This window comes from Pongo abelii, chromosome Y (assembly GCF_028885655.2).
Source record: "Pongo abelii isolate AG06213 chromosome Y, NHGRI_mPonAbe1-v2.0_pri, whole genome shotgun sequence".
NCBI classification, from domain to species: Eukaryota; Metazoa; Chordata; class Mammalia; order Primates; family Hominidae; genus Pongo; species Pongo abelii.
The window spans coordinates 9,749,020-9,821,108 of NC_072009.2; the positions used below are offsets into that span (position 1 = coordinate 9,749,020).

The 72,089-nt window shown below is 37.6% G+C and overlaps 1 pseudogene; it reads left to right on the forward strand.

Moving 5' to 3' along the window:
• Positions 1–4,023: 4,023 nt before the first annotated feature.
• On the forward strand, positions 4,024–51,051 carry LOC129053435 (gamma-taxilin-like; annotated as a pseudogene).
• The last annotated feature ends 21,038 nt before the right edge of the window (positions 51,052–72,089 follow it).

A 72,089-nucleotide genomic window follows, 5' to 3' on the forward strand; every position in this document is an offset into this window, starting at 1 on the left:
TTGAAGGGGTATTCTCAGAAGAAGAAATTTACTGTCATAACCATCCCCATCCATCTGCAGGCTCCAATACCAGCTCTTTCATCTGTCCTCTGTAGTAAGATGAAACGCCAAGCACAGAGCACAAATCCTGAACAATCGCCATCACCTATTTGATGGACACATAGGCCTGGTCTCTGATCTGGTCTCATGTCCAGAGGGTCTCCTGACCCACTGCACCTAGGGAGACAGGCATTGTACCACCTTTTCTCTACTCTTCCCAGACTCAACACATTTGATTGTATATGTGCATGAGGTAGAAATATAAGGTGAAGTAGGGACAGAGTCAACAAGCCAGAACTAGATGCTTCTACCTGGACAGAAGACCTAGAATTCTTTTTTGGATCTTAAATTCACCAGGAAATTTTAACCACATGCATTCAGAGATGCTGTGTAGGTGTGGCCAGTGTCAGCTGGCAGTGTACCCAATGTACCACTGTGTCACCCACCCAGTGGTCACTAGCAATTGGAATTCCTCAGTAATCTGACTGGGAAACTGACCTTTGGAAGCCTTTCCCTTACTTCTCCCTCACCCAGCAAAGGACTATGCAAATATCCTTTTACAAATTAAGGGCTGAATATCCAGCCCTTAGGTTTCTTCAGTTAGTAGATTAGTTTTATATTGGAAAGTTGGGCCCAAGTTATTTGACTCAAAACATACTCCCAACACTGAGGACACAACACTTGAGAAACAGTACAACTGTTAGTATGCAGATTGCAAAGGAAGATGTAATTGTATATATTCATGTGTCACTTAACAACAGAGATACATTCTGAGAATGGCATGTGTGGGTGATTTAACAACACAGATACATCCTAAGAATAGCATGCATAGGTGATTTTGTCTTTGTGCAAATATCATAGACTGTACCTACAGAAACCTGGATAGTTGAGCTTACTACACACCTAGGCTATATGATATAGCCTACTGCTCTCAGGCTACAAACATGTGCAGCATGTTGCTAAACTAAACACTGTAGGCAATTAGGACACAAGGGTAAATATTTGTTTACTTAAACACACTTACACACAAAAAGGTGCAGTAATATTATTATAATATGATGAGGCCACAATTGTCTATGTAGTCCTGTTGGTGACTGAAGTGTTATGTGGAAAATGCCTGTATTTGCAAGACATGATCTTGCATATAGCAAATACTAGGAAACACATACACCACATATCTATCAAATCTAATAAGTCAATTCTGAAATGTTGAGGCAAATAATATCAACATATAAAACCCAGTTGTATTTCCATACACTAGTAATAAATAATTCAAAAGTGAAAGGAAGACAATTTATATCATTAAAATAATGAAATACATATAACAAATCTAACAAAAGAAATAAAACATTTGTACAAGAAAACTATAAAATAATGTTAAAATAAATTAACCTAAGGAAAAATGGAAAGGTATCTGTATTTATGGATTGGAAAAATTAATAACATTAGAATGCCAATTGTCCCCAAACTAATCTACAACTTCAATGAGATCTCTGTCAACATTGCAACCAGCTTTTTGTTTGTGTTATTTTCCTAGAAATGAACAGATAACCTGAAAACTCATATAATTTTTTTTTTTTTTTGAGATGGTGTCTTGCTCTGTCACCCAGACTGGAGTGCAGTGGTGCGATCTCAGCTCACTGCAACATCTGCTTCCCGGGTTCAAGTGATTCTCCTGCCTCAACCTCCTGAGTAGCTGGATTATAGGCATGCACCACCACGCACAGCTAATTTTTGTATTTTTAGTAGTCACAGGGTTTCACCATGTTGGTCAGGCTGGTCTTGAGCTCCTGACCTCATGATCTACCCCCCTCAGCCTCCCAATATATGAAGTTTTAAGAAACTCAGAAAGCAAGATCAATCTTGAAAATACAGCTGGACGACTTACGCTTTGCAATTGCCAAACCAGCTACAAAATGACAATAATAAAAACAGTGTGGTACTGGTGTAAGGACAGGATTATAGGTGAATAGAGTAAAATTCAGAGTCTAGAATTGAGCTCTGACATCTGTGATGAGCTGATTTTCACAAAGGTGAGAAAACTATTCAATGCAGGAAGGAGTAGCCTTAAACAAACAGTGTTAGGTTAACAAATATCAACAACTAAAGAATAAAGTTGGATCCTACCAAATTAATTTAAGGTGGTTCAAAATTATAAATGTAAGAACTAAAATTATGGAACTTTCAGAGAAATAATTAGTCCTAAATCATCATGTACTAGGATTAGCCAATGGCTTCTAACATGTGACATCAAAAGTACAAGGGCAAAATAAAAACCAGATATGTTGAATTAAAAACTTTTATGAGGCAATGGATACCATGAAGAAAGTAAAAAGGAAAGTCAGAGAATAAGAGAAAGTATTTGCAAACCATATCTACCAAGGGATTTATATCAGAATCCTTCTGCTACACGGTGAGGCAGAAGGATTGGTTGAGCCTCAGAAACAGAGGTGGCAATGAGCCAAGATTGTATGTCACACTCAGGATAGGTGACAGGGTCAGACTCTGTCCTTCCCATCCCCTGACAAAAAAGTGTAGTATTTGCACATAACCTATGCACCTCCTCCTGTATATTTTAAATCATTTATATATTACTTATAATATCTAATACAAAGTAACTACTATGTAAATAGTTGCTATATTGCTTAGGGAATAAGGACAAGAAAAAAGTCTGTACGTGTTTGGCGCAGATGCAATCATTCATTTATTTTTCCTGAATATTTTTGATGTGTGGTTAGTTGAATCTACAGATGTCTAGGGATTCAGAATCCACTAGTACAAAGGGCTAACTATACTGATATTATACTAAGACCTTGGAAGCAAAACCGTTACTATAAGCAAAAGAAGCTAGACGCAGAGGCCACTTACTTTTCAGGATTACGTACATATATACGCATACACACACACACACATATATACACACATACAAATATGAACACACATATGTACACATATACACACGTATATACACATATATACACACATATATATACATATATATGAAAAATTAGTAAATTGTACATTTAAAGACAAGGCAACGCATGGTGTATGAATTATCCTGATCTCCCAAGTTTTGATGACTGGAACCGTAATTGCATCTAAAAGAAATAGGTGATGTTTTTCAGGGAATTCCCCTCGGCCTCCACTGCCAACCGTTCATATCAAGGAAAATAAATGGATTAACAAACGTATAAATGTAAGTAAGAAACGGATAGCGGAGAAAGTGGAGTCCATTTAACCTGTACTAGGTGCAAAACAGCTGCGGATAGTTGTTTCAAGCCCGCGTGGGTCAGCGGGGAACAGGACGTGGACCCCATTGCACTGGACAGGCTGGAGTCTGGGTCGGTGTCAGAGCTTAAAAACTGATATTCTGAAAGCCAATGTACCTACCCTTTAAAGTCATGTACTTTTTATCCCTACATCATTAACGGCTAGGAAGAGCAGGTGACATCCTCATAAGATTAAGCAATAAGAAAACAGACTTTATGTGTACTCTCACTTGTCCTTAATTTCGTACATTCTCTAACAAAAGAATATAGTTGGAATAAAAATCTAAACCTTCCCAGAACGGTAATAAGTACCTTACCATACGGGAACACCGGCCTGGGAACTACAAATCCCAGTTGGCCACACACACAAGAAATACTCTCTTTCCTAGAACGCTGCATTACACTCCAATCCCGGGCAGGTCCAGAGAGCCGTAGCCGCTCAGCCTGCTGGTACTTGTAGTTCTTTTTTAACGGGCATAGGTTCTCGGGGTCACTTTCGGCTCTTTCGGCCTGAAGCCGAGCCCAGGATTTAATGTTCCCCACCCTCCGGCACTCCCCAAGATAGGTTGGTAGTGTTAGGAAGAGTGGATGGCGGAGTCAACCTCCTCCGGTCACGTGGGGTACTTGGCATGCAGCGACTGGTCGCCAGAGTTATAGGGTCAGGCGTTAAGCCCACGAGCTTCCGTGATGCTACTCTGCCGGTTTTGCTGCTGAAGTCACCTCGTGGCGAAGCAGGGGAGAGGTAACACCGAGAAGAGGCAGCGGTGGTGGCGCCAAGACGATTGGTGCCAAACAGGGCAGAAAGCAACTCAGCTCTGGGGTGGGTTCCTGTCAAGAGGGGTGGAGAAGAATGGCTGAGGGCGCGCCCTGGTCTCAGCGGGAAGGGTGCGACCCCGAGGGCGCGCTAGGTATGAAAGCCACGTGTGGCTGGCACCGCGGGGACCCACGCACCAGGTGTTCCCTTTCCAGTCCCTGCCGTCACTGTACTCCCGGTACTGGTCACCACCGTAGGGGTTACTTGGGACACAGGCTAGTTCTCTCCTGAAGCTCTTGAGCAGAATGTGTTGAGGTGCGCTAGGCCAGTTGAGGTGAAGCTGTTACGCAGCATGAAAGCCGGGCTTTGTAGCTGGAGCTGCGCTTTGCACCCCTAGCTACGCGGTCTCCTTTCCCTCTCAGTCACAGAACCGGATGGCAAGTGGTCGCAGCCAGTCGGTGAGACCGACTGAGCTCTGGGGCTTCAGTTCTTGGCGCTACCTGCACGGCTACATCTCCAGCCAAGGATGAGAGGTGACGCCAAGAGGACCTCGATCTAAATCGGGCACCACTATCGTATGACAACTTCTCTTGCAAAACATCTTCTCTCTTTTCTCTTCTCTCCTCTCTCTCTCTCTCTCCGTTTCTCCCTTCTTTCTTTCGTTGCTCTTTCCTGTGCACGCCAAAGCAGAAGCTTAAGTGCGGCGTCTTTGATCTCAATCCTGGAGACACAGGAACATTTTCCTTACTTTACTCAACTCGTTTCCTTTGAATACCGCAAAATTAAGACGGCATTTAAAACAATTGAAATCCCTTTTCTTCTGGGGGTTGGTGCCTAAAGATTAGGAAACTTTGCACAAGGAATGCGCTGCAGCATATACAACTTTCAGGACCCTGAAATACAGAACTGCAAAGAAACGGCCTAAGATGGTTGAATCCCCTTTATTTTTCTTTAATTTTGGACATGTTCGAACGTTCAACGTCCTACCATACTTACTTATGTAAGTAAGGTAGCGCTTACTTCATTATGCATTTCAATACTCAAAAAAAATTCCTTTGTGAAATGTTGAAATATTTTTCTAATCTGTTTCACGAGCTTCCAAAAGAAGGAAAAAAGATTCAGTTTACATTTCAGCAAAATGTCTCTTTTTAAGCAGATTTATGTTTACTTAACATTTACAGTACATTTACGTTTGAGCAAAGTTAGGTTTTGGAGATTTGCTTAGGGTCAGATTTTTTTTTTTTTTTTTTTTTTTTTTTGGTCTGTGCATGAAGATGTTACTGCTCAGTTATCTCTCTCTTTCTGTCTCTCCCTCCCTCTCTCCTTGTATTCTAACAGAAAGGTTCAGAACTTGCATAATTGGGAAAGAAGCTGTTGCCTGAACTTACTGGAGGATTCAACATTGTCACTTTGGACCTGTCACTTATCCTCAGTATTTGCTTCCCCCAGGAGAGAACTGTAACAAAAAAGCATTGCAATTTAATACATAAGCTCAGTAAGTTCCTGTTTATGCTCCTTGGGATGAAACAAAAAGTCCTTCAATTAGAAACAAAGGTTTAATCAAGTAGCATTTTTAATGACCATGTTAAAACTAAAGTTAAGTTAATGACCGTTTGAAGAGCAGAGCTCTAGTTAATAGCTAGTTGTGAATAATCAGAATTTACTTCTGTTTCTGTCTTACTTTTCTATACTTACCTCATATTCCTTTCTTCTTTGCTCATGTTTCTGGCCATCTTTTTACTTTGGGTTTCTTTCTTTCCTTATTCAAGTAACTGAGATGGGATTGAAATACATAGCTAAATATTTTTAAAATTTTTGTTTTTAAAAATTGCTGAATATTTTGTATTCCAAATTCACTTTTAGGTTACTTCCTTATCTCCTTTATTTTTTTATTTCCTGTATGTCACTGACTGGGAAATAAAAATTACTTAATTTTAACTGAACCTCTGCCCCTCTTTTCCAGGATGCAGAAATAATATTTGTGTTGTTTTAAAAATCTTAGATGAATTAAAAAGAAAAATGACTCTGTCATTCTTTGGTAAGTTACAATACTTAAGTCAGAAGCTACAGAAGATGAGCTTTTTTAGGTTTTCTTATTCTCGTGCTGCTTTTCTGTCCCTTCAGTTTTGTCTGTTTTTGCTTAATATATTTTGGGCTTCAGTGCATATAAATTAATATTTGTTAAATCTACTTGGTGGATTACCCTTTTATTAATGGATAGCATCCTTTGTCTCTTTAAAATATTATGTCTTAAAGTTTATTTTGTGTAATATTAGCATAATTGTCTTAGTTTTCTTTTGCTTATTATTTTGATGGAATATCTTTTTCTGTTCTTAACACTTACAATCAAGTGTATAATAAAGTAGTTTGAATTGGTTTATTGTTTATGATAAGCTAGTTTGAATCTTAGATTCAGTAGTGTACAGAAACTTTGCTCCTTTATAGTTTTGCACTCTGCCTTCTGATTGTCACGTTACATCTTTATACAGTGTGTGTCAATATCATATTGTTTTATAAATTTATTTTATAAAATTAGTTTTATAAATTTTTCTTTTAAATCATATAGGAGAAAAACTTAGAATCCCCGAGTTTAATAATGCTGGCTTTTATATTTACCTACATAGTTATCTCTGCCGTTGTTCTTTATTTCTCTATGTAGGTTTGAATTATTGTCTGGTGGCTTTTTATTTCTGACTACAGGGCCCTCTTTTGCATTGTTTTTGTAGGGCAGATTTATTGGTAGTATATTCTTTCAGCTTTTGTGTAGCTGGGAATATTTCAGTTTCTCCTTTATTTTGAAGGATAGTCTGAGTTTTTCCTGCTTAACAGATCCTGGAGCTTCTTGGATGTGTAAATTAATGATTTTCATCAAATGTGAAGTTGTTTTTGGCTATTGTGCAGATATCCTTTACCACCCCTTTGCCTCCTCTTACTATGGTGGGTAGTAGGCATGTCTGTGTATGTTGGAGAGAATCAAAGATCTTTTAAGCTCTGTTGATTTTTATTTATCTTTTGTTTTCTGTTCCTCAGACTCTATAGTTTCAGTTGATTTAGCTTCCAGTTTGTTGATTCTTCTGCCTGCTCAAATCTGCTGTTGAGCCTGTCTAGTAAAATGTTCATTTTCTTGTACTTTTCAGCTTCAGAATTTCATTTGATTGGTTATGTTATTATTTTGTTCACTTACTGTTTTCCTAATTTTCTTTAGCTCTTTGTTTGTGGTTTCCCACTTAGCTCTTTGAGTATGTTTATGACAGTTGATTTATAAAACCATTAGTAAGTCTAAAACCTGGGCTTCCTCCAGAATGTTTTCTTTTAATTTTTTTTAATTTCTGTTAATTGCCCATACTTTCCTGTTTTTTTTTTCCTTTTTTTTTTTTTGCATGACTTATAATTTCTTTTTGAAACAGAAGGCTTTGAATATTGCCAAATGATAACTCTCACATACATTCAGATTTAGACATTAAAGAGATTATTCTAGTAGAGATAACACTGATTTCAGGAAGCTTAAGCACCTTAACATCAAACAAATATTTTTCTTTCATAGTGCAGGATAAGCAGGATTAGTAGAAACTTAAGGACAAATTGAACAAGCAAATGGGGAGAACAGAGAGCAGGAAATGTATCTCATATGGTAAACCAGTTCTTCAGATGAGCTATTAAAGCGAGTCTGTGCTCTTATTTTAGTGCATGACCAGTGGTAAGACAAAATTTGCTTTCTGTAGATGAAAGAAAAGCCTGACTAATCTTAGGTCCAAAGAAGGCATAGATACCCTTTGGCCTTGTCTTGAAGTGGCATTGGGGAATAGTTGGTCATAACACTGGAAATCAGATTCTGTCTGCTCACCAGAGTTTGTGGTTGCTGGTTGTTACAGGTTTTTTTTAAGTGAATTTTGGGGTTTGTTTAGTGAGCAAACTATTTTTGTGAAGACTGTTTGTTGTGTGTGGGTTTCAGAAGTCTCTACATTAGTTTGTGGTCAGCTAGTGAGTTAAATTTTATGAAAAGCTGGGAGAAACAAGAATAGCAGTAAAAACTTCCAGTCTTTGTAGATTGGCTGTCTCAGTGCTTAGCTGGGCAATTTAAAACTTACCTTAAGTAGTACAGTTGGCCCTTTGTGTCCGTGAGTTTCACATTTGTAGATTCAACCAACTGTGGATTGAAAATATTTGAAAAATTAAATATAGATGGTTGCATTTGCACTGAACATGTAGACTTTTTTCTTGTAATTTCTCTTAAACCATACAGCATAACAACACTTTATATAGCATGTACATTGTATTAGGTATTCTGAGTACTCTAAAGTATATGGGAGGATGTGTGTTAGGTTATGTGCAAGTACTGTAACATTTTATGTAAGGGACTTGAGGATTCTTGGATTTTGGTATTTGCAGGTGGTGTGGGATGGCGGTCTGCCTGGAACCAAGGAATGCCACAAAAGAGGATGGTGCCTTGTTGTGTGCATCCTGACGGTCAGCCAGAGGAGAAAACCTAGGGTTTTCTACGTGTGCATCCTGCTTTGGACATGCATGTAGCCTTGTAGGTCCCACAGTATTTGTCAATCCTTCATAAAACCTTAACTTTTTTGTGTATCTCTTTCCCAGCCTCTTATTTCCCCTTAAGGCTTTTTAGCCTACATACTACATTTTTTCTCTGTTTACTCCTTACTTCTAGTGGCTGGGGCTTCAACAAGTATCAGCAGCAGGCCACAACAGCCCTGAGAAGGTTCTGTGGCCTTCCCCTGGGGAAACACTAGACAAGTCAACCCCACCACCATAGCTCTTTAAGAGCAAGGTTTATATTCCCCACTCTGGCACCAGCTGTTCACACCAGGAATACTAGCTGCTTTCCTAATGGTTACCCTCAAGGTACAGATTAGGGATGGTAGGCAGGTAAATTAAAATGCCACAGGTCTCTTTCTGAAATGTAGTATCTTCTTTTTTTTAATCAAGTACAACCCTGGTTATTGTAAGTTCTGATTAGATTTCACAGTTTCAAAGTACTTTATTTGGACAATTTTTGCTTATATAAAGTAAGTTTTAACCTAATGTCCAAATTAAATCCCTTTGTCTCTTTTCTCTGTCTCTTCCCAGTTCTTTTTTCCTTGATCTTAATGTGCCGTACAAAGTAACTTTTAGATACTATAGTATCAGTGATGGCATTTAGACATATAAAGTATTATATAAATTTAATATGTTGTTCAAAGCAGTGCACGTGAACTATGTTAAAATTTTACCAGGTAGTATAATCAGAAGAAAAAAAGATGTTGACCTTAATATCCAGTCAGACCCTGAGATTATGTTTTTATGATTCAGCCCATTTTCTAGTTGAATTTATGTTGGTACTTAAAACTGTGAGTTTTATGAGTTAATGATTAGTTGATGGGACAGACTTATAAAATATCCAGTGTTATCTCTCTGTGCCACCAAGATAATTTTATTAATCTTCATTTTCTTGGATTTTTGTTTCAATGTAACAATTCCAAAGTGTCCTTCAGTGATCCTCACTCTGGTACACTTCTCCCCCTTTAATATGTCATGACAGTATTTGCTTGCTAAGATGATACATTTTGTGTTCTCACACAAGGCAGTATTATTTGGTGGAGAGCTGATTCTAGAAGTTGTGCTGTTAGTTTTGAAGAGAGTTTCTCTTTTAAGAATTGAAGTGTGAACCACATTAAAGGCAATAATGTATATGTGGTAGGTAGAATAATATGCCTTAACTCGTCAAATGATATTTATGTCCTAATCGCCGATACCTGTGAATATGTTGTCCAGCTTGGCAATACTTGATTTGCAGATATCATAAAGTAGGATTTCAAGATAGGAAGATTATCTTGGATTATGTAGTGGACGAGTGTAATCAATCACAGGAGTTTGTTTACTAGGAGGGCAGCAAGATCAGTCAGAAAAAGAGATATCCTAGGAATATATAAGTTTTATTTGTTTTTAAAATATTTTGAAATAAAAATAAGATTAAAAGGAAAATTTATAGCCCCCACTTCCCCCGCCAAAAAAAGTAAGGAGATGTTAGAGAGAGACAGAGGAAAAGAGAGAAAAGAGAAACAGTGAGAGAGAGGTCTGAAGATGTTTTGCTGTTGATCTTAAAGATGGAGGCAGGAAAATAAACCAAATAATGGAGGCAACCTCTGTAAACTGAAAAAGACAAAACAGATTCTCCTCTGTGAAATAGTAAATATATTTGGTCTTTGCCCCGTTTTCCTAACATACAGCTCCCAAAACCCTTGTTGATGGGATGCTAGGAGAATTTTTTTTCCAATATTTAGTCTTTGACCTCCAGTTCCTGACATAGAGCTCCCAAGACCTTTGTAATTTCCAGAGTAATAGGAGCATTTGACAAACAACTCCTAAATCCCTTGGAATTTCCTGGTGATAGGACAATCCTTTTCGAATGAGGTGACTATTGGTGTGTTCTTAGCCCCAGAATGGGAGCTGATTGCCAGAGAAACCAACCTTCTGATTAGAAGATTGGGACTTTCAGTCTTATCCCAAGCTTTCCAGGGAGGGCACCAGGGGCTGAAGGTTTAGTTGATCACCAGCCACCAGTAATGTAGTGAGTTATGCCTATGCAGTGAAGCCTTATAAAAACCTAGTGAATGAGGTTTAAGTAACTTCCAGATAGCTTGAAGTGTGAAGGGCCCAAGAGGTTCCTGGAACAGGGAAGCCTCATGCTCCTTCCCACATACCTCACCATTTGCATCTCCTGGCTATCTCTTCATTTGTATCCATTGTAATATTCAGTATAATAAACCTGTAAGTGTAAGTGTTTCTCTAACTTCTGTGAGCCACTCTAGTAAATTAATTGAACCAAAGGAGGAGGTTAAGGGCAGCATAGTTTACAAAATGTGCCCTGTTTCTGACATCTGAAGTGAGGGTAGTCTAGTGGGACTGACCTCTTAACTTGTAGAAACTTTCATTCTTTCTAGGTGACTAGTGACTAGAATTAAATTGAATCCTAGGCTACCCATTTATTGTCTTCTGCAGAATTGATGAGAATGGAGAGAAATCCTCACATATTGGTGACCAGAGATGAAATATTCTGAATTGAGAGTTTAAAAGAGCACACTTAGAAGAGATTTAGTTTAGTTTTTCCTATCAGTCTTGCAATAGTGTCAACATATGTTAAAATGATCTGGGTAAAAATACAAGGCTGGATGTTTCTTAGCTAATTATGATCAGTTTAATTGGAGCTGGGGAAGTATAACTTCATAAAATTGTGACCAAGTAGTTCCATTTAGGTAATCCATAAAAGTGGAGAACCACTGGACATCTAGAAATGTATGACTTGATGATACTAATTGAGTGACCCAGTTGTTGGCCTTTTCCAAAACAAGTAAGGCAAAAGCATATTTCAGTGTCTTTGGGCATTACAATCTTATTTTGGATTTCCTGATGCTTTTGCTGCCAAGGTTGGCGTTTAGATTCATAGAGATATCTCCATTTGTGAATAATCACTGTATTAGAGTTTTAGGACTAGTTGTAACCCCTTTCAGTTTTATAAATAAAATAGTCATAGGTATTAAATGTAAATACAGTGCAGTTGTGCATGCTTTAAATGGCAAACAATATATGTGATCTAAGATAGAGTATTACCTTATGAGAACCTGCTAATAGTGTAGAAATTATGATGCTAAACATGACTAAACATGCTAAACATGCTAAACATGCTAAACATGATGCTAAACATGACTGTAATGATTTACCCTTACTGAAACTCTTTTACTAACTCTAGGCTTCTTTTGGTTTCCTCATCTCTGAATTTAGCAATGACTATTTCTCTTTTAATTTACCTGTGAGTAGCTCTGAGTAGCTACTCACAGCAATCACTGCAGGTACTTTTGCTGTTACAGGTAGTACTTATACTAACTCCTAGGATGTTATTTTGCTGCAGTTTTATATTCTGCATCAGAACTCCATATTTACTCTGCTCTTGAAAGACCATACTCTTTGGAATGTTGTAGTTATTGATGATCATTTATTCTCATGTTTCCATGTCTTTGATTCATATCCCTGGACAAACTGTAATTGGCTCATCACTGAGATTGTCTGTTTATCATACCTGCCTATAAGCTATTTCTCTAGATTAAATGAAAAAGTAGATTAAATGCTGTTGCAACTGACTTCATGACAGTGAGCCAAACAATGAAGGCCAAGGGAAAATGCTCTATATGAATTCTCTGTCACTACTGATTTGCATTAATTGATACACCAACCGCTTAACAATTTGAGACCTATATTTTGGGTATAGTTCGCTAAGAAGAAAGTGAAACTTTTCACATTTCCCTAGATTTGCTTGACAATAGGTGCCAACATTGGGACTTTCCTAGATGATGTCTTTCCTTTGATTCTTCATATATCCCTGCTGTACTTAGGCAGTACTTCTCAAACTTTTTGGCTTAGGATACTTTTAGTTAAAAATTATTGGCCGGATGCGGTGGCTCACGCTTCTAATCCAGCACTTTGGGAGGCCAAGGCCGGCAGATCACCATCCTGGCTAACATGATGAAACCCCATCTCTACTAAAAAATAGAAAAAATTAGCCAGGCGTGGTGGTGGGCACCTGTAGTCCCAGCTACTCGGGAGGCTGAGGCAGGAGAATGGCGTGAACCTGGGAGGCAGAGCTTGCAGTGAGCCAAGATCACCCCACTGCACTCCAGCCTGGGCAACAGAGTAAGACTCCATCTCAGAGAAAAAAAAAAAAAAAATTTATTGAAGACCTTAATGTGGAATCAGTGAACTCTTTTCTGTGTTATATTAAACTTCAGTCACCTTTTTTTATGTTTTAAGTGAATTTTATGCCTTTCAGTAATTTTGTAACACTTGTCATTTGGAAATATTGGTTCACTGAGTTGTATAGATATTTCAGATGGTTTACAATATTAGAAAATGAGATTTGTTAATATTAGTTACTACCCTTATCAGAAAGTCTTTAAAGAGTGGGAAGCTGAAGGGAGGAGCCAAGATGGCTGAATAGGAACAGCTCCCGTCTACAGCTCCCAGCGCAAGCGACGCAGAAGACGGGTGATTTCTGCATTTCCATCTGAGGTACTGTGTTCATCTCACTAGGGAGTGCCAGACAGTGGGCTCAGGTCAGTGGGTGAGTGCACCGTGCGCCAGCCGAAGCAGGGGCGAGGCATTGCCTCACTTGGGAAGCGCAAGGGGTCAGGGAGTTCCGTTTCCAGGGGTGACAGACGGCACCTGGAAAATCGGGCCACTCCCACCTGAATACTGTGCTTTTCCGACTGGCTTAGGAAACGGTGCCCCAGGAGAGTATGGCCCGCACCTGGCTCAGAGGGTCCTACGCCCACGGAGTCTCGCTGATTGCTAGCACAGCAGTCTGAGATCAAACAGCGAGTCGGCAGCGAGGCTGGGGGAGGGGCGCCCACCATTGCCCAGGCTCCTTAGGTAAACAAAGCAGCTGGGAAGCTTCAACTGGGTGGAGCCCGCCACAGCTCAAGGAGGCCTGCCTGCCTCTGTAGGCTCCACCTCTGGGGGCAGGGTACAGACAAAAAAAAGCAGTAACCTCTGCAGACTTAAATGTCCCTGTCTGACAGCTTTGAGGAGAGCAGTGGTTCTCCCAGCACGCAACTGGAGATTTGAGAACGGGCTGATTGCCTCCTCAAATGGGTCCCTGACCCCTGACCCCCAAGCAGCCTAACTCGGAGGCACCCCCCTGCAGGGGCAGACTGACACCTCACACGGCCAGCCAGGTACTCCAACAGACCTGCAGCTCAGGGTCCTGTCTGTTAGAAGGAAAACTAACAGAAAGGACATCCACACCAAAAACCCATCTGTACATCACCATCATCAAAGACCAAAAGTAGATAAAACCACAAAGATGGGGAAAAAACAGAGCAGAAAAACTGGAAACTCTAAAAAGCAGAGTACCTCTCCTCCTCCAAAGGAACGCAGTTCCTCACCAGCAATGGAACAAAGCTGGACGGAGAATGACTTTGACAAGCTGAGAGAAGAAGGCTTCAGACGATCAAATTACTCCGAGCTACAGGAGGACATTCAAACCAAAGGCAAAGAAGTTGAAAACTTTGAAAAAAATTTAGAAGACTGTATAACTAGAATAACCAATACAGAGAAATGCTTAAAGGAGCTGATGGAGCTGAAAACCAAGGCTCGAGAACTACGTGAAGAATGCAGAAGCCTCAGGAGCTGATGCGATCAAATGGAAGAAAGGGTATCAACCCTGGAATATGAAATGAATGAAATGAAGTGAGAAGGGAAGTTTAGAGAAAAAAGAATAAAAAGAAACGAGCAAAGCCTCCAAGAAATGTAGGACTAGGTGAAAAGACCAAATCTACGTCTGATTGGTGTACGTGAAAGTGACAGGGAGAATGGAAACAAGTTGGAAAACACTCTGCAGGATATTATCCAGGAGAACTTCCCCAATCTAGCAAGGCAGGCCAACATTCAGATTCAGGAAATACAGAGAACGCCACAAAGATACTCCTCGAGAAGAGCAACTCCAAGACACATAATTGTCAGATTCACCAAAGTTGAAGGAAAAAATGTTAAGGGCAGCCAGAGAGAAAGGTCGGGTTGCCATCAAAGGGAAGCCCATCAGACTAACAGCGGATCTTTCGGCAGAAACCCTACAAGCCAGAAGAGAGTGGGGGCCAATATTCAACATTCTTAAAGAAAAGAATTTTCAACCAGAATTTCATATCCAGCCAAACTAAGCTTCATAAGTGAAGGAGAAATAAAATACTTTACAGACAAGCAAATGCTGAGAGATTTTGTCACCACCAGGCCTGCCCTAAAAGAGCTCCTGAAGGAAGTGCTAAACATGGAAAGGCACAACCGGTACCAGCCACTGCAAAATCATACCGAAATGTAAAGACCAACAAGAATAGGAAGAGACTGCATCAACTAACAAGCAAAATAACCAGCTAACATCATAATGACAGGATCAGATTCACACATAACAATATTAACTTTAAATGTAAATGGACTAAATGCTCCAATTAAAAGACACAGTCTGGCAAATTGGATAAAGACTCAAGACCCATCAGTGTGCTGTATTCAGGAAACCCATCTCACGTGCAGAGAAACACATAGGCTCAAAATAAAAGGATGGAGGAAGATCTACCAAGCAAATGGAAAACAAAAAAAGGCAGGGGTTGCAATCCCAGTCTCTGATAAAACAGACTTTAAACCAACAAAGATCAAAAGAGACAAAGAAGGCCATTAAATAATGGTAAAGGGATTAATTCAACAAGAAGAGCTAACTATCCTAAATATATATGCACCCAATACAGGAGCACTCAGATTCATAAAGCAAGTCCTGAGTGACCTACAAAGAGACTTAGACTCCCACACATTAATAATGGGAGACTTTAACACCCCACTGTCAACATTAGACAGATCAACGAAACAGAAAATCAACAAAGATACCCAGGAATTGAACTCAGCTCTGCACCAAGCAGACCTAATAGACATCTACAGAACTCTCCACCCCAAATCAACAGAATATACATTTTTTTCAGCACCACACCACACCTATTCCAAAATTGACCATATACTTGGAAGTAAAGCTCTCCTCAATAAATGTAAAAGCACAGAAATTATAACAAACTCTCTCTCAGATCACAGTGCAATCAAGCTAGAACTCAGGATGAAGAATCTCACTCAAAACCGCTCAACTACGTGGAAACTGAACAACCTGCTCCTGAATGACTACTGGGTACATAACGAAATGAAGGCAGAAATAAAGATGTTCTTTGAAACCAACGAGAACCAAGACACAACATACCAGAATCTCTGGGATGCATTCAAAGCAGTGTGTAGAGGGAAATTTATAGCACTAAATGCCCACAAGAGAAAGCAGGAAAGATCCAAAATTGACAACTTAACATCACAATTAAAAGAACTAGAAAAGCAAGAGCAAACACATTCAAAAGCTAGCAGAAGGCAAGAAATAACTAAAATCAGAGCAGAAATGTAGGAAATAGAGACACAAAAAACTCTTCAAAAAATTAATGAATCCAGGAGCTGGTTTTTTGAAAGGATCAACAAAATTGATAGACCACTAGCAAGATTAATAAAGAAAAAGAGAAGAATCAAATAGATGCAATAAAAAATGATAAAGGGGATATCACCACCGATCCCACAGAAGTACAAACTACCATCAGAGAATATTACAAACACCTCTACACAAATAAACTAGAAAATCTAGAAGAAATTGATAAATTCCTCAACACGTACACCCTCCCAAGACTAAACCAGGAAGAAGTTGAATCTCTGAATAGACCAATAACAGGAGCTGAAATTGTGGCAATAATCAATAGCTTACCAACCAAAAAAAGTCCAGGACCAGATGGGTTCACAGCCGAATTCTACCAGAGGTACAAGGAGGAGCTGGTACCATTCCTTCTGAAACTATTCCAATCAAGAGAAAAAGAGGGAATCCTCCCTAACTCATTTTATGAGGCCAGCATCATCCTGATACCAAAGCCTGGCAGAGACACAACAAAACAAGAGAATTTTAGACCAATATCCTTGATGAGCATCGATGCAAAAATCCTCAATAAAATGCTGGCAAACAGAATCCAGCAGCATATCAAAAAGCTTATCCACCATGATCAAGTGGGCTTCATCCCTGGGATGCAAGGCTGGTTCAATATACGCAAATCAATAAATGTAATCCAGCATATAAACAGAACCAAAGTCAAAAACCACATGATTATCTCAATAGATGCAGAAAAGGCCTTTGACAAAATTCAACAACCCTTCATGCTAAAAACTCTCAATAAATTAGGAATTGATGGGTCATATCTGAAAATAATAAGAGCTATTTATGATAAACCCACAGCCAATATCATACTGAATGGGCAGAAACCGAAAGCATTCCCTTTGAAAACTGGCACAAGACAGGCATGCCCTCTCTCACCACTTCTATTCAACATAGTGTTGGAAGTTCTGGCCAGGGCAATTAGGCAAGAGAAGGAAATCAAGGGTATTCAATTAGGAAAAGAGGAAGTCAAATTGTCCCTGTTTGCAGATGACATGACAGTATATCTAGAAAACCCCATTGTCTCAGCCCAAAATCTCCTTAAGCTGATAAGCAACTTCAGCAAAGTCTCAGGATACAAAATCAATGTACAAAAATCACAAGCAGTCTTATACATCAATAACAGACAGAGAACCAAATCATGAGTGAACTCCCATTCACAATTGCTTCAAAGAGAATAAAATACGTAGGAATCCAACTTACAAGGGATGTGAAGGACCTCTTCAAGGAGAACTACAAACCACTGCTCAAGGAAATAAAAGAGGATACAAACAAAAGGAAGAACATTCCATGCTCATGGGTAGGAAGAATCAATATCATGAAAATGGCCATCCTTCCCAAGGTAATTTACAGATTCAATGCCATCCCCATCAAGTTACCAATGACTTTCTTCACAGAATTGAAAAAAACTACTTTAAAGTTCATATGGAACCAAAAAAGAGCCCACATCGCCAAGTCAATCCTAAGCCAAAAGAACAAAGCTGGAGGCATCACACTACCTGACTTCAAACTATACTACAAGGCTACAGTAACCAAAACAGCATGGTACTGGTACCAAAACAGAGATATAGGTCAATGGAACAGAACAGAGCCGTCAGAAATAATGCCACATATCTACAACTATCTGATCTTTGACAAACCTGACAAAAACAAGAAATGGGGAACGGATTCCCTATTTAATAAATGGTGCTGGGAAAACTGGCTAGCCATATGTAGAAAGCTGAAACTTGATCCCTTCCTTACACCTTATACAAAAATGAATTCAAGATGGATTAAAGACTTAAATATTAGACCTAAAACCATAAAAACCCTAGAAGAAAACCTAGGCAATACCATTCAGGACATAGGCATGGGCAAGGACTTCATGTCTAAAACACCAAAAGCAATGGCAACAAAAGCCAAAATTGACAAATGGGATCTAATTAAACTAAAGAGCTTCTGCACAGCAAAGGAAACTACCATCAGAGTGAACAGGCAACCTACAAAATGGGAGAAAATTTTCGCAACCTACTCATCTGACAAAGGGCTAATATCCAGAATCTACAATGAACTCCAACAAATTTACAAGAAAAAAACAAACAACCCCATCAAAAAGTGGGTGAAGGACATGAGCAGACACTTCTCAAAAGAAGAGATTTATGCAGCCAAAAAACACATGAAAAATGCTCACCATCACTGGCCATCAGACAAATGCAAATCAAAACCACAATGAGATACCATCTCACACCAGTCAGAATGGCATTCATTAAAAAGTCAGGAAACAACAGGTGCTGGAGAGGATGTGGAGAAATAGGAACACTTTTACACAGTTGGTGGGACTGTAAACTAGTTCAACCCTTGTGGAAGTCAGTGTGGCAATTCCTCAGGGATCTATAAGTAGAAATTCCATTTGACCCAGCCATCCCACTACTGGGTATATACCCAAATGACTATAAATCATGCTGCTATAAAGACACATGCACACATATGTTTATTGCGGCATTATTCACAATAGCAAAGACTTGGAACCAACCCAAATGTCCAACAATGATAGACTGGATCAAGAAAATGTGGCACGTATACACCATGGAATACTATGCAGCCATAAAAAATGATGAGTTCATTTCCTTTGTAGGGACATGGATGAAATTGGAAATCATCATTCTCAGTAAACTATCATAAGAACAAAAAACCAAACACCGCATATTCTCACTCATAGGTGGGAATTGAACAATGAGAACACATGGTCACAGGAAGGGGAACATCACACTTCGGGGACTGTTGTGGGGTGGGGAGAGGGGGGAGGGATAGCATTGGGAGATACACCTAATGCTAGATGACGAGTTGGTGGGTGCAGCGCACCAGCATGGCACATGTATACATATGTAACTTACCTGCACATTGCGCACATGTACCATAGTGCCTAAAGTATAATAATAATAATAATAATAATAAGAAGAAGAAGAAGAAGAAGAAGAAGAAGAAAAAAAAGAGTGGGAAGCTGACAGGCTAATGCAGATTGAAACTTTCTAAAATTCTAATTTTCACTAGAAAGCTTGATTTTTATCATTACAATGAATAACTGTATTATTTATCCTCCCATACTTACTTGGTTCATTTTCTGTAAAATGTCTGGCCCTAATCAAGATAACCATAGTAATAAGAACTACTATACTATCATATATTATATACTATTATTATTATAAAAACATGTATGTTTATTGAGACACTATTCACAATAGCAAAGACTTAGCACCAACCCAAATGATGATCAGTGACAGACTCGATAAAGAAAATGTGACACATAAGCACCATGGAATACTGTGCAGCCATAAAAAAGGATGAATTCATGTCTTTTGCAGGTACATGGATGAAGCTAGAAAGCTTCATTCTCAGCAAACTAATGCAAGAACAGAAAATCAAACACCACATGTTCTTACTCGTAGGTGAAAGTTGAAGAATGAGAACACATGGACACAAGTAGGGGAACATGACACACCAGGGCTTGTCAGGGGTGGGGGCTTAGAGAAGGGATAGTTTTAGGAGAAATACCTAATGTAGATGATGGGTTGATGGGTGCAGCAAACTACCATGGCGTGTGTATACCTATGTATACACATGTATAAACCTGCACATTCTGCACATGTACCCCAGAACTTAAACTATCATAATAAAAAAAGAACTATGAAGGATCAAAAACTGTATTTGCAAATTAATAAGGTTGCCATAGTTTATGGATGTTGACAGAGTTATTGAAACAATAGTTTCTCTCTTTTTTTTTTTCTTGTCGCCGACAAATCCAGGTGCAGAATGGGGATGGGGGATCCAGCTACCTGGTTTCCCCTGTGACTTACCTAGTTCTAGATCACACGGATTCTGACCACAAAGTCTCCCTATGATGGCCCACACAAGCAAGAGAGGAGAACATAATCGAGCTCTGAAAGATTTACAGATACTCTCATTCCTTTACAGATACTCTCATTCATCGTTTGTCCACATTTCTGGACAAACGATGTCCTGGGAGTAGGGGATGACTGAATGGAAGTCAAAGTTAATAGTTACTGGAAATACACACTGTGGCAGTAGAAAACCCTAGGCACAAGGGAAGTAAAATATTAACCACTCCAGGCTGGAGGGCAGTGGTGCAATCTTGGCTCACAGCAAGCTCTGCCTCCTGGGTTCACACCATTCTCCTGCCTCAGGCTCCCGAGTAGCAGGGAGTAGAGACACCTGCCACCAGGCCTGGCTAATTTTTTTTTTTAATTTTTAGTAGAGACGGGGTTTTACTGTGTTAGCCAGGATGGTCTTGATCTCCTGACCTCGTGATCCACCCACCTGGGCCTCCTAAAGTGCAGGGATTACAGGAGTGAGCCACCACACCCAGCTGAAACAATAGTTTTTACAATGGCATCTACCACTTTGTGCACATTTGCACCTCTGTCCTGAACCTGATTCCTATAGGATGATGTGTTGAGAACCAGACAATACAAAATAGAAGAGAAATCGTGAGCTTACAGAACCTGAAACTTCTTACACTGGGCAGTGTGGTAGACAGAACAGTGGCTGCCCAAAGATGAGCATGTTTTCAGTCCTGAAATCCGTGAATTATCATATTGGGAAAAGGTGCTATTGTAGATGTCGTTTAAAGTTAGGATTTTGAGAGAGGAAAATTATGTAGGGTTATCTGGCTGTGCCCAGTGAAATCACAAGAATCTTTATAAATGAAAAAAGAAAGCAGAAGAATCAGAACCAGAGACATGGCATTATGCATAGAACTGGACTTGTTATTACTAGTTTTAAAGATAGAGGAAGCAGAGATCTAAGAAATACAGGCAGCCTCTAACTAATGTTAACAAATCTCATTTTCCAATATTGTAAGCCTGTGGAAGTGGCTAGGGCACAGATGCTCCCATAGAGTCTCCAGAAGGAATGTAACGTAATGAGATAAGCCTCTAAACTTATTGTAATCTTACATAGGTAGTAAGCAAACCTGCTCTTTGCTTGTGGATGTAATAGTATTTTCATTTTTTTCTAAGGCTGATTGGTATATGGGTATCCTTGAAAAAATACGATGGAACAAAGGTGTTCTGTATCTCTGCTCATAAGATAGCAGAAACAGCATACTGGCTTCTGTTCAATTTTCCTTTGATTATACAATTTCATTGGCTATGGTGTTTAATATGACCATCATAGGCTGAGACAAGATATGTTCAGTTTATCTCATAAGTTACTAGTTAAATCTCAGACATATACTTTTGTAACTGAGTTACTCACATTGTAAGGATAACTACTTCAGTATGCGTATAAATGAGTCAGTTGTCCTTCTTGGGGCTTCAACAAATAAGCAAAGATAACCTCATTGTGGAGAGCACTTCACAGTTGTTTTTAGGGTTACATAATGTACTCTGTATCCTTAAACACCTGAAGATCTGTTATAACTACATCTGAGATAGTAGTCACAGTGTTTTCTCATGTTAACTTAATGCCTGGCTTCCACCCAGGAGGCACATGTGGTGTGTCTGCATATAAAGTGTTTATGATTATTGGGGTCCCCCAAGCTGGACCTGTATCCGTGTTCAAGTGACCACAGGGTTACTGTGCTTCAGCATGGCTCCTTGGCTGGCTGGTAAGTGAATAATTAAACTGAGTCTTTTTTGCAGTAGCTAACTGAGACCAATCAGTCAATTTTCCCTTTCTGTGTGTAACACAAGCTGGATGTTCCTGGAATGACTAAATAGTGACTAGAAGAGTGGGGGAAGACATCCAGTGATAATTAATTGGGAAGGTTCAGGTGCCAGGACATCCATTGCTATTTCCGTGTGAATGGCAATCAAATCATCTGAGTTGACTAGCTAGGAAAGCAAATTTAACAGGCTTATCGTCTTTGGGAGAGACACACAAGGGTGTACGCATGTGTGCACGCGCATGTTAGTGTAAGTCTTCAGTAGCAGATTTAAAAGTACCAATAATGTCCTGTTCTTATACTTTAGAGTCTTAATATTTTACTTCCCTTGTGCCTAGGGTTTTCTACTGCCACTCTCTGTATTTCTAGTACCTATAACTTTGACTTCCGTTCAGTCATCCCCTACTCCCAGTACATAGTTTGTCCAGAAATGTGAGATGCTAAAGGGATAAGAGTATCTGTAAACCTTTCAGAGCTCCATTATGTTCTCCTCTCTTGCTTGTATGGGCCATCATAGGGAGACTTTGTGGTCAGTATCCTTGTGATCTAGAACTAGGTCAGTCACAGGGGAAACCAGGTGGCTGGATCCCCTATCCCCATTCTGTACCTGGATTTGTCTGGGAAGACAAGAAGCATTAAGCCTAAAGAGCAGTCAGAGCAGAAAGCTGAATTTTCAGAAGTTTTATATTAATATAACCATTCGTCTTTTTTGTCCTGATAGTTACTCAGGAGGAAACTGAGAGGGCATGGTCCCTTTCTATGTATAGCTATACTCAGTGTCCCAATTTTCCTTTGGGACACTGGGACACAAGCAGAGACTCCGAAAGTCTGCACGGATTAGTTGTTCATTCACCACAGCTCCTCAGTTTTCCAGGAGAGCTATATATGGCCTTTGGTTTCATTCAGGGACAGGGAAACTTGAACCCATGCCTAGTCATTCTTCTCATTAAAGTAGCGGAAGTCATGTTAGAGACAGTATTGCTGCATTCAGTACTCCTGCCTTTAATGCTTCCTGAAAGCAGCCCCAGCTCTCCATATGGCAAAACAAAGGCAAACTTATGCAAAGGCTTCTCAGGGAACCCTCAGAAAGGTTTAAACTTAGGTTCACAGTTTTTAGAGAATAAGGTCCTCATTGCTCCCTCTGGCACTAGCAGTTTGCACCAGGAGATCTGCTGGCTATTCTTACCCTAGGGTATAGGGATGGTATGTAGGCAATGAAAAATCTTACAGTACTTTTATGGAAAACCAACTTTTTTATTCAGTAAGCTTTCCCCTGTTTTGTAAAGTTTTTAAAAGATTGTAGAAATCTGAAAAAGTTTGTTATGACAGATTTGCCAGCTCCAGCTGTTTTGTGGAGAGTGAGCCTTCGATTTTCGTATGCCACAATTATATGGTGATACCTTGTAATGATTTAATTTTAGCATCTGCTTTTTTTTTTCTTTAAATTTTTTTTTGCCTTTTATGGGGTTTGTTTGCCAACCACCACTCTTTTTTTTTATTATTATAGTTTAAGTTCTAGGGTACATGTGCACAACGTGCAGGTTTGTTACATATGTAGAAATGTCCCCTGTTGGTATGCTTCACCTGTTAACTCATCATTTGCATTAGGTATATCTCCTAATGCTATCCCTCCCCCCTCTCCCCACCCTACAACAGGCCCTGGTGTGTGATGTTCCCCACCCTATGTCCAAGTTTTCTCATTGTTCAATTCCCACCTATGAATGAGAGCATGCGATATTTGAATTTCTGTCCTTGTGATAGTTTGCTCAGAATGATGGTTTCTTTTTTTTTTAATCATTATTATTATTATTATTATTATTATTATTATTATACTTTAGGCTCTATGGTACATGTGCGCAACGTGCAGGTAAGTTACATATGTATACATGTGCCATACTGGTGCGCTGCACCCACCAACTCATCATCTAGCATTAGGTATATCTCCCAATGCTATCCCTCCCTCCTCCCCCCACCCCACAACAGTCCCCGAAGCGTGATGTTCCCCTTCCTGTGTCCATGTGTTCTCATTGTTCAATTCTCACCTATGAGTGAGAATATGCGGTGTTTGGTTTTTCGTTCTTGCGATAGTTTACTGAGAATGATGATTTCCAATTTCATCCATGTCCCTACAAAGGACGTGAACTCATCATTTTTTATGGCTGCATAGTATTCCATGTTGTATATGTGCCACATTTTCTTAATCCAGTCTATCATTGTTGGACATTTGGGTTGGTTCCAAGTCTTTGCTATTGTGAATAATGCTGCAATAAACATATGTGTGCATGTGTCTTTATAGCAGCATGATTTATAGTCATTTGGGTATATACCCAGTAATGGGATGGCTGGGTAAAATGGAAGTTCTAGTTCTAGATCCCTGAGGAATCGCCACACTGACTTCCACAAGGGTTGAACTAGTTTACAGTCCCACCAACAGTGTCAAAGTGTTCCTATTTCTCCACATCCTCTCCAGCACCTGTTGTTTCCTGACTTTTTAATGGTTGCCATTCTAACTGGTGTGAGATGGTATCTCATTGTGGTTTTGATTTGCATTTCTCTGATGGCCAGTGATGGTGAGCATTTTTTCATGTGTTTTTTGGCTGCATAAATGTCTTCTTTTGAGAAGTGTCTGTTCATGTCCTTTGCCCACTTTTTGATGGGGTTGTTTGTTTTTTTCTTGTAAATTTGTTGGAGTTCATTGTAGATTCTGGATATTAACCCTTTGTCAGATGAGTAGGTTGCGAAAATTTTCTCCCATTTTGTAGGTTGCCTGTTCACTCTGATGGTAGTTTCCTTTGCTGTGCAGAAGCTCTTTAGTTTAATTAGATCCCATTTGTCAATTTTGTCTTTTGTTGCCATTGCTTTTGGTGTTTTAGACATGAAGTCCTTGCCCATGCCTATGTCCTGAATGGTATTGCCTAGGTTTTCTTCTAGGGTTTTTATGGTTTTAAGTATAACATTTAAGTCTTTAATTCATCTTGAATTCATTTTTGTATAAGGTGTCAGGAAGGGATCCAGTTTCAGCTTTCTACATATGGCTAGCCAGTTTTCCCAGCACCATTTATTAAATAGGGAATCCTTTCCCCATTGCTTGTTTTTCTCAGGTTTGTCAAAGATCAGATAGTTGTAGATATGTGGCATTATTTCTGACGGCTCTGTTCTGTTCCATTGATCTATATCTCTGTTTTGGTACCAGTACCATGCTGTTTTGGTTACTGTAGCCTTGTAGTATAGTTTGAAGTCAGGTAGCGTGATGCCTCCAGCTTTGTTCTTTTGGCTTAGGATTGACTTGGCGATGTGGGCTCTTTTTTGGTTCCATATGAACTTTAAAGTAGCTTTTTCCAATTCTGTGAAGAAAGTCATTGGTAACTTGATGGGGATGGCATTGAATCTGTAAATTACCTTGGGAAGGATGGCCATTTTCATGATATTGATTCTTCCTACCCATGAGCATGGAATGTTCTTCCTTTTGTTTGTATCCTCTTTTATTTCCTTGAGCAGTGGTTTGTAGTTCTCCTTGAAGAGGTCCTTCACATCCCTTGTAAGTTGGATTCCTACGTATTTTATTCTCTTTGAAGCAATTGTGAATGGGAGTTCACTCATGATTTGGCTCTCTGTTTGTCTGTTATTGATGTATAAGAATGCTTGTGATTTTTGTACATTGATTTTGTATCCTGAGACTTTGCTGAAGTTGCTTATCAGCTTAAGGAGATTTTGGGCTGAGACAATGGGGTTTTCTAGATATACAATCATGTCATCTGCAAACAGGGACAATTTGACTTCCTCTTTTCCTAATTGAATACCCTTGATTTCCTTCTCCTGCCTAATTGCCCTGGCCAGAACTTCCAACACTATGTTGAATAGAAGTGGTGAGAGAGGGCATCCCTGTCTTGTGCCAGTTTTCAAAGGGAATGCTTCCAGTTTTTGCCCATTCAGTATGATATTGGCTGTGGGTTTGTCATAAATAGCTCTTATTATTTTGAGATACGACCCATCAATTCCTAATTTATTGAGAGTTTTTAGCATGAAGGGTTATTGAATTTTGTCAAAGGCCTTTTCTACATCTATTGAGATAATCATGTGGTTTTTGACTTTGGTTCTGTTTATATGCTGGATTACATTTATTGATTTGCGTATGTTGAACTAGCCTTGCATCCCAGGGATGAAGCCCACTTGATCATGGTGGATAAGCTTTTTGATATGCTGCTGGATTCTGTTTGCCAGTATTTTATTGAGGATTTTTGCATCAATGTTCATCAAGGATATTGGTCTAAAATTCTCTTTTTTGGTTGTGTCTCTGCCAGGCTTTGGTATCAGGATGATGCTGGCCTCATAAAATGAGTTAGGGAGGATTCCCTCTTTTTCTCTTGATTGGAATAGTTTCAGAAGGAATGGTACCAGCTCCTCCTTGTACCGCTGGTAGAATTCGGCTGTGAACCCATCTGGTCCTGGACTTTTTTTGGTTGGTAAGCTATTGATTATTGCCACAATTTCAGCTCCTGTTATTAGTCTATTCAGAGATTCAACTTCTTCCTGGTTTAGTCTTGGGAGGGTGTATGTGTTGAGGAATTTATCCATTTCTTCTAGATTTTCTAGTTTATTTGCATAGAGGTGTTTGTAATATTCTCTGATGGTAGTTTGTATTTCTGTGGGATCGGTGGTGATATCCCCTTTATCATTTTTTATTGCATCTATTTGATTCTTCTCTCTTTTTTTCTTTATTAATCTTGCTAGTGGTCTATCAATTTTGTTGATCCTTTCAAAAAACCAGCTCCTGGATTCATTTATTTTTTGAAGGGTTTTTTGTGTCTCTATTTCCTTCAGTTCTGCTCTGATTTTAGTTATTTCTTGCCTTCTGCTAGCTTTTGAATGTGTTTGCTCTTGCTTTTCTAGTTCTTTTAATTGTGATGTTAAGGTGTCAGTTTTGGATCTTTCCTGCTTTCTCTTGTGGGCATTTAGTGCTATAAATTTCCCTCTACACACTGCTTTGAATGCATCCCAGAGATTCTGGTATGTTGTGTCTTGGTTCTCGTTGGTTTCAAAGAACATCTTTATTTCTGCCTTCATTTCGTTGTGTACCCAGTAGTCATTCAGGAGCAGGTTGTTCAGTTTCCACGTAGTTGAGCGGTTTTGAGTGAGATTCTTCATGCTGAATTCTAGCTTGATTGCACTGTTATCTGAGAGATAGTTTGTTATAATTTCTGTGCTTTTACATTTATTGAGGAGAGCTTTACTTCCAAGTATATGGTCAATTTTGGAATAGGTGTGGTGTGGTGCTGAAAAAAATGTGTATTCTGTTGATTTAGGGTGGAGAGTTCTGTAGATATCTATTAGGTCTGCTTGGTGCAGAGCTGAGTTCAATTCCTGGGTATCCTTGTTGATTTTCTGTTTCGTTGATCTGTCTAATGTTGACAGTGGGGTGTTAAAGTCTCCCATTATTAATGTGTGGGAGTCTAAGTCTCTTTGTAGGTCACTCAGGACTTGCTTTATGAATCTGGGTGCTCCTGTATTGGGTGCATATATATTTAGGATAGTTAGCTCTTGTTGTTGAATTAATCCCTTTACCATTATGTAATGGCCTTCTTTGTCTCTTTTGATCTTTGTTGGTTTAAAGTCTGTTTTATCAGAGACTGGGATTGCAACCCCTGCCTTTTTTTGTTTTCCATTTGCTTGGTAGATCTTCCTCCATCCTTTTATTTTGAGCCTATGTGTGTCTCTGCACGTGAGATGGGTTTTCTGAATACAGCACACTGATGGGTCTTGAGTCTTTATCCAATTTGCCAGACTGTGTCTTTTAATTGGAGCATTTAGTCCATTTACATTTAAAGTTAATATTGTTATGTGTGAATCTGATCCTGTCATTATGATGTTAGCTGGTTATTTTGCTCATTAGTTGATGCAGTCTCTTCCTAGTCTCGATGGTCTTTACATTTCCGTATGATTTTGCAGTGGCTGGTACCTGTTGTGCCTTTCCATGTTTAGCGCTTCCTTCAGGAGCTCTTTTAGGGCAGGCCTGGTGGTGACAAAATCTGTCAGCATTTGTTTGTCTGTAAAGTATTTTATTTCTCCTTCACTTATGAAGCTTAGTTTAGCTGGATATGAAATTCTGGGTTGAAAATTCTTTTCTTTAAGAATGTTGAATATTGGCCCCCACTCTCTTCTGGCTTGTAGGGTTTCTGCTGAAAGATCCGCTGTTAGTCTGATGGGCTTCCCTTTGATGGTAACCCGACCTTTCTCTTTGGCTGCCCTTAACATTTTTTCCTTCATTTCAACTTTGGTGAATCTGACAATTATGTGACTTGGAGTTGCTCTTCTCGAGGAGTATCTTTGTGGTGTTCTCTGTATTTCCCAAATCTGAATGTTGGCCTGCCTTGCTAGGTTGGGGAAGTTCTCCTGGATAATATCCTGCAGAGTGTTTTACAACTTGTTTCCATTCTCCCCGTCACTTTCAGGTACACCAATCAGACGTAGATTTGGTCTTTTCACATAGTCCCATATTTCTTGGAGGCTTTGCTCGTTTCTTTTTATTCTTTTTTCTTTAAACTTCCCTTCTCGCTTCATTTCATTCATTTCATCTTCCAGGGTTGATACCCTTTCTTCCATTTGATCACATCGGCTCCTGAGGCTTCTGCATTCTTCACGTAGTTCTCGAGCCTTGGTTTTCAGCTCCATCAGCTCCTTTAAGCACTTCTCTGTATTGGTTATTCTAGTTATACATTCTTCTAAATTTTTTTCAAAGTTTTCAACTTCTTTGCCTTTGGTTTGAATATCCTCCCGTAGCTCGGAGTAATTTGATCTTCTGAAGCCTTCTTCTCTCAGCTCATCAAAGTCATTCTCCATCCAGCTTTATTCCGTTTCTGGTGAGGAACTGTGTTCCTTTGGAGGAGGAGAGGTACTCTGCATTTTAGAGTTTCCAGTTTTTCTGCTCTGTTTTTTCCCCATCTTTGTGGTTTTATCTACTTTTGGTCTTTGATGATGGTGATGTACAGATGGGTTTTTGGTGTGGATGTCCTTTCTGTTAGTTTTCCTTCTAACAGACAGAACCCTGAGCTGCAGGTCTGTTGGCGTACCTGGCCGGCCGTGTGAGGTGTCAGTCTGCCCCTGCTGGGTGGTGCCTCCCAGTTAGGCTGCTCGGGGGTCAGGGGTCAGGGACCCACTTGAGGAGGCAATCAGCCCGTTCTCAGATCTCCAGTTGCGTGCTGGGAGAACCACTGCTCTCCTCAAAGCTGTCAGCCAGGGACATTTTCCAGAATGATGGTTTCTAGCTTCATCCATGTCCCTACAAATGGAATGAACTCATCCTTTTTAATGGCTTCATAGTATTTCATGGTATATATGAGCCACATTTTCTTAATCCAGTCTATCATTGATGGGCATTTGGGTTGGTTCCAAGTCTTTGCTATTGTGAATAGTGCCGCAATCAACATACTTGTGCATGTGTCTTTATAGCATCATGAATTATAATCCTCTGGGTATATGCCCAGTAATGGGATGGCTGGATCAAATGGTATTTCTAGTTCTAGATCCTTGAAGAATCACCACACTGTCTTCCACAATGCTTGAGCTAGTTTACAGTCCCACCAACAGTGTAAAAACATTCCTATTTCTCCACAACCTCTCCAGCACCTGTAGTTTCCTGAAGTTTTAATGATCGCCATTCTAACTGGCATGAGATAGTATCTCATCGTGGTTTTGATTTGCATTTCTCTGACGCCCAGTGATGATGAGCATTTTTTCATGTGTCTGTTGGCTGCATAAATATCTTCTTTTGAGAAATGTCTTTTCATATCATTTGCCCACTTTTTGATGGGGTTGTTTGATTTTTTTCTTGTAAATTTGTTTAAGTTCTTTGTAGATTCTGGATATTAGCCTTTGTTAGATGGGTAGATTGTGAAAATTTTCTCCCATTCTGTAGGTTGCCTGTTCCCTCTCATGGTAGTTTCTCTTGCTGTGCAGGAGCTCTTTAGTTTAATTAGATCCCATTTGTCAATTTTGGCTTTTGTTGCCATTGCTTTTGGTGTTTTAATCAGGAAGTCTTTGCCCATGTGTATGTCCTGAATGGTATTGTCTAGGTTTTCTTCTAGGGTTTTTATGGTTTTCAGTCTAACATTTAAGTCTTCAATCAATCTTGAATTCATTTCTGTATAAGGTGTAAGAAAAGGATCCAGTTTCCACTTTCTACAACATATGGCTAGCCAGTTTTCCCAACATCATTTATTAAATAGGGAATCCTTTCCCCATTGCTTGTTTTTGTCAGGTTTGTCAAAGATCAGATGGTTGTAGATGTGTGGTATTATTTCCGAGGGCTTTATTCTCTTCATTAGTCTATATCTCTGTTTTGGTACTAGTACCATGCTATTTTGGTTACTGTGGCCTTGTAGTATAGTTTGAAGTCAGGTAGCATGATGCCTCCTGCTTTGTTCTTTTGGCTTAGGATTGTCTTGGCAATGCAGGCTCTTTTTTGGTTTCATATGAACTTTAAAGTAGTTTTTTTCCAATTCTGTGAAGAAAGTCATTGTTAGCTTGATGGCGATGGCATTGAATCTATAAATTATCTTGGACAGTATGGCCATTTTCATGATTTTGATTCTTCCTATCCATGAGCATGGAATGTTTTTCCATTTGTTTGTGTCCTCTTTTATTTCATTGAGCAGTGGTTTGTAGTTCTCCTTGAAGAGGTCCTTCACATCCCTTGTAAGTTGGATTCCTAGGTATTTTATTCTCTTTGAAGCAATTGTGAATGGGATTTCACTCATGATTTGGCTGTCTGTTTTTCTGTTATTGGTGTATAGGAAAGAACATCTTTATTTCTGCCTTCATTTCGTTATGTACCCAGTAGTCATTCAGGAGCAGGTTGTTCAGTTTCCATGTAGTTGATCAGTTTTGAGTGAGTTTCTTAATCCTGAGTTCTAGTTTGATTGCACTGTGGTCTGATAGATAGTTTGTTATGATTTCTGTTCTTTTACATTTGCTGAGGAGTGCATTACTTCCAACTATGTGGTCAGTTTTGGAATAAGTGTGATGTGGTGCTGAGAAGAATGTATATTCTGTTGATTTGGGGTGGACAGTTCTGTAGTTGTCTACAGACAGTTCTGTAGTTGTCTGTCTTGGTGCAGAGCTGAGTTCAATTCCTGGGTATCCTTGTTAACTTTCTGTCTCATTGATCTGTCTAATGTTGTCAGTGAGATGTTAAAATGTCCCATTATTATTGTGTGGGAGTCTTAAGTCTCTTTGTAGGTCTCTAAGGACTTGCTTTATGAATCTGGGTGCTCGTGTATTGGGTGCTTATATATTTAGGATAGTTAGCTCTTCTTGTTGAATATCCCTTTACCATTATGTATTGGCCTTCTTTGTCTCTTTTGATCTTGTTGGTTTAAAGTCTGTTTTATTAGAGACTAGGTTTGCAACCCCTGTTTTTTTTGTTTTCCATTTGCTTGGTAGATCTTCCTCCATCCCTTTATTTTGAACCTATGTGTATCTCTGCACATGAGATGGGTCTCCTGAATACAGCACACTGGCGGATATTGACTCTTTATCCAATTTGCCAGACTGTTTTTTAATTGGAGCGTTTAGTCCATTTACCTTTAAGGTTAATATTGCTATATGTGAATTTGATTCTCTTATTATGATGTTAGCTGGTTATTTTGCTCGTTAGTTGATACAGTTTCTTCCTAACATTGATGGTCTTTACAACTTGGCATGTTTTTACAGTGGCTGGTACTGGTTGTTCCTTTCCATGTTTAGTGCTTCTTTCAGGAGCTCTTGTAAGGCAGTCCTGGTGGTGACAAAATCCCTCAGCATTTGTTTGTCTGTAAAGGATTTTATTTCTCCTTCACTTACAAAGCCTGGTTTGGCTGGATATGAAATTCTGGATTGAAAATTCTTTTCTTTAAGAATGTTGAATATTGGCCCCCATTCTCTTCTGGATTGTAGGATTTCTGCCGAGAGATCCGCTGTTAATCTGATGGGCTTCCCTTTGTGGGTAACCTGACCTTTCTCTCTGGCTGCCCTTAACATTTTTTCCTTCATTTCAACTTTGGTGAATCTGACAATTATGTGTTTTGGAGTTGCTCTTCTCGAGGAGTATCTCTGTGGTATTATCTGTGTTTCCTGAATTTGAATGTTGGCCTGCCTCACTAGGTTGGGGAAGTTCTCCTCGATAATATCCTGAAGAGTGTTTTCCAGCTTGGTTCCATTCTCCCCGTCACTTTCAGGTACACCAATCAGATGTAGATTTGATCTTTTCACATAGTCCCATATTTCTTGGAGGCTTCATTCATTTCTTTTTACTCTTTTTTCTCTGAACTTCTCTATTCCCTTCATTTCATTCATTTGATCTTCAATCACTGATATACCCTGTCTTCTACGTGGTCAAGTCAGATACTGTGGCTTGTGCATGCATCACGTAGTTCTTGTGGCATAGTTTTTAGCCCCATCAGGTCATTTAAGGACTTCTCTATGCTGTTTATTCTAGTTAGCCATTCGTCTAATCTTTTTTCAAGATTTTTACCTTCTTTGTGATGGGTTCGAACATCCTCCTTTAGCTCGGAGAAGTTTGTTATTACCCATCGTCTGAAGCTTTCTTCTCTCAACTTGTCAAAGTCATTCTCCATCCAGCGTTGTTCCATTGCTGGCAAGGAGCTGTGTTCCTTCGGAGGAGAAGAGGCGCTCTGATTTTTAGAATTTTCAGATTTTCTGCTCTGGTTACTCGCCATCTTTTTGGTTTTACCTACTTTTGGTCTTTGATGATGGTGACGTACAGATGGAGTTTTGGTGTGGATGTCCTTTGTTTTTGTTAGTTTTCCTTCTAACAATCAGGACCCTCAGCTGCAGTCTGTGGAGTTTGCTGGAGGTCCACTCCAGACCTTGTTTGCCTGGGTATCACCAGCGGAGGCTGCAGAACAGCAAATATTGCAGAACAGCAGATGTTGCTGCCTGATCCTTCCTCCAGAAGCTTTGTCTCTGAGGGGCACCTGGCTTTTTGAGGTTGTCAGTCGGCCCCTATTGGGACGTGCCTCCCAGTTAGGCTACTCAGGGGTCAGGGACCCACTTGAGGAGGCAGTCTCTTTGTTCTCAGATCTTAAACTCTGTGCTGGGAGAAGCACTACTCTCTTCAAAGCTGTCTGACACAGACATTGAAATCTGCAGAAGTTTCTGCTGCCTTTTGTTCAGCTATGCCCTGCCCCCAGAGGTGGAGTCTATAGAGGCAGGCAGGCCTCCTTGAGCTGTCCTGAGCTCCATCCAATTTGAGCTTCCTGGCCTTTTTAGCTACTCAAGCCTCAGCAATTGCGGACACCCCTTCCCTAGCCTCGCTGCTGCCTTGCAGTTCGATCTCAGACTGCTGTGCTAGAAGTGAGCCAGGCTCCGTGGGCGTGGGACCCTCCAAACCAGGCATGAGATATCATCTCCTGGTGTGCCCTTTGCTAAGGCCATTGGAAAATCACAGTATTAGTGTGGGAGTGACCGGAATTTCCAGGTACCTTCTGTCACAGCTTCCCTTTGCTAGGAAAGGGAATTCCCCAACCCCTTGTGCTTCCCGGGTGAGGTGATGCCCCATCCTGCTCCGTGAGCTGCACTCACTGTCTGACAAGCCCCAGTGAGATGAACCTGGTACCTCAGTTGGAAATACAGAAATCACCAGTCTTTTATGTTGCTCATGTTGGAAATGCAGAAATCACCAGTCTTTTGCATCACTCATGCTGGGAGCTTTGGACTGGAGCTGTTCCTATTCAGCAATCCTGGAACCTCCTAATTTTAATATCTTTATACTTTGCAATTAGGTTACCTCTTTGTGAAATTAAAAATTACCACGTTTACTTTAGATTGTTAAGAAGTAGTGTTACTTGGCTGGGCGCGGTGGCTCATGCCTGTAATCCCAGCACTTCGGGAGGCCAAGGGAGGCAGATCACAACGTCAGTATATGGAGATGATCCTGGCTAACACGGTGAAACCCCATCTCTACTAAAAATACAAAAAATTAGCCAGATATGGTGGCAGGCACCTGTAGTCCCAACTACTCGAGAAGCTGAGGCAAGAGAATGGCATGAACCTGGGAGGTGGAGCTTGCAGTGAGCCAAGATCGCCCCACTGCACTCCAGCCTGGTTGACAGAGCGAGACTCCGTCTCAAAAAAAAAAAAGAAAAATAGTATTACTTTGCAAACCACTATGAAAAGCAAAATAAGCTGTTAAGCCTTATCACCTGCTTGTTTATTGTCAGATATACAAAATGTACAAAAGCACAGGGGGATGGAAAATTGTACTTTTAGCACTGCTTAGTTTTCTTTGCTTTATAACATTTGATTTAACTCTCTCTTCAACCTTTTTGCTTACTCTCCTTCCCTCTAGTTTGTGAATAGCATAATGGAAGAAGCTGGACTTTGTGGGCTAAGAGAGAAAGCAGATATGTTCTGTAACTCTGAATCAAATGATATTCTTCAACATCAAGACTCAAATTGTGGTGCCACAAGTAATAAGCATTTATTGGAAGATGAAGAAGGCAGTAACTTTATAACAAAGAACAGGAGTTGGATGAGCCCAGTGCACTACATACGAGAGTCAAGAAAGGAGCTTCCTGAGCAAGAGGTAGCCCCTCCCTCTGGTCAGCAAGCTTTACAGTGCAACAGGAACAAAGAAAAAGTCTTAGTTAATGATCTCTGGTCTGTGGTTGGATGTTGTCACATACTGGTCTTTTTGTTTTACATTTTCTGCAGCATGAGTGATTATGAACTTGGCCTGTTTGGAGGTAAATGTTGCCTAGCAAACTTGTTTCTTCACTTGGTTTAGTCCACCTATCATTCTCCAGTTATGTGTAGGGAACAAAAATAGCAAAATACGAAGCCCAGTTATAAGAAACTTAATGATTTCTCTGTGTAACAAGATGCTTTAAGAAACTTTGAGGCCAATATGATGTAATTAGTATTTGATTTACCTTGCTTTTTGTATCTTTGAAAATAACTTAATAATTAGTATGAAGACAATATGTATGCTAATTTTGCTTAAAAGATTATACACTGAAATTTAGAGAGTATATAATGTTATCTGTAGTGTAGAAAGAGTTAAATAAGACTGATTTTTAGAATTTGTTTTATCCCTTCTACTCTGTTAGCTTGAAAATTAGGATTAAGAATATGATATGTCAAATTTCGTGACTGAAAACTGAAATGCATTAATAGTTGCCCTCAGTGTTTCATCCTTATTATACTAACATTTACATTGATATATATGACTTATATATGAGACTGAAACTTGGCATTTTTATTCATAATCCATTTTCTGCTACCCTGGAAGACAAAAAAATATGGTAGTATATAAAGTAATTGTAATTCATTGGAAATAAGACAGGTATCTTCAAAATTGATAGCCCCAATTATATGTGTAAAATGTAGCTTGAGGTTAAAATTATTTAAAAAGTTTTAAATGAAAATCTTTATGAAAATGTCAGTTATATTACAGTTGTTTCTTACACATACACATTCAATAACAATATTTATTTATTCTTTTTTCTAGAGAGACAAGGTCTTTTGCTGTCACCCAGGCTGGAGTGCAGTGGTACAATCATGGGTCATGGCAGGCTTAAACTCCTGAGCTCGTGATCCTGTCACTTCAGACTCTAGAGTAGCTGGGGCTACAGGCGTACACCACCACACATGGCTAATTTTTTATTTTTCTTTTGTTGTAGAGATGGGCTGTCATTCTATTGCCCAGGCTGGTCTTGGTATTCTGTCTTGTAGCAGTATATGTTGGCTACCTGTACTGGCCTTGGCTTTTCCAAGTGTCAAGATTACAGATGTGAGCTAGTATACCCTGCCCAGTGTTTCTTTCTTATTTGGCTTTGGTGTGAATGAGAAAAGAATTTAGTACTAAAATTTTATGTGCATACAGAAGTATTACGTGAAGTTAGCCTGTTTTCCCTCAACCTATAGTACTCTGTAAAGTATACCAAAAGTCAAGGTTTTAAAGAACTGTGTTACATATTAGAGAGAACAAATCAAAAGTTACTTATCTCCATCTTTACCAGTAGAACATTATTATGTATTTTGAAGCACCATTTGACTCTTTCTATTTCAGCTACTTGCTTGTCCCTTCCAAAGTTATTATAGTACTCTTTTAAAACTTTTCTTCAAGGGAAGAGCTATTTTGACTTCCTTTTCTTTGATCTAAACCTAACACCCAAAATATGCTTAGTAGATCATCCGAAAAAAATCATAACTTGTTTAAATTATTCATAGCAAAAGTTACATATTATAAGGGTTATGAGCATCTTAGGCAGTGAATAGTAACTGAATATCCTTTTATAGCTGTCCTTCACTAGCAGGAAGCCTTATTTCCTGCCCTTTTGCATATCTTAACTTAGAATGTTACTGTCTAAATAGTGGTTAGGCAAGAGTAGTTCTTAAACTTGCAGTAATTATCTTGCACTACATTTAAGGGCTAAATAGCTAGTAGTCGTGCTTGATAATTGAAGAAATTTGTACAGCTAGAGGAAGTACCTACTAAATTTTCAAAAGTTTCCTGAATTTAATAGGTAAATCTGTTTTTAATTAGAGCTGTATCATTTTACTCTGAATGTCTTAACATAGAAGTTTACATAAAATTTACAGATTGGATTGATTTCAGCCTCCTTCTGGTACTTTTTTAAATCTTATTAATCATCAGGAAAAGAAGTTTTGTTATTGATCAAGCCCTAAACACTCTTTCGACTCCAGAGGAGAAGCTAGCAGCTCTCTGTAAGAAATATGCTGATCTTGTGAGTATTTATTTAATGGAGCAAGGACCACAGAAAATAAAATATATGTGTGCTTGATAAGATTTTTAAATATTATTTTGATGTAACTTTAAATTTAAAATGATATTTTATCCCAAAATTGAAAACAATCTCCTTTCTTTAGTACTTATGATTGGTGTATGTGACTTCATCTTATGAAATGATGTATAGAACATTATAATACTTTTTTAAATGTGAAATAAATTTCCTAAAACTTAGTATTCTACATGAGCAGTTTTTGGTTTTTTTTTTTTTGTATGCTGAAGATGCCTGACAATTGGGAGGAAGTGGTTTCTGTATTTAAAATTTCCCAAAGGAATTCTGCAGATTCAAGCTCTAACCATTCTTGATTAAAATTGTGAGTTAGATAAAATTGTTTAGTAAAATTGTACTATGGCTCAGGAAATATTTATTTAATATCTACTATATGCCAAGCATTGTTCCTTTTTCCATCTTCCAGGGAAATTCACCTCTTCTATAGAAGAGCTTGTTTTGAACTATATGATTTGAAACAAAATTCTTTTTTTGGAGACTATGGAAACATTCTCAACAGGGAAACCCTACTAGACTTTGTAAAGCAAATAATGAAAAAGATACAGAACTTTCTGAAGAATCATGGGAAATTTTTATAATTAATGTAAATGCTAAAATTCTGTTTCATGAAACATTTATGGGAATTATCACTGACTTTTTTTTTTTGTACATTTTCAAATAATGTTAAAGCAGCAACTCCATATTGTAAATGCACAAAACAAATATTTAGTTAATAATCAACTCCAAGAATAAAGCTGTAACAATAATAGTTACTATTCTCTCATGTGGTCCATAGTTACACGTAGCGGGCATCTTCAGGTGCCACGTACTTAGCAGCAGCCTGGCACCTTCTGATATTTTGAGAAGCAGGAATCCCTGAGCATAAATGCAAATAGCTTAGAACTGTCCAAAAGCAAAGACAGCAGAAAATAAAATTGTCGCTTGCTATGTTCAGGAAAGGAATGCTTCCATTGGATATGGAAGCCATTCTCAAATGTTACATTAGCCTGAGGAAAATCATGTGAGAAATGCCAGAAAAAGAAGACAGCGACAAAGAAGATAAAAGAAAGATTGACAAAAGAATTGAATTTCTGGTAGAAAAAGCAGTGTACTAGAAGGTTAGGAGATTTATTTCCTAGCTGTCAGTCATGAAAGGGTTAGGGAAGAAAGAGCAAATTGATTGCATACTGTAGCATGGTCATCTAGGGTGGTCCTCAAACACATAGAAATCACACAAAGATTGTCAAATTGAAGATTCGGATTTGGTAGATCTGAAAACGCACTTTGTAAAATTGGCCATGGTAGGGGTGGAAGTGACTGAAATACTGCATTATTTATTTATTTATTTCATTTATTTTAGTCAGAGTCTTGCACTGTCACTCAGGCTGGTATGCCATGGTTCAGTCACAGTTCACTACAGTCTTGAACTCCTAGCCTCAAACAATTCTCCTGTATCAGCCTCCTGAGTACCTGGCACTACAGGCCTGCACAAGTATGCATGGCTAATTAAAAAAAATTTTTTGTAGAAATGGAGTTTTGGTATTTTGCCCAGGCTAGTCGTGAACTCCAGGGCTCAAGTAATCCTCCCACCTCAACTTCCCAGAGTGTTAAGTGAGATTACAGTTATGAGCCACCATCCCTTGCCAATAAAGGTGTTTTTAATAGCTATAAGAATATTGCCTGCAAGGATGTTTGATAGGTTTTTTGATATTTCATTCTGTCTTGAAATGTTTGCCTTGTCAATGTTTTATTTTTCATAAAAGCTTTACTCAAGAATCAGGATGACCACTATGTTATCTAGTAGTATAATTTGGAGTCATTTATTATAAATCTGAAACTGACTTGACTGATGAATCTTGAGCACTGCTTATTGTGTTCTAATTTTGGTAGCTGTTTCAATAAAGTAGCTCTTGTAGAATAGGAAAACTATCATTTTATTCTGAAATGAGATTTTAATTAAAAGGTTAGTTTTTCCTATTAATAAAAAATGGAAATTAAGATTGCTTTTCTTGCTGCACAAAATTATTTACATACTTTCCTCTCACTAGGAAAGAGGGGAACATAAAATGTTCCACGGCTGTAATTGCAGTTCTTAGAGCTGTAACTCAGATTACTATACTTCCTAAATGTAAAGTGGTTATTAATTTTAGCTGGAGGAAAGCAGAAATGTTCAGAGGCAAATGAAGATTCTGCAGAATAAGCAAGCTCAGATTGTGAAAGAGAAAGTTCACTTGCAGAGTGAACACAGCAAGACCATCTTGGCAAGAAGCAAGCTAGAGTCTCTTTGTAGGGAACTTCAGTGTCAAAATAAGACATTAAAGGTTAGTTGGTTTATTTTACTGTATTTCAGGAACTACTTAGGCTGCTTTTATAATCGCCTTGTATCTACTTGAAATACATTCTTGCTCTATGTCTTTTAATGGGAATTAGTTGCTATAATGGCTGCTGGTTAACTGGCTCAGTTACACTTGTGCTGGTAGATCAGATTCCTAAGCAGAGGACTTTGTAGACATCTTAACACAGAAACCTTGGTTTTTGTTTTGCTTGAGCTGATGCTGCCTGTTAGGTAACTCTAAATTTAAGACTCGCTCTATGTAAATTTTGGTTTCAGATTCAAGGATAAGCTCTACCTTAGTCTACTGTATACTTGATCACAGGGAATCTAGATGAGATTGGTTTTTATGTTCACAGCTCTCCTGCTTAAAAAGCTCAAAGTTGCCAGATATTTTTGTTGGCCTTTGGTGTAGTTGGTTACCATGTCCTTTTTTGGTAATGAGTGAAAATCTTAGCTGAAATGAAGAAACCGGTAGCCATAGTTAGTGTGAGTTTGAGAAAGAAAAACACATTGTAGAGCTCTACTATAAAAGTTAATAGGATAGATTGCTAAATTACATTCTGGCATCGTTGGCTATTTGGTTGCTAAATACTTTAGAATATTACTTACAGCTAGGCTGATTATAAGAGAAGAGGGATTAAGTATGACAGCTTGTCTCAATAATGGAAGTAAAAAGCAGAGATCCTGGAAAAAATGTGCAATCCATCAGAGGAACTTGTCTGACTTTGTGGTATTGCTAGGGGGGTGTATGGTTGGAGTATTATTTTGATGGTGCTGGATCACTCTCATCACAGTAAACTCTCAAGAACATAGGACAGCTTGTGAAATAGTTTCTTACTTGTAAGGTTTGTATTTATTTTTCTTGCTTTTGAAATCTTGGATTTAAATATAATAAAATTAGATAGCACTGTCAATATTTAGACTGTACTGATAACTGTTTAGGTAGAGGTCTTTTGACACTTGTATCCTAGTAAGACTTTGAAAGTAAACTTTGTAAGATAATGATTTAGTTTGTCCCTTCCTTCTTATAAAATTGAAAGTGTAACTCAGAAAGTAGGCTGTAAAATCTTCAAGCTGATGTAGGATGGTATACTGCCTAACCAGTGAGGATGACTTTTGGGAAAATAATGTGGAAGAAACTAACTGTGTGGAGCAGCACCTTACTTATATTTAATTATAGTACAGTGAATATCTGGATCAGCAGATAATACTTATTTTATAATAGGGCATTTGCTTTTCTCTAATTATCTACTTAGAAAAAGCTGCTTGCTTGTAAATGAGAGATTTCTGGTCATAAATAATGGGGAGGAATTATAGTTTAAAAGCAACACCTCATGGGAGCAATAAATGAACTCAAATTGCAGTAGCTTCTTTTTTGAGAGCTTTATCTGTAGGTCTATACTTTTAACATACATTATTTTGGATAATAAGGAAGAACATATGCAGCAGAAAAAAGAGGAGGAAGAAGGTCTTAAAGAAGTAACTGCACATTTCCAAATTACTTTAACTGAAATTCAAGCCCAGCTGGAACAGCATGAAATACACAATGCCAAACTGCAGCAGGAGAACGTGGAAATGGGAGAAAAGCTAAAGAAGCTCACTGACCAATATGCACTGAGGGAAGAGGTAAATGGCATTTGGTTTGTTTATTGAGAGCTGGTCACCAGTAGCAAAAGCTACACCCTACTGTAAAGTAAAAACTCTTTCACAGGACAGTATTTTAGAACTTCTGTGTATGCACAGTGGAAATTACATGTTTATTAGGAAAAGAGTAGAAACCTGTAAACAGAATGACTAAATTGGAGCATCACTTGGCCCAAGTGTCAGTGGAGTAAGATAAGTAAAGGGATTTCTAGGAGATGTGTACCACTTGTCTCCCATATGATGCTACAAGATTGTCATTATAGCATACAGATATTTTTCTCTTATGCAGCCTAGTAATACAGATTTGGTCCCTAAATAGTCTGTATCTCAGATTTCTGTGACAATCTGAACAATAGAAACAGGAGAATTGTGTTATTTGTGAGAATAAGGAACCTACTAATTACCCATCACCAAGTCATATTGTTTGTGTAATCATTGAAGTAAAAAGTTTGTGGAGGACTCATAGTTGTTGAACCTGGTCATTGGAGTTATTTTATAAATTGATGTGGAAGTTGTATGATGTCTACACAAAAAACAAATAGGTGATAACCTGCTTATTTGTTTTTATTTTTTCTTTACATTTAGAGGTCAAATACATAGGGTAAGATTTCAATTTTCAAAGGATGCATCCCCTTCCTTTATTATGCTTTAATCTAGTAAAATATATATTGAAATCCTTAGTTAGTAGATTAAAATTGGAAATAGAAAGTGACAATTTCAAATTAATGAAACAGTAAATATTATTTTGTGCATATCAAAATGTTATTTTAATTTACACCTTTTCATGCTACTTTTGAAAACATTTTTCTTAAGATTTTGAGTATCTTTTAAACCATTTTCCTCTATGTTTCAAGAACATTTCAAACTTATTATGGAAGTTGCAAACTTATAGTAGAATATATCACTTGGCTTTAGCAATTATTTACTTTTGTTTCTAGCAACTCTTGTTTCCGTCTATTTTTAAGCAAATCCAAGATGTTATATCATTTTATTTATTACTATTCGAACGTACATCATGAAATAAGATTCTTTTTAAGCCATAATCACTGTACTATTTTTACACCAAAAGGTTAAACAATTACTATGTAATCACATACCTTGTCACGGTTCAGATTGTTTACATCAAGATCAAAATAAGGTTTATACATTTTATTGTTTTAATATGTCTCAAGTCTTTTTAGTATATAAGCTTCCCCCCCTTTTTTTTCCTTGGAATGTATTTATTAAAGAAAGTTTTTAGGCCTATGTAGTGAACTTGTAAAAATTAAATTTGTTTTATGTTATAAAGTGTGTTATGAATATCATCAGTTTTTTTTTAAAAGAACCCTTTAAATTCCATTATTTTAAATAATGGTATTAAAAATAATTAATTTTATTTTTTTATTATTTTACTATTTAGGATTTATATTTTTTAACTGTATTAAACTCTCCAAATTTGCTGTAGAAGTAGCAGATTGGGAGAGTACATGTGTTCAAGTTGTGCTACTTGTAAGTCTTGTTTAGATACTACAATCTTTTTCTTTTATCAGAAAATAATGGAATAATGATAAAATCAGTTGCAGATTAAGACAGATTATCTGTTGCAGTCTTCTCAAAACTTAATTTAAGTACATTATTTTCACCTAGCATTTCTTCCTTCACATAGAACCTCCATGTGTGAAGGGATTTCCTAATGAGTCTATTGTATGTACGATAGCACTTAATGATACAGCTTTTAAATAATAACAGAATTTTACCAAATGTTTAATATGTGCCAGGCATCAAGCACCTTACACAGTTTAATTATTGAATAGATTTGGACAGCAACTCTGCAAGTTAGGTATGGTCATGAACCTTTGCAGTTAAGGAAACTGTGTTTCACAAGGAGAAGAAATTGTCCTGGATCATACAATAAGCTAGGATTTGCTCCAGACCATTTTTTTCATTTTATCAGGCTACCTACAATTAAGGAATTTCAGAAGATTTTGTGAACAAAAAATGTCCAGGAATTATATTATATTCAATATTATATTATATTCAATATTATATAATATAATTATAATTATATTATATTGAATGTAATATATTACATTCAATAAATGAATTTGATATTTTGATCTCCTTATCCATCTTTTTCTTGATAAAATATCAGCTTTTTTTTTCCAGTGTAGGGCAGAAGCAAGAAGTATTGTGATGGGGACAGCCCACGTCTGATAGGGTGGGGCATGGGGCAGCAGTTAGAGGGTTATGCTCTTTCCAGTGTGGGATAGTTTGCAAGATGATATGTTGTAGACAATTCTGCAGTGACAGAGACAGAAGGAGTCAGTGTTCTTAACTACAGTGGTAGCAGCAGAAAAGAAGGGTAAGCAGGATTCTAGAAATTTGTGTTATATTTTCTCCCCACTGTATTTATTTCTTTGGTTAGTGATGGAAGAAATTCTGTTTTCCTGTAGCAAATTAATAAAGCATTCAAACATAAGGAATTACAAGAACAGTTTGTAGATGCCAGACTTCAACAAACAGCACAGCTGATAAAAGAAGCTGATGAAGGACATCAGAGAGAGAGAGTTTGTAAGTTCTACTTCTTGAAAAAAAAAAAAAAAAAAAAAAAGATTGCCAAAATTGTAACCAAAGCCATTTAAAACAAACTCCTCACTTAACATAGTGCCAGGGCACGCAATTTTGTTTCTTACTTTCTGGATTTGGGATATGCGAGTATGTATATGTGTGTGTGTGTGTGTGTGTGTGTGTGTGTGTGTGTATTAAGCTTTCTGTTTCCGATGAAATTTTCGTATGAAATTTACTGGAGATAAGATTAAATTAGTGGAAAAACAAGATAATTTTGCTTTCTATATAGTGGTCACCAAGTTAAAGAATGTGCCAGTCATTAGGCAAGATAGGCCTTGAGATTTAGGGACAGTTAAATTTTACACCAACTTACTGAACATGAGACTTCTACCTAGTGTTACGTTTCATTTTTAAATAAGCAATTTAAAAATTGGTAAATGATTTGTTTACTTTGATTATATTCTGGTATAATTTTCTGACAAAATTATCTGTGTTTTAGCATTGTTGCTAGAATATGTATTCAGATTTTGTCTGTCCATAATTGAGAACACAGAAAAAATCCCATTTGAGTATATGCATTTACCCCCACAGAAATGAAACTATATTCTATGAATGAAAAATGATTTTAGTAATGTGGTGTATTACATTTTCTTCGTTCAAGTAATGTAGGCCCTGAGTAGAGCATGTTATGAATATTTAGTTCCTTAGTGTTTTTTTCATTCAAGCCTCTCATATTGAATGAGTCTAGGATTTGGAGAGATATTTCACACAGCATGTCTCTTCATTGCAAGCTGACAGATACCAGTACACAATTAAAGAAACTTAATTGCACCTTTCAACTTGGAGTATAAATTTTGTATGTATCTATGTATATCTATATGTGTATTTTGTGGCTTAAGGCTTATTTACATAATTTGTGACATTTTACCTTAGAAATTCAGTGACTGAATTTCACAGCTGCTTCCTATGCATCTTTATTATCTATGTTTCTGAAAAACTCCAATATTAACTAATCTCTTTTCTTCCCTTAGCTGTTCCTTGCCTGTGGTTTTAAAAAAGTGACCAGAAACTAGGTCTCTATTTTCATTGCTTTGCTGCATATTCTTTTAACCTGCTCCGGTCCTTTACAGAGTTCAGGGGCTTTCTAAATAACCTAGACAATGTAAAGATTCTCAGCTGCATTTTCTGTCTGTAACTGTAGATGTCTAGTTATTCCTCATGTAAAACACAACATTTCAACCCTGAGTATTATAAACTTTATTATGTTTCTAGGTTACTTTTTCTCTTTAAGCAATTATTCCTACATTCCTAAGTGTTCACCAGTGGAGCAGATGAGAGATACAAGTAGTTAGAAATTGAGATAATTGGGTTGACCTATCATTGTTGCTAGGATAATTACTGGAAGGTTAAGCCTATCTGTTAGACATTTTGACCATGTTTATAATTGTTGTTAGTATTCTGTCAGAATGTTTCTGTTTTCTAGTTGTTAAAAGAAGCAACAGAATCGAGACACAAATATGAAGAAATGTAACAAGAAGAAGCACAACTGAAAGAGCAGGTAATTTAACAGCAGAGAATAGCAGAATTTGTGTCTCCTTGTTCCCAGCCACAGACCAGAACAGAGGATTTGATTCTTGTCCTCTTGGAAACTTTCTCTTCTTTTAGGGTGACCAATTCATTCTGATTTGCCTTGATTTTTTTTTGGCACCATAAATGATTTTTATTCATTTTGGTACCCCTAGTTCCAGGTTGATTGTGATGGCTGGTTGTGATGGCTATTTTGAATGTTGGCTTTCCTCTGTCCCAGATATTTTCTCTAAAACCTTTAGAATTTTGTCTTATGGGTAGCTACATGGAATTTTAAAATATTACAAATGACCAGATAGTCCTATTTCCCCATAAAATTTTGTGTGTGTTTGTGTATGCTTTCTAAAAAAATATTGGGGCTCTTTCCATTTTACATTCTGGACCCGCATAGTGTCCCATTCTAGTCTTTGTGTGCTTTTATTGTTTGAGATAAAGGAAACAGATGCTGTATGTTCACTTTCTAAGGAAAGATATCAGAAATGTTGTTCAGAAAAAGCATAGATATGTGTGATTTTCCAGAAAATCACAATGGAACATCTGCACTTTGTGTACTTGATGTGAAAGCTCCTGATTTAGGATACTGCAATAGTAAGACTAGCTATTGCTTTAAAGGAGTATGTAGAGATAGGGATAGACAGTGTGCACAGTTATTTGGAAAATTTTCTAAGTCTGCTAATCTTCTGTGTACAGAATTTTCTAAATGCCAAATTTGGAAAATGTGTTTCCTGTTGTCATTTTTATGATATCATTTGTGGAAAGATTGTCTGTCACTGGACACATTCAGAACCAGTATCAATGACAGACTTTGATATACAATATACTTACTTTGGAGGTCATATATGTTTGTCGGCACATGCAAGAAATGGTTCAAAACATGGGGGACCTATACAGAACCTGAAACTGCTTGTGGTCAGCACAAGGTATGTAGATTCCAAGGATGCAGATATCTTAGTGTAATAAATATAACAAGATTTAACAAATTGCAGAGAGATTGGGGTTTGCAATGAACATTTCCATTGTCAGTGTGATCCTGGTTATGAAAAAAGGTAACTAAATGTAATGTTCTGCATGGCTTGCTGCTGTTATTCTCCCACCTAAAATAAAAAGTCTATGTGATGGCGTTAATAGAAAATTGCTTTTTCGACCTCTTTTAGGTTATCTTTTTCTTATCTGTACTCCCACTAATTTTCTCCCCCATCAAACTATTCAGCTTCTGGCTTATTTTTCTGCATACATAAAGGAAAGAGTTAGCCTTAATATTAAACTAAGAACTAGATACCCTCAACTAAGCTAAATACTCTAAAGGGATGCTCTTTTTACAAGAAAAGCTTTTCAAATGTAAGAAGACTTGGTAATACCCTAAGTATTATAGTTATATGAAATTCACAGCTATACCACTGTACTTCAGTTTTTATTACAACTGATGGAGTAGAGCTAATAAGTAATTTTACTTTTTGTTTGTTTATTTTGTTTTGTTTTTTGAGACAGTGTCTCACTGTGTCTCCCAGGCTGGAGTGCAGTGATGCAATCTCAGCTCTCTGCAACCTCCGCCTTCTGGGTTTAGGCAATTCCCCTGCCTTAGTCTCCCAAATAACTGGGACACAGGCAATTGCCACCGTGCCCAGCTTATTTTTGTGTTTTTAGTAGAGATGTGGTTTCACCATATTGGCAAGGCTGGTCTCCAACTCCTGACCTCATGATCCACCCGACTTGGCCTCCTGAAGTGTTGGGATTACAGGCGTAAGCCTCCATGCCCAGCCTTACATTTTAACATTTACAGTTAAAGATGATGAAGACAGTGAAGTTTCAGTGCATTTCAGTGGGTTATAAAAATTTCAGGCATATATTCTGCAGTCCAGGGATTGCATATGTGTTTCTGTTGTTTTTCAGTAATTTATCAAACCTAATGTTTAATTATATTAAGTTTTTTGAAAGTTACTATGTTATTTTAAAATCTTTTGGGGTTTTAAATTGCATTTCTGAAACTCTGAATATTTGATCAGTTTTTTCTATAGCTTTTCCTTTATATGGATAAGTTTGAAGAATTCCAGGCTACTATGGCAAAAACCAATGAACTTTTTACGGCCTTCAAGCAGGAAACGGCAAAGGTATTTACATATTTTTAATAGAATATTGTGTAAGAAGTAATTGATGTAAGAGGTTATTTTAAGCATAACTGTGGCCAGGCGTGGTGGCTCACACCTGTAATTCCAGCATTTTGGGAGGCCAAGATAGGAAGATTGCTTGACAAGAGGAGTTCAAGACCAGCCTGGGTACCATATCGCTACAAAACTGGGGAAAAAAAAAAGTGGCCATACGTGGTGGTGTGCAGTTGTAGTCCCAGCTACTTGGGAGGCCAAGGTAGAAGGATTGTTTAAGGCCAGGAGGTCGAGGCTACAGTGATCCATGATCATGTCACTGTACTGCAGCCAAGGTGACAAAGGGAGACCTTGTCTCTGAAAGAAAAACCAAAAAAAAAATTGCTACTTATATGAGTTTATATTAATCTGATAGTATCCTTTTGTTTTTCTTTCACCAGCTTATTCAGGCATTTTTCCCTAAAATTGCCCCAGAATACTAATTATCATGATATTCTGAGACTTTTACTATAATTAAAGAGAATTCTTCCATTAAGGACAGTTTATTTGTAGATGATTTTTGTTTAGTCACCTCTCTTAATTACTCAGTTCTTTCACATAGCCTTATGTAAACTAAAAATTTTATATAAAATTATTTTAAAAATCCAAGCCAAGGAAACTAATAATATGTCTTGGTAGGAATAGCTTTATTTCTGAGGACCTAGCTAAACCTGAAATATATTTACTCTTTGAAATTTAAACTATATATATATATATATATATAGTTTATATATATATATTCACACAATATACAAGATGTATTAATACAAAATTTAATTATCTATATAAACTATATATATTATATATAAACTATATATATGTATTCACACAGTATACAAGATGTATTCTTAATTAATACAAAATTTAAACTGGTTTTTAAAATTAGATGTAGAAAAATGTTCTGGGTTATTCCAATTCAGAATACAGGCTAAAATAGCAATTTTAAAGAGTAGAATTATCTGTCTCCCCAAATAAACAGATAGCACTGCGGTTTGGAGCATGAACTCTGAAACTGAGATCTCTAGCTTGCACTTTGTGACTTCCTTAGGGTGAGTCATTTACCTTGGCATTTCCCTATTTAAATTGAGATTTCTTTAAAATGTGCTGATTGGAAATAGTACAGTAGTTGGGTCTGGGAAATTCATAAGCATTCAATATATGTTAGTCTTGATTATTATTAGATCTTTTTGTGCTATAGATGACCATAGAACAAGTTATTTAACTTTTCCGTGTCTTTCTTTTCTCATGGTTAAAAATAAAAAGAGCAAAAACATCTAATATACTTCAGTCAATGTTTTGTTGTGTTAAATTCTCAAATTACTACCTTCATTACTTTTTAGACTTAGTAATTTGGAGAATTCATTGAGTAACAAATTAGTTATTCCTGCCTATCCTTTCAGCTATGACTCCACTGGAAGCGGAACTGTTAGGCACAGTGAAAGTGTTAGATGGACTGTAGCGTATGCTACATAGTGGGTTTAAAGGTGACTGTAGTTCAGCACCTAACAGATCTTCCAGAGCTCTTCTCATAGGTTTTGTACGAGTTTGACTTGTGATACAGTTTTGTTTGTTAACCAAAGCACAGGATATTTGCTCTATCTTACCTTTATTTTCCTTAACATTGCCTGGCTCATTACCTGTATTTGGAACAAAGCCGATTGAAGGATATACCTAAAGTTTATCCTGAGTTTCCAGGAATTCAGTTCTTGTAGTATAGGTTCTTCCTCCCCTTATTTTTGGACCATTTTGGTCTTTATCAAAATGTGAAATAAAGCAATCTTGTGAATTGAAAGGATAAGTTAAACTAAGGATTCAGAAATGCTAATATCTGTTTCCTGATTACTTACCTAAATTATGCTACCTCTAGTTCTTACACTGATTTGCTTTCAGATTATTGAGCTACTTTGGGGCTGAGAGTACATAAAATAATCTGATGGATTAGTTTAATTTATCATTTCTCCAGAAAACTCTTGGACATTTTTTCATATACTTCAGGAGCAGGAGATCTCAGCTCTACTGTCCACAGCTGAGCTGAGCTACACACCAGTCTTAATTGAGAGAATTCAGCTACCATGTGCTGATTCCCATGAAATTAAGGGCAACAAATTTGTTTTCTTTTAATGTGAAACTTATGCTTTGGTTACTGGTGCTTTTACCATAGGAGATTCTGAGATAAGCTTTACTGACAAAAGACAGATACCGCTTACTCTTATAAAGACAATACAGGTGTCAGCTGGTTGAGAAGAGTGAAGTGATGGAGGAAGGGATGAACATTGTAAAGTGATTTCTGTGGTGGATCAGGGTATGAAACTTAGAATTTAAATTTCTGATTATGTTGCTTCACAGCTGACAAAGCAAATTTAAAAACTGGAAAAAGAAATGGTAATATTGTGTACCAAATGGGAAAATAATAATAAAACACTTCTGCAAATGGCTGAAGAGGTAAGAAGGTTTTACATGACTAAATAATGGGTACTTACTTATTTCAGTACAAAGACTAAGTCATTATTTAGCCTTAATTAAATAACCTCTGGAAGTGTGTCTTTACCTTCAGAATGTGTGCCTAATAACTACAAGTTCTATTTATACACTTTGCTGCAGCGAGTTAGATTTTCTTGCATATGATAAACTTCTTTCCCTCAACATAGTTATTATCTCAGAGTTTCGTTGAAGAAAACTTTATCATATCGAGATTTTGCTTTCCTGTATAGCAAAGTTGAAGTTGCACAAAGTCAGTATTATTAAACTGACTTCCCTGTTCCCCCATAGTTTTTTGCTTTGTTAAATTCTGGCGTTGCCCAGGAATTTGCATTTCTAGGTATTCAAGCAAGGCTGATATTGCTAGTTCAGATACTGTGACTTTGAGAGTCATTTGCTCTATGTTAGAAAAGATAGCTTTACTCAGATTTTCCCCTAAGAGCATGAATTAGTATCTCCATTGCTTTTCTACCTTGATTTATTCATTTCCAAAAGGGAACTAAGTACATTTTACCAAGTTTGCTGTAAATACAGCTGAGATGCATACCATTTGCAGTTACTGAAGTTTTTATTTTGTAAACTTGATTGGACTAATTATAACATTTCATGAGAAAATGTTGGAACATTCTCTTCTCAAAAATGATAGAAAGGAAGAAAAACCCATGTAAAAATAACTTTAATGAACTCTTACTGCTGGCATTTTTTAAACATTTTCTCAAGTTATTTTTATTATACCAATGATAATATTTATAGCAATAATTATCATTTAATGGTAGATATTATAATGTATAATGAATTGATTGTTAGATTTTACAATGAGCATTCTACTCAGTCATCCTATGAGACTTCAGTAATGATATAATATGGCTAAAACAAATTATTTATATTTGGGTAGAAAAACTGCAAGTAGATGAAAATAGCATCTTCCCTTAATAGTTAGATATGATTTTATCTTCTTTATATGTATTTTTAGCTCTTCACTACAGAGCTTATTAGATGATAGAAAAAGCATAATATGGCTTATTTTAATTAAGATAATTAAAATTGACAGTTATCAGTTTGAAATTATTTTTTCAGAAAACATGTGCATTCCCTTGGTGAGTTATTTTATACAAAATAAATTAACAATTATAACATTATCTTTGCTTCTATAGGAAAAGTTTTGCTGGTATTTTTGATTAATAGCCTTGATTTTCTTCACACTTCATAGGTCATACTTAAAGTCAAAAGGTCCATTTTGGTTACTTTAAGGAAAATGACAGATAATTTTTATTGCATTGCGTAACAATAATTTTAAATATTTAACATAGCACCATACAGTGAGGTTTAAGACATGAAAACAAAGCAACTTTTTTTATTATGGCTCAATTTACTCAATTTTGGATATAGTAACCTAATGATATTTAATAAGGTTACATAAATCTTATCTTTTTTTCTTACAGAAAACTATTCGTGATGAAAACTATAAGGTCTTTCAAATAAAATTGGAGTGGTTAGAGAAGCTGTACAAGGCTCTTCAAATAGAAAGGAATGAGCTCAGTGAGAAAGTGGGGGTTCTGAAAGGGCTGGTCTCTGTGAAAGTAGCAGATGTAGATTTAGCAGTGCCTGTGATGCATTCTTGTGCTGACCTGGATTCTTCCAATATGCTGTACACTTCCTGTAAAAGAGCCCCAGGATTCCATCTGGAGGCTGACCCCAAAGGAATGAATGAAGCAAAATGCTATCAAAAGGCCCTCTCCACAGGACCTCCTCTAGGCATTGATTAAGATGAAGTGTTATCATTGTACTGATGGATACATTTTGTGTACATGTTTCTCTTTTAGTTGTAACTATTGATTTTGTAATGAAAATTTCCTCTACTTTTTCTACCATATCTCTATTTTTTGAGAACTACTGGACTGTGTAGTACAGAAAGCTTCTTACTAATTTCCCCAACTATGTTGCACATCAGCTTCATTTTCCCCCTTTATTGGAATGCATGTTTTCATTGCCTTGTCCTTCAAAGTGTACGTTTATGTGTTCATTACCTTAAATTATCTTAATTTGAGACTTTTTTATAATGGTTTCCTAATGTGAAATCAAATACTAATTTAAACTCTGGAGCACATAATATATACATAAAAGAAAATATAAACTGCTTAATATTGTCAAGTCATTTAAATGATAAGTAAAACTCCAATGGATTAAGAAACAAGCATGGCATATTTGATTCAGATCAGTTTTTTGACAATATTTGTATGACTTTCCAAATTGATGTGACTGTAAACCTTGAATTGCTCAAAATTGGCAGAATATATATACATATATATATACATACACACACACATATGTATACACACACACACATATGTATATATACACACATATATGTATATATACACACATATATGTACATATACACACACATATGTACATATACACACACATGTATATATACATATATACACACACATATACACACACACACATATACACACACACACACAGATCATTTAAATGTAAATGATGTTAAGAAAAACCAAAACAGTAGCATATGCAGGCAAGTCATTGGACCAATAGGCTTAATATTTATGAAACTGAAAATTGTTCTGCTTTAGTTTCAGGTTACAATTATGTTTAAAGAAAAAAAAAATCAGTATCTAGATCTCTGCACTTGGCGTGGAAAATTTTGAACTATTTATTCCTTAATTTTTCTTTTATTTCAGTTTCTCATAGAGCTAAATGGTTTTACATAAATTCTCTTGTCAGATAATTTATATAAATATATGTAAATGGTTTTACATATATTCTCTTGTCAGATTTGTGGTCTAATAGAGGTAGAAAATGGAAATTTTCCCAGTACTTAGAAATACGGTACTTAAGAAGAAGTCTAGGATGTGAATTACATACACACTTCCCCTAGTGACTATGATAATCAAGGGGGCAGATAGCAGAGGAAAATAAGTTAACATGAAATTTGACAAATTTTATTACTTTGCCAAAATTAGCAAAACAAAAATACTCACCTTCCCCTGCTCATCCCCCAACTTTTTATAAATATTCAATTCAGCTACAAAACAAAATACTAAACCCACTTCTTTCAGAGGACATGAAGATACCTTATATACCCTAAAGTTAATACCAGCAGTCATATTTTATCAGATCTAAAGCTGGATGTAAGCTCTTAATGTTATACTAAGGCAATTTCTTAGGCTGTGACACTTCTTTATGGTACTTGTTTTTAGTGAAAGGTAAATTTTGGGGAGAAAGCAATGTGAAAAACAGAACTTGGTCTGTTGTTTTTGGCATACTGTTTATGTTAGATACCCTGTGTTACAACACAATATTAAGAAGATTTGCATTGTATTTTGGAATTTGGTTTCCTTTCAGAATTATTCCTCTGGCTAGCAGTGGAAACAACAACAACAAAACCCAAAGGAACCCTTTGCAGAAGATTCCTCTGTAAATGGCCCTGTGGCATGCCCAGTATCTGCAATGTTCTAGAATAGGAGTTGGCAAACCTCTCTGTTTGCTAAGACTGCAGAGTTGAACATGTCCATAAATGTATAGACTCTGACCCTGTTTTTTGGCCCTGTTTCTGGACACTGTAGCTGACCAAGAAAATGTTTAGATGTTGAGATCAATTAAATTGTTTTGTTGTATCATTCTGGAGTTGTAATATGTGTAGTGGCAGGGGATTCCAAGCTGTAGAAAAAACATGAGTCTAGAATGACAGAGTGTGTCATCTTCAAATGTGTATTAGTACATTTCTTGATGATGAGACCAATATTTCTAAGTTAATGGAACTATTTTATTAGACCTGAAAATCACAGTTCAATTCTTGTCTGTTGCAGAATTATCTACCTGTTTCAAACTGTAAATCAAAATAACTGTGAAAAAAGGATTCAGTACTGATAAACACACTGCTTTGTTTTTATTTCACCTCTTTTTTAAGGATATGATTTTATAAGAGGCAGTTCTCTTTTGCTTTACAAGACTTCTGTAGAGTTTGTGGTTTTGTTCTGTTTTGTTTGGTTTTGTTTTTTTACCTAATATTAATCTTATTTTATCTACTCAACTTCGTTCAGGTTAACTAAAGATATAATGGTTAATATAGTAGCCTCTGTGTATTCTTTATAATCAATATCACCTTAACTGTGTAACAGTGAAGTTCAAAAATAACTGTTGGAAAAAAGTTGCTATTTCTGTTGCTATTTCTAAGGTCTTAAAAAACATAGTTAATTGCCCAATTTAAAGATGCATTACCATCTGGTTAGTTGGCAAAAATAACTTCATTCAGTCAGATCTCTGTTAGCATGGCCACTCCGAAACCCCCATTTAAAGTAGGTGATCTACCCCCTTTAAAGTAGGCGACTTTAAGATTTCTGTAGTTTAACTTCTGGCAAGGCTTTTAAGAATCACAGTATCCAAGAATTTTTCTACTATCAGTTAACCTTAGCCTATCCAAATTTACTGGGCACTGAATAGATATAAATAGGAGGTGATACTTGTATAAAGAATTTCAGTGTCTTATTATTTAGTCATGGGTGAGCAAAAGTTAATATAACATTATGTAAACAATTAGATAGCTTTTACTTTCTAGACCAGGGGTTCCCAACCTCGAACTGGTAGTGATCATGGCCTGTTAGGAACCAGGATGCACAGCAGGAGGTGAGCAGCAAGTGGGCAAGTCAAGCTTCATCTTTATTACAGCCATTCACCGTTGCTGGCATTACTGCCTGAACTCCACCTCCTGTGAGATCAACAGCAACGTTAGATTCTCATTGGAGCACTAACCCTATTGTGCCCTATGCATGCAAGCGATCTATCTTGCGTGCTCCTTGTAAGAATCTAATGCCTGATAATCTGTCCCCCCAGATGGGACTGTCTAGTTGCAGGAAAACAAGCTCACAGCACCCACTGATTCTATATTAGGGTGAGTTGTATAATTGTTTTATTATGTATTGCAATGTAGTAATAATAGAAATAAGGTGCCAAATAAATATTATGCATTGAACCATGCCCAAACCATCCTCCTCCCTCCAGCCCCTCAACTGCCCTGTCTGTGGAAAAAATGTCTTCTATGAAACATGTCCCTGGTGCCAGAAAAGTTGGGGACTGCTGTTCTAGACAACCCTGAAGGAAAGCAAGTTGAGGCACTTTTAAAAGAGATCAAGAAGTAATGTAATGGAAAATAGAAATAGAGAGAGCCAAGAATCAGCTTCTATTGAAACAGCCATTAAACAGGCAAAAACATCAACTCTTTTGGAACTCTGGAATCTAATATAAACAGACCGCAGGGTACTACTTAGTTTAGAATGAAGAGACTGCAAAAGTTCTCTAAGGATTGTGGCATTTGACTATCTGCCTATTATCCCATATTGTCTACCTTGGCAATAGTTGTGGAGACAGCAGCCCCCCATTACTGGCTTTAACAATATGAATGAAATAAGCTTACTGGCTTTAACAATGTGAATGAAATAAGAACAAAACTTGAAGTTAATTTTTAAAAAAATAACAAAATTTGTGGGTGTAGTAAAAGGAAACTCAGAGCAATGAATATTTGTAAATACATTATAAGATAAGAAAGATCTTCAATTAATAACATGTTCATACCTTAAGGAAAAAGCAAACTACTAGCTACTAGAGGAAGGAAATCAATATTAGGGTATAGATACGTGAAGCAGATGATGTAAAAATAATAGAATCTGTGAAACCTATGGTTCCTCCTTGGAGAAAGATCAAAGTTGTCAAACCTTTAACTGGACTTCCCGAAAATGAAAGAAGGTGTAAATAAGTAAAATTAGAAATGAAAGCGGGGACATTACTACTCCACAGTAAAAATGGCTGTAAGAAAATACTATGGAGCCAGGTGTGGTGACTCACACCAGTAATCCTAGCACTTTGGTATGCTGAGGCAAGTGGATCACTTGAGTTCAGGAGTTCCAGACCAGCCTGGGTAACATGGCAAATGCCTATCTCTATAAAAAAATACAAAATTAGCCAGTGGTGGTGGATGCCTGTAGTCCCAGCTACCTGGGTGGCTGAGGCAGAAGGATCCCATGAGCCCAGGAGTTGGAGGCTACAGTGAGTCATGATCCTGATGGTGCACTCCAGCCTGGGCAACAGAGGGAGACACTGTCTCAAAACAGAAAATACTGTGAACAATTGTATGCCAACAAATTAGATAATTTAGATGAAATGTATACATTCTTTTTTTATATACTGTAAGTTCTAGGGTACTTGTGCAGAATGTGCAGGTTTGTAACATAGGTATACACATGGCTTGGTGATTTGCTGCACCCATCAACCTATCATCAACATTAGGTATTTCTCCTAATGCTATCCTTCCCCTAGTCCCCCACCCCGCAACAAGCCCTGCTGTGTGATGTTCCCCTCCCTGTGTCCATGTGTTCTCATTGTTCAACTCCCACTTATGAGTGAGAACCCCTTCCCCTTCCCCTTCCCATTCCTTTCCTTCCCTTTTTATCCAAGGTGGAGTCTCACTGTGTCACCAAGCATACAGTGGCATGATCTCAGCTCACTGCAACCTCCACTTGAGTTCAAGCAATTCCTCTGTCTCAGCCTCCCAAGTGGCTGGGACTATAGGCCTGCATCACCATGCCCAGCTAATTTCTGTATTTTTAGTAGAGATAGGGTTTCACCATGTTGGTCAGGATGGTCTCGGTCTCTTGACCACAGATGGTCCACTTGCCTCGGCCTCCCCAATTGCTGGAATTACAGGCATGAGCCACCGTGCCTGGTCTTGGTTTTCTGTTGTCATGTTAGTTTGCTGAGAATGATGATTTCCAGCTTCATCCATGTCCTTACAAAGGACATGAACTCATTCTTTTTCATGGCTGCATAGTATTCCATGGTATATATGTACCACATTTTCTTTATCCAGTCTATCACTGATGGGCATTTGGGTTGGTTCCAAGCATTTGCTATTGTAAATAGGGCTACAATAAACATAAGTGTGCATGTGTCTTTATAGCAGAATGATTTACGATCCTTTGGAAATATATCCAGTAATGGGATTGTTGGGTCAAATGGTATTTCTGCATCTAGATCCTTGAGAAATTGCCAAACTGTCTTCCACAATGGTTGAACTAATTTACACTCCCACCAATGACGTAAAAGCATTTCTATTTTTCTGTGGCCTCGCTGGCATCTGTTGTTTCCTGACTTTTTAATAGTTGCCATTCTAACTGGTGTGAGATGGTATCTCATTGCGTTTTTGATTTGCATTTCTCTAATAGCCAGTGATGATGAGCTTTTTTTCATGTTTTTTGGCTGCATAAATGTCTTCTTTTGAGAAATGTCTGTTCATGTCGTTTGCCCACTTTTTGATGGGGTTGTTTGTTTTTTTTTTAACTGTAAATTTGTTTAAGTTTCTTGTAGATTCTAGATATTAGACTTTTGTCAGATGGGTAGCTTACAAAAGTTTTCTCCCATTCTGTAAATTGCCTGTTCACTCTTATGATAGTTTCTTTCACTGTGCCAAATATCTGTAATTCAGTTAGATTCCATTTGACAATTTTGGCTTTTGTCACCATTGCTTTTGGTGTTTCAGACATGCCCGTGCCTATGTCCTGAATGGTATGTGCCAAATTTTCTTTATCCAGTCTATCACTGATGGGCCCTTGGGTTGGTTCCAAGTATTTGCTATTGTAAACAGTGCCGCAATAAACATACATGTGCATGTGTCTTTATAGTAGCATAATTTATAATCCTTTGGTTATATACCCAGTAATGGGATTGCTGTGTCCAATAGTATTTCTAGTTCTAGATCCTTGAGGAATCACCACACGATCTAGCACAGAAAATTTGGAACAGAGCTGTAAGAAACAGACTGAATCAGTAATCAAAACAGTCACACTTCTGGGCCCTAGGGCTGATGTTTTTAATCTCAGCCTTTTCGGAGGCTGAGGCGGGTAGATCTCTTTATTGTGGGAGGATGAGGCAGCAGTGAGCTGAGATGACAGCACTGCACTCCAGCCTGGATAACAGAGTGAGACCCTTTCTCACAAAAACACACAAAAAAACAAAAAATACTCCTTACACAAACTAATAGCTTTAATAGACCTGATAGCTTCAATGTCCAAAAAATGGAAAAAGAGTGAACACTTCCAACCTCATTCTATAAAACATTACTCTGATAAAAGCAAATAAACTTCATGATCATATAGACTGATACAGAAAAGTCATTTTAAAGTACCATCCTTCCATGACTAAAAACACTCAAAAACTAGAAGTAAGGGAAACATAGGAATTTTCTTAACATGATAAAGGACTTCCTCAAACAAGCCACACTGCAGCCTTGACCTCCTGGGCTCAAAAAATCCTCCTGCCTCAGCCTCTCAGGTAACTGGGACTACATGCATGCACCACAATGACTGGCTCTCATTTTGTTGCCCAGGCTTATCTCAAACTCCTGTAATCAAATGACACTCCTACCTCAGCCTCCCCAAATCCTGGGATTGTAGACATGAGCCACCATGCTTGGCTAAGAGCATTTAGAAAACATAGTTAACATTTAAGTTATTACTAACTGTAGGCATCCTGTGAATTACATGCCTATATGAAAACATCTCATGTACCCCATAAATATATACACCTACCACATAGTAACAAAAAAAATGTAAAAACCACAAAGTACTTCAACAACAGTCTTCCCCTGAGGTTAAGAACAAGAAAAGTCTCTCTCTTTTTTTTTTAGTATTTTACTGATTTTCAAGTTTTTAAAAATTACACAAACACTACATGCTTTTTATAAGAATTACCATTACTGAAATAAGTGAAAAATGTTACTAACAAAATTGATATCATTCTCCTGTCCTCACCCTCTCAGTCCCCAGAGGAGCCTCATGTAAAGGATACAGATTTTTACTTTTTACGAGACATACAAGTATTTTATGAGTATTTTATGAGGCTTATAAGCCATAAGAGTTAGGCCAGAAAAAGACATGACATTACCATATAACACGTATTTGTGTTTTATATACCAGCAATGAAATTTTTCAAAATTGAAAATTTAGAAAATAATTTTAATTACAACGTTTTGAGAGTAACATATACTCAAATTTATTCAAAGAGGTAAATTACTTGGACACAGAAAACTACAAAATAGTGCTGAAAAAAATTAAGTCCTTAAGTAAATAGAAAGATATGCGACACTCATAAAATATGTTATTAAAAGTCTAAAGGCTTTTAATGCAAAAATGGAAAAGCCCATCCTCAGAATTATGTAGAATTGCCCTCAGTAAACGTAAAAGAACAGAAATTATAACAAACTGTCTCTCAGATCACAGTACAATCAAGCTAGAACTCAGGATTAAGAATCTCACTCAAAACCACTCAACTACATGGGAACTGAACAACCTGCTCCTGAATGACTACTGGGTACATAACGAAATGAAGGCAGAAATAAAGATGTTCTTTGAAACCAACGAGAACCAAGACACAACATACCAGAATCTCTGGGATGCATTCAAAGCAGTGTGTAGAGGGAAATTTATAGCACTAAATGCCCACAAGAGAAAGCAGGAAAGATCCAAACTTGACACCCTAACATCACAATTAAAAGAACTAGAAAAGCAAGAGCAAACACATTCAAAAGCTAGCAGAAGGCAAGAAATAACTAAAATCAGAGCAGAACTGAAGGAAATAGAGACACAGAAAACCCTTCAAAAAATTAATGAATCCAGGAGCTGGTTTTTTGAAAGGATCAACAAAATTGATAGACCACTAGCAAGATTAATAAAGAAGAAAAGAGAGAAGAATCAAATAGATGCAATAAAAAATGATAAAGGGAATATCACCACTGATCCCACAGAAATACAAACTACCATCAAAGAATACTACAAACACCTCTACACAAATAAACTAGAAAATCTAGAAGAAATGGATAAATTTCTCGACACATACACTCTGCCAAGACTAAACCAGGAAGAAGTTGAATCTCTGAATAGACCAATAACAGGAGCTGAAATTGTGGCAATAATCAATAGCTTGCCAACCAAAAAAAGTGCAGGACCAGATGGATTCACAGCCGAATTCTACCAGAGGTACAAGGAGGAACTGGTACCATTCCTTCTGAAACTATTCCAATCAATAGAAAAAGAGGGAATCCTCCCTAACTCATTTTATGAGGCCAGCATCATCCTAGTACCAAAGCCAGGCAGAGACACAACCAAAAAAGAGAATTTTAGAACAGTATCTGTGATGAACACTGATGCAAAAATCCTCAATAAAATACTGGCAAACCGAATCCAGCAGCACATCAAAAAGCTTATCCACCATGATCAAGTGGGCTTCATCCCTGGGATGCAAGGCTAGTTCAATATATGCAAATCACTAAATGTAATCTAGCATATAAACAGAACCAAAGACAAAAACAACATGATTATCTCAATAGATGCAGGAAAGGCCTCTGACAAAATTCGACAACACTTCATGCTAAAAACTCTCAATAAATTAGGTATTGATGGGACGTATCTCAAAATAGTAAGAGCTATCTATGACAAACCCACAGCCAATATCATACTGAATGGGCAAAAACTGGAAGCATTCCCTTTGAAAACTGGCACAAGACAGGGATGCCCTCTCTCACCACTCCTATTCAACGTAGTGTTGGAAGTTCTGGTCAGGGCATTTAGGCAGGAGAAGGAAATCAAGGGTATTCAATTAGGAAAAGAGGAAGTCAAATTGTCCCTGTTTGCAGATGACATGATTGTATATCTAGAAAACCCCACTGTCTCAGCCCAAAATCTCCTTAAGCTGATAAGCAACTTCAGCAAAGTCTCAGGATACAAAATCAATGTACAAAAATCACAAGCATTCTTATACAGCAAAAACAGACAAACAGAGAGGCAAATCATGAGTGAACTCCCATTCACAATTGCCTCAAAGAGAATAAAATACCTAGGAATCCAACTTACAAGGGATGTGAAGGACCTCTTCAAGGAGAACTACAAACCACTGCTCAAGGAAATAAAAGAAGATACAAACAAATGGAAGAACATTCCATGCTCATGGGTAGGAAGAATCAATATAGTGAAAATGGCCATACTGCCCAAGGTAATTTACAGATTCAATGCTATCCCCATCAAGCTACCAATGACTTTCTTCACAGAATTGGAAAAAACTAATTCAAAGTTCATATGGAACCAAAAAAGAGCCCGCATCGCCAAGTCAATCCTAAGCCAAAAGAACAAAGCTGGAGGCATCACACTACCTGACTTCAAACTATACTACAAGGCTACAGTAACCAAAACAGCATGGTACTGGTACCAAAACAGAGATATAGATCAATGCAACAGAACAGAGCCCTCAGAAATAACGCTGCATATCTACAACTATCTGATCTTTGACAAACCTGAGAAAAACAAGCAATGGGGAAAGGATTCCCTATTTAATAAATGGTGCTGGGAAAACTGGCTAGCCATGTGTAGAAAGCTGAAACTGGATCCCTTCCTTACACCTTATACAAAAGTCAATTCAAGATGGATTAAAGACTTAAACATTAAACCTAAAACCATAAAAACCCTAGAAGAAAACCTAGGCATTACCATTCAGGACATAGGCATGGGCAAGGAATTCAAGTCTAAAACACCAAAAGCAATGGCAACAAAAGCCAAAATTGACAAATGGGATCTAATTAAACTAAAGAGCTTCTGCACAGCAAAGGAAACTACCATCAGAGTGAACAGGCAACCGACACAATGGGAGAAAATTTTCACAACCTACTCATCTGACAAAGGGCTAATATCCAGAATCTACAATGAACTCCAACAAATTTACAAGAAAAAAACAAACAACCCCATCAAAAAGTGGGCAAAGGACATGAACAGACACTTCTCAAAAGAAGACATTTATGCAGCCAAAAAACACATGAAAAAATGCTCACCATCACTGGCCATCAGAGAAATGCACATCAAAACCACAATGAGATACCATCTCACACCAGTTAGAATGGCGATCATTTAAAAAGTCAGGAAACAACAGGTGCTGGAGAGAATGTGGAGAAATAGGAACACTTTTACACTGTTGATGGGACTGTAAACTAGTTCAACCCTTGTGGAAGTCAGTGTGGCGATTCCTCAGGGATCTTGAACTAGAAATTCCATTTGACCCAGCCATCCCATTACTGGGTATATACCCAACGGACTATAAATCATGCTGCTATAAAGACACATGCACACATATGTTTATTGTGGCACTATTCACAATAGCAAGGACTTGGAACCAACCCAAATGTCCAACAATGATAGACTGGATTAAGAAAATATGGCACATATACACCATGGAATACTATGCAGCCATAAAAAATGATGAATTCATGTCCTTTGTAGGGACATGGATGAAATTGGAAATCATCATTCTCAGTAAACTATCGCAAGAACAAAAAACCAAACACCGCATATTTTCACTCATAGGTGGGAATTGAACAATGAGAACACATGGACACAGGAAAGGGGATCATCACACTCTGGGGACTGTTGTGGGGTGGGGGCAGTGGGGAGTGATGGCATTGGGAGATATACCTAATGCTAGATGAAGAGTTAGTAGGTGCAGTGCACTTGCATGGCACATGTATACATATGTAACTAACCTACACATTGTGCACATGTACCCTAAAACCTAAAGTATAATAATAATAAATTAAAAAAAAAAGAATTGCGAGGAATCCCAAATAATCAAGTTGAAAGACACACTGCTTGATTTCAACACCTACCACAAGCCAGTAATTGAAACAGTGCAATAGAATAAAAATGGTCATATAAATCAATTTAATAGAATTGATAATGCAGGACAACTTGTCCGTCTATGGTTAACTGATTTTCAACAAAGATGCCTAAGATAATTTGATTGGGCATTGGCACTTCTAGAAATGGTGCTGGAAGGAAAGAAGATCTATATGTAAAAGAACGACATCATACTTGTTTCTTATATAATTAAGGTGGCTCAGAAACCTAGATGCAACAACTAAAACTATACAATTTAGAATTAAACAAAGGAAACTACTTGAAGAATAAAATCTTTATGTCCTTGAGTTTGGCATTAAATTTTTAGTTATGACACCAAAAGCATGAGCAAATAATAATACTAATAAAATTGGACCTCAAAATTAAAAACTTAACTGCATCAAAAAATTAGAATGTAAGTAGATATATATTTATAAATATTTTGTCTCATTTTATAGATTTGTCTCATAAAATATTTATGTCTCCTCTATAAAATGAGACAAAATATTTCCATGTTATATATCTAATAAGAATATGGTATACATATAAAAAAATAAACAAATTGGAAAAAAACTTGAAAGATTTCTGCATGAAATCTGCATGAAAAGATGTTCAATGTTAGTAATCATTAGGAAAATGCAAATGAAAATAATACTTTAATTAATATTTTATTCCTTGCAAAGACAATCAACAACTACTCAAGAGAACAAACATAAAAGTTATTCTTGAATATTTACAAACAAGAATTTTAAGAAAATAAGGACCTTAATGGTTAACTTATTGGGGAATTGCCTGCTACTTGCATTTTTAAGATAGAGTTATTTCTTAAGCAACAATTTGTTCCTTAATAGCTAAAATATTAAACAAGAAAGTAGCTCATTTGAAAGTGCTGGAATTAGGGTTTAATAAATGATGTGCCTTATTTCTCACTTGCATTTTGCACTTGAAAAATCAAGCTTTCATGTAGAATTACATTCAATGGAGGATATGTTAAAAGTAGTCCCCAACTATGCCATAATATTTTCAAGGAAGTCAAGTCATTCCAAACACTGAGAAATAATTCCTTGTACTTTAGGTTTAAGATATTTGATATCCTGGTTCCAATCCTCTGATGTCTGGCTCTTCATCTTTGTAAATATTTTCAGCCTAGAGATAATAAAGTTAATTCAAGAGTAATACTTGTGGTTTGAGTGTTTGTCCAGATGAAATACAGCATATAACAATTGTGTATAATCATATTTTTGATTAGTTGTTCCAAAATTATTTGATATTATTCACTAAAATTGATTCAAAAATGATGCTAGCATTGGAAATTTGATTTGGACTTGTGGACTTGTTTGGAGGACTGTTTTTCTCCCAGCACTTAAATAACTTAATGAGAAAAAGGCAAGGCAGGTATCTTCAAAAGTTATTTGCAAGTGTATACTAACATATATATCAGCAACCCATGCACTACTTTCATTTGTTATTCATACAACCTTTTGAAAAAGCATTTTCAAGCATCATTGAGAAGAAGGTATAGCTCTGATATAAATGAAAGTGTAGGTTATCAACTAAACCTCTTAGAATGTAAAATATTTAGTGCTTATTATTACAGATGCAGCATCATTGAAAGTCTTGATATATTCCTCTTCTGTTCATCTTGCCTGTGGCACAGCACAGATACTGGACAACTGCAGCCATGCCAAGACATCAGTTGAAAAATACTGTCACAATATTAAAAAATGGAGCAGAAACTACATATTTATCTGTGTCTTTATATAGATGAGTGTAGAGATTTCTCACAATCTTATATGTGATAAAAATAATAAATACAATTCTAGTATTGAAGTAAGAATTGTCTTAGAAGTGGAAAATTTCTTTCAAACTGTTTTCTTTCTGTAAATATTGTCATCTAAATATTTGAAATATTTCCATTCCTACTACCATCAAAGCTTTTCTTTCTAAGACAGTCATTCAGAAAACACTCAAATACACACACACACACACATTTTTTAAAAGCTCACCATATGCCATATATACATGAAGTTATCCTCAGTCACTTAGCAAATAACTCAAGATACATTATGTCTCCAACTAAAAACTATTATCTTGCCATTAAACTTTCCAGGAATAGACTGTTAATGAAAATGACCAAAAAAAGATCAGATTCATACTCTGTCATATGAACGTTGACATGTATGTATTCAAAATATTAAAAATTAGTTTCTGAGCATTAGTCTTTTATTTATGGAATGTTGTTCTGCAGTTTGAAGAGAGGAAAGTACAGGCTCATTTATTTGTCAAACACCATGAAAACTTAAACTTCATTATAGGTGATAGACAAGTACAATGAATGAACACTTCTACACTCTTCATTTATATTCCCTAAATGTTAATATTTTCCTACTTTTTTTCTTATTTCTGTATCTATAGTCACACAATCACACAAACACACATGTGAGGCTGGGGGCTGTGGCTCACACCTATAATATCAGCACTTTGGGAGGCTGAGGTGGGTGGATTACCTGAGATCAGGAGTTAAAGACCACCCTGGCCAACATGGAGAAACCCTCTCTCTACTGAAAACACAAAAATTAGCCTGGCATGGTGGCAGGCACCTGTAATCCCACTGGGAGGCTGAGGCAGGAAAATCACTTGAACCTGGGAGGCAGAGGTTGCAGAGAGCTGAGATCACACCATTGCATTCCAGCCTATGTGACAGAGTGAGACTCCATCACAAAAAATAACAACAACAACAACAACACACACACACATGTAAACCATTGGAAAGTTGGCTATTGATACTTCAATCTTTAGTACTTCAGCCTGCATTCCCTAAGAGAAAGGGGGATATTTTTCTACACAACTTCAATGTCATTTATATAATAAATAAAATTTTCATTAATTCAGTACTGCTATATAATATACAGTAATTCTGCTTTCTATTTGCACAGTTGGTGAGGAGACACACTCTGCATTATATATTCACTGAACACAGGACACACAACACTTGACAGATGAGATTGACAGAAGTTTATTTGTCACATACAGTCATAGCCATGGGAGGAGGGCATCACTTGTGTGCAGGATCACATGGAGTGGCATGTAGAAGCAGAATGAACCAGCAAGGGCTTCGAAGGCAAGCTGTGTTGTAACAAGTGGGTGCAGCCACCTGAATAGTAAGGTGAAACCTATAAGGTTGAGCAACTGTTGAGATGCAGCTGGTCTAGCTGATAAGGAAGCTATCAAGTGAGGGGCCTTTCATGTTGATTAGCAGTTGCTGACAAAAACAGAGGAGCTCATGGTAAGCTTTGGATCCCTATGAGGTGAAAGATGTTGAAGCAGCACTTAGAATTTAAGTTCTTAAAATACAAATATTATGTGGAAATATTTAATATAATAAGTTTTAATTATAATATATTATACACACCTTCCTAGAATTTGCCTATTTCAGAAGTCTCTTAGTTCCTTTATAAACCTGTTACAAGTTCTTCTTTTCCTTCTTTCCTAAAAGAAAAGCACATATTTTATGATCTGAGAGATCAAACTAGATTCTCTTTATAACTCAGAGATCAGACTAGATACCCTAACTCAGGCTCTGATGAAATAGGAAGTGAGACTTGACTCTGGAGGCAAGGCTCAGAAACTGGACCAAATTGAGCACTAGCTGAAACAGGAGTGGAGTGAATACAGCTTTTCATAAAGATATGCCCAGCAATGTGCCATGCCAGTTTACCATTGCCATGGGAACACCTAGGGGTCACTCTTCCTTTCCATGGCAATTACCTGATGACCCAAAATTTACTACACTTTTCCTAGAAATTTCTGCATAAACCACTCCTTAATCTGCATGTAATTAAAAGCAGATATAAATATGACTGCAGAATTGCTTCTGGGCTGCTACTCTCAGCACAGTGTGTGTGGGGTAACCGTGCTCTTTGGGAGAAATCATATGCTGTAACACTGCCTGAGCTGTAACACTGCTGCTTCAATAAAGCTGTTTTTCCCTACCATTGGCTCATTCTTGAATTCTTTTCTGGGCAAAGCAAAGAACACTCCCAGACTAAGCCCCAGTTTGGGGCTCACCTGCCTTGTATCAGTTTGGTGTCCAACATGGGACAAAAAAGAGAAGATGACAGTATGAAAGTTGGTGACAAAAGTGGCAATTGGCGGTCAGTGAGGTGATGGCAAGAGAAAGCAAATTTGTGAGACTAAGGCAATCAGTAAGACTATGAGAAGAAAAACAGTGAGATGTGGTGAAGCAGTTGGTGATGGAGTCTCCAAAAGCTCTCTGTTAACACTTAAAACCTGTAACAGAAACCAAAGTCTCTTTTTAAAACAATCATTTTTCCTGGCAGGCAGCAGAGCCAAGTGAACAGGCATAGTGCTGCTGCCTCTGCTGAGACAGGAACAATGCTGCTACCTCATGTGGGACCCACTGCTCTAACTGGCAGGCTGCTGGGTTACCAGTCCTCAGACTGTCCCCTCCCTCAGTGGCACCTGTTCTCACTCAGTTTTTTATTTAGAAAATTCCCAAACTTCATTATTGGTGTCCTATAATGAAGCTGAGAGATCCTGGAGACACCTTAACCCAGGTTCCACATAGATTAGTCAGCACCATCTTGGCTTCTGTGGATGGGTAAGTGTCCTTTCTGCATGCCACCCCCTCTATAGTATTGAAATAAATACAGAATAAAAGCCTTTGGTTAAGTGGTCAGTTAGAAGTTCCTCATCATCAGAGTGCCCCAGAGTATACCCTTGTCACCTCTTTCCCATGATCCTTTCTTCTCTGACTCCATTTTATTGTTTCCTTAGACATTTTATTTTCAGTTCTAAAATGGATATTTTCTTTGCAATGTTATATTTGCTTTTGACATTCTGTTAACTGTTTGTGCAAGTGTCCAAAGCAAGACACTTGGTTGTATGAGGTCCCCTATTGTTTTGACTCTGGGATGCCAGAGTCATGTTGTTCAGTGACCCCAACTTGGTCTTGGGTTCACTGTTTGCTGCCCCACTGTTGTCCCAGAGTTCTTGGCATTTGGGGACCCTCCTTTGGCAGAAATTCAGGCTCTGTGTTTTCAGTTTTGATATTGGTTGCCCTCTCAGATGCCCTGGGGTTTTCAGCATTGACATTCTATGTAGGATTGTGAGTTATGTAGATATTGTTTGCGGGAATATTGATCTCACCTTTTTCTTTCTGAAGTTAGAGGTTACTTTTATAAAAGCCAGTTGCAGGCCCCTTTTTGTTTGCTAACTTACTGCTGTCTTTCTCAAACCCCTCTTGGTCAATGGCATTAGGAGTTTCCAGTTCCCTTGCCTGATGTATGGTTACCTACAGTGGTATACAAGTGGCCATCTGAATATTTTTATGGTATCTCTGCTATGGGATAGATTCACTGGCAAGTATGTTGATTCACTGGCAAGTACGGGCCTTTGAGGTCTTCCCTTGGGCAACAATATTTACTCTTGTCTTCCTCCCTTTTTCAGTCACATTTGTTTAGCCATGCTCTCTGCCCAACGCTTGCTCTCTGTGGAATTTAGGTTCAACATCCAATTGCCCATTAGTAGCTCATAGTCCACTTTCATGATGCCTTGCTGTGTATATTTTGTCAAAAGTGAGAATTTAAAAGGAAAAAGTAATGAATTAAAAAGGAAAAGTAACTAAACCCCCTGTAGATCTTTACAGGTGATCTGTAAGAGATTCTTACTAGAGGTAGGAATGACAGCAACCATCCTGAAGAACTTAGCACTACAGTGTCTTTTAGACAAATGGAGTAAATGCAAATTATTAGATAAGTTGAAAAAGAAAAATCCCATTTACTATTTCAATAATATTTGGGTTCAATACAAAATTGCAATCCAACAGATTTGGCTAGGCATGGTTCTTTATATTATAATGATATTGTACAATCAGATTTGCTTTGTAGAAAGGAGGTAAGAAGGGAAGAACTTTATTATGTGTAGGCTTTTTGCCCTCTATCGGGATCTTAACCTAAGCACTAGCTGTAGAATGTGTCTGGCTTGTGATACTTGCAGACATCCAGAAGCTGCATTAGGTATGCTACAGGACCTCCTACTAGCTGCTCCCCTGGTATGTGTGGGATCTTCCCTTCAGAGTCTCCTCAGTGTCCTAGTTCTGAAGGAACACACTAGTTATTAAGTGCAGGATTTCACCACAAGGTCATAAGTCACCCCTTCACCTTATCCAGCAAGCCCTGGCCTATATCCTCCACTGTCTAACGAAGTAAGCCCAATCACTACTGCCAGGATTGAGGTCTGATGTTAGTCCCCAAAATCAAACTTGTGTCTATTGTGGGAAGTAGCTGATGGAGACAGAGGAACAATAGAAGTATATGTGCTTTTTTTCGTGTCTGATCTGGCTGTATGCAAGGAATAAACTGCTTAGTTTTCAGAGGATTCAGGGAAGTTTGTAGAGGAGTTTGTGAAGTTGACAATATCCTTTTATTTAACTTGGCTTGACATGCAAATATTATCCACTTGTACTGTAGATGAATAATAAAGAATTCCAGGTACTACTTATAAACATACATACAGAATGGCTGTGTGTAACCCAGGCCATGCCATTTATTATGTGGGAGGAGAGGCAGTTCCAGATCTAGACCTAAGTGGGATTACCAGAAAAGGTCTCAAGATCTCAAATGCAGAAATCACATACTAACTTGTTTAGTCGTAAGAGAATGTATGTGATTAAGCCAGTTAATTATGACAAAGTAAGAAAAATAACTCAGGAAAAAGAGGAAAATCCCACTCTAATTCAGGGCTTTTTGGTTGAGGCAGTCAGGAAATATACTAATAGAGACCCTGACTCCCTGGAAGTGGGAGCTCTTCTGGGGGTGCATTTTATTACTTAGTCTGCCCCCTGACATTTGGATAAAGCAAGAAGTAGCAATTTGACCCTAACACCCCTGAGACACTCTTAGGTATTGCCTTTGGGGTTTACAATAATAGGGACAGGGCAGAGGAAGAGGCAAAAATCAAAAGAACTGTCTAGAAAGTACCATTGTTAGTGGCAACTTTAGGCCCACTCCTGCCTCAGAGTTACCCTCCTCAAGGAAATGTGTGACATTGGCATCTAGGGTGCTCAGATGAGAATCCCTCACTTACCAGCCACTAGGTCAAAAACAGCACTTGTCTTCTGTATGCAAGAAGGCCACTGGAAGGCTTGCATCAGGATTAAAAAGGGAGTTTGAGACATTCAGACTCCTAGTGGCCAAAAAAGTAGAGAACAGATAAGGCCTAACATTCTCTCTATCTCCCACTGGACACCTTGCCATCTCCACAGGAGAGCCTCAAGTAACCCTTGATACAGCAGACAAAAATATTGAGTTCTTATTTGACACAGGAGATGCCTACTCAGTTTTAATCCATTTCCCAGGGCTACTGTTTTCCCACTCTTGTACAGTAACAGGAATTGATGACTAGCCAAGAATGAGGAGATTTACCCACCCACTTTGTTGCTTTGTAAAGGACCATATATTTTGTCAGAGGTTTTTAATGTTATACCTGAGTGTTTTATCCTATTACGAGAGACCTGTTTTCCAAATTACACATCACAGCTCACTTTAAAGTGCTCTATGAGAGGGAAACAGGCCAGAAGGAACAGTTCTCCTAGCTTCAAATACTTGCCTTTACACAGATATGGAGAAGAACTGCCTTCCATGACATATTGCTTCTCTAGTAGACTCCTCTGTTTGAGACAGGGAAGTTTCTAGTACAACTGTTAATGTACCCCCAGTCCAGACTGTTCTAAAACCCAGTGTTAATTACCTGTGGAAAAACAAAACAAAACAGTATCTTTTGAATCCTGAGTCTCAGGGGGACATCCAGCCCTCAATAATGATAGCCTAAAGGTATGAATATAACAGCCCTGTAAGTCTCCATGTAACACCCCATTCCACCTGTAAGGAAATCAACTGAGGAATATAAATTTATTTTGACTCTAGGGGAATTAAATGGGAAAGTAGTCCCAGTTCACCCATTAGTTCCTAATACTTGTACAATACTGACTGAAGTCCCTGAAGATGCTCATTGATTCACATGGTTAGATTTGAAGGATGCTTTCTTTTGTTTTTCTTTATACCCACACTCCCAGTATATTTTTGCTTTTGAATGGACTGATCCAGACACTCATGCTGCATCTCAACTTACCTGAACAGTTCTTCTCCAGAGTTTTAGATACATTCCCCATCTCTTTGGCAATGCATCGGCCAAGGAGTTAAGGAAACTGCAGTTAACTAAAGGATCTCTCTTGCAATATGTAGATAACTTATGAATATCTAGATCTACCAGAAAATACTCTGCCATGACCACCATTCATCTCCTTAATTTTCTGGAAAAGCAAGAATAGCATGTATCCCCCCACAAGGCCCAGATCTCTGTGAAAAGATTAAATATTTGGGATGTGTATTCACTCTTGGGACAAGTACTTTGACCCCAAAGTGAAAACATCTTGGGTCAAAGTGACCCAAGTGAGACAATCTTGGTCCTCTGACCCCCTCTGACTAAGAAACAGTTACGAACCCTTTTGGGAATGGCAAGATTCTGTGAGATCTGGATTCGCTGGCTTGGTCTTAGAGCAAAGCCACTCCATGAAGCTCTAAAAGGGAGTGATCATGATCCTTTGAATTGGGATGGAAACTGCCAACAGGCATTCTTGACCCTAAAAGAAAATCTAAAACATCTCCTGATTTTGGACTCTGTAACTTCAAAATCCTTTACCCTCTGTGTGCCCAAAAAACAAAGAATGGTTTGAGTGTCCTATCTCAAAGGCCCAGGAATAGCCCTAGACCAGTGGCTTACCTTTCTAAACAGCAAAACCAGATGGCAGCTGGGAGGCCTGGATCCTTGTGTTCTGTGGAAGCCACTGCTCTATTAGTAGAAGAATCCAGTAAGTTTACCTTGGGGTAATAATTAGATGTCATAACCCCCACCAAGTACAGGGGGTTTTAGAAGCAAAAGGATATCAATGGCTAACAAGAGGTCACTTATTTAATAAGAGTTTTTTCTCCTTGACACCCCAGATGTAATCCTTATAATATGTTGAATTTTAAACTCTGATATCCTGTTGCTACACTTCACATCCTGTGTGAAGTGACCCCCAACTCACTTCTCTCCTGTGTGGAAATTATAGCAGGTCTGACCTGAAAGATTAGCCTCTGTCTATTCCTGATGAGTGGTTTACAGATAAGAGTAGGTTTATACATGAGAGAATAAGAAAGGCAGGTTTTGCGTTATTTAGCCAACAAGAGGTCACTGAGGCAAAAACTTTACTTCCCCAGGTTTCTGCTGAAGAAACAGAATTACTTGTTCTAATCAGAGCTCTCCAATTAGGAAAGACTTTAGAGTCAATATATTTCCTGATTCTAAATATGGGTTTCTTATGCTCTATGCTCATGCTGTTATATGAAAAGAAAGCGGAGAACTAACAGCTAAAGGATACCCAGTACAACATCACTTAAATTTGATTATGTCCAGCTCCAAAAGGTGGTAGGTATTATTCATTGTAGAGGACATCAAAAGGGAAGTGCCTCTATTATTAAAGAAAATGCTCTGGCAGAAAGAGCAGCTAAGACTACAGCTAAAGAGACACCAGTGTAATAGGTCACTAACTAATGCCAGGTACTGAACCCATGTCAGGAACACCACACTATATACCCCTGAGGAATTTAAATGGGCAGAACAGAAAGGTTTATACAAGGATTCATCAGGATGGTTACTAAAATGCAACTAACTCTTGTACCCTGAGGCTGACCAGTGAAAAATAATTAAGCATTTTCATGACTCCTCACATTTGGAGTGGAGTCAATTGAATTTTCACTATTCAATTGAATTTTCCAAATCTTCTGTGGAAACAAACTAGTCTAGACTCTAAAGAGGGTCATCAGGGCCTGTGAACTTTGTTGCTGTCATGATCCAGGAAGCCACCCCATACATCCTCTTCTACTGAAAGTTTAAAAACATTGAGGGACATTCCATGGGACAACTGGCAAATAGGTTTTCTCAGATACTACCTTATAGGGGATGATAATATTTGCTAGTATTTATAGACAATTTCACCAAGCGGGTTGAGATTT